Below are 69,274 nucleotides of genomic sequence, written 5' to 3'. Positions count from 1 at the left end.
TCAGACTTTCAATACTGATTGAACCACCGATCCTCTGATTGAAGAACTCTGCTCACCACTAAGCCACAGTATCACATATATATACATGGATGCATGTATCTATGTATGTATGCATGTATATATGTATGTATGCATGTATATATGTATGCATGCATGTATGTATATATGTATGCATGCATGTATGTATGTATGCATGTATATATGTATGCATGCATGTATGTATATATGTATGTATGCATGTATATATGTATCTATGTATGTATGCATGTATATATGTATGTATGCATGTATATATGTATATATGTATGCATGCATGTATATATGCATGTATATATGTATATATGTATGTATGCATGTATATATGTATATATGTATGCATGCATGTATATATGTATGGATGGATGTATGGATGTATATATGTATGCATGCATGTATGTATGTATGCATGCATGTATATATGTATATATCTATGTATGGATGTATATATGTATGCATGCATGTATGTATATATGTTTGCATTCATGTATGTATGTATGCATGCATGTATGTATGTATCCGTCTGAGGGAACTGACCTCTAAAATGACCGCCACAAACAAGTTGACCCACATGACAGAAGAGGTGAGCCACCAACACACAAAGTAGATCTTTGACCATCTGGAATGAAACAAGTTAAAACACGCTCCTCATCATCATCTTCATTATCATCATCATCATCGCCAGCTGCAAACGTTTTTTTGCTTTCTTACTCTGTGGTGTGTCTGCTGTATACTTCTATGAAGGCCTGCCAGTTGTTGACTATCATGACATCATACAGCAAGATGATGGCTGCCTGAGAGAGAGAGAGAGAGAGACAGAGAGAGAGAGAGAGAGAGAGAGAGAGAGAGAGAGAGAGAGAGAGAGAGAGAGAGAGAGAGACTTTTTTCCCAGCAGCCTTCAGCGTTGCAAAAACATGAACTCACGGTCCCTAACCCATCGCTACACGATCAGTGGGCTGTCATTGCTAACGGTAGCTAGCTCGTCATCATCAAATGTCAAACAGGTATCTAATTACGTTATGAAGAGCACGAGTGTAAAGAAATCAAAAACACAGATTTGTAGACCCGGATGAGTCGACTGCAGTCGTTCTACTCACAGCGAAGTCGTTGAAGTTGTTCGGCCAGTATTCCAGCTGCTCATAGGTGCCACACTGCACGCTGTAGTTAGAGGTGATGTTCTCCATGGAGGTATTGGAGATCAAACTGGGACACACACACACACACACACACACACACACACACACACAGAAAGCGTCTCAGATTCCTACCATCACTCTCTGTAACAGATGTAGCCTTGAGATTGCGATCTGTAACTAATAGCACTGTTCCTCTTCGGTGGAGCGTCCGACCCAGCAGCAGAGCAGAGGTCGTTCAGCCTGCAGCTTCCTTCCAGATGCAGTGTGTACGATCTGGCCTGAATTTAGCTTAAAACATATATATATATATATATATATATATATATATATATATTTTGAAAGTGAACTGACGTTATCAACAGAAAGTGTTGTGTTGCAGAGATCTGTCTCCTGAAATAAACACGCTAACCTGCTAGCACCCGGCCAGTGCAATCTTGTACCTCGAGAGGCGAGTCCCTTCAAGATTCAAGATGTTTTTACTGTCTTATGCACAGATAACAGACAGTTATTCTATACAATGAACGTCATAATGAACATATTCTGCACCTTAAAATACACATTGTGTTGCTTTTTAACTGAGGGTAAACGACTGTACATCGTATTAAAGGATCTCCACAATTTGGGTCAAGTAGCTTGTAGAAAGAGGGCTTGTGAAGTCAGTAGTGTGCCTCTGTTTGTTACTCTAATGCGTGGGAGATGCAGCTGCTCATCTCACTTTCAGGATTGAAGGTAAACGGGTTCTGAACATGATTTAGTGTTTCTGCTTTCTTTGCCAAGCGACACAAAATGTTTCCGCCGTGTGTTCTTACTGCAGATGACCTCATACCTCATCTCTGGAGGCGGTTTGATGGCTCCCTCAAACAGCCAGATCCCAAACACGGCAAACACGTAGTACACCACCTGCAGAGAGAGCGCGAAGAAGACACCAACCCCGTTCCTGCTGTTAGGCTTCCTCCAGTCAACGTAAACATCTTTAAAAGTGTGTCTGTGATGGGATTCCATCGACACAAAAGTGACCAATTTATAACATATTTATAGCGCAAACAGTGAGCGTACATCACATGGTGGGCTTAAAGGAGCAGTGTGTGATTTAGTGACATCTAGTGGTGAAGTTTGCAGATTACAACCAACTAAATAACCCTGCGCTTCCCCCTCCAAGCGTCTTAAGACTCTTCTCTATCTCTTTCTGTATGAATTCATGCATTAATGCACATCATTATCTCTGCTCCTTCCACGTAGTCTTTGTGCTTTCTCTCCTCACAGGTTCACATGGATCCTAACAGCTCCTGCTATCATTATTTTAATTATTAGCTGCATTGCCACTACCATTGCTGCTTTTATTGTCATTATTATTCTACTACGCATAACTTTTTCCTCAGGGCTAGTACTCATTATATTAACAATTAATGTCTTATGCATTGAATTTCTTCTAACTCTGTCATGTTGTTCATTCTGTACACATGACATCTACTGCTTTGTCCATCCAGGAAGAGGGATCCTCCATCCTACCCTTTTCCCCCTTGTTCAAGTATTTTTTTCTTTAGTTTTTCCTGATCCGATGTGAGTGTCCCGGGACAGAGGGATGTCGTATGTGTTCAGATTGTGAAGCAAATTTGTAAACTGAATTGAATTTAATTACATGGGAAGTGGTAATCAGAAACCGTTTATTTGCCAGGAATGTTTTCACAAACAAGTAATTTTCCTTTGCGGAAGATGTAATATTAGACATTAGACACGAGACGTTAGACGGGGCAAACAACGACAACGCGTAGTCACCGTGTTGGTTCATGGAGAAGGGGTTTGGCTTTTCGGCCTTTGCCATCTTGTGTTTTGTTGCCAAAAGAGGGACAAAAAAATGGTTTTAAGCAACCAAAAAGGTTAGAATTAACCTTAATGAACTAAAAGGGTTTGACTCTCAGTGGTCCATAATTTACTAAATAAAGACCTGAATGATCTCTGATGCATTGAAGAAGACTTGAAACTGGAGATTGAGAAATAAACTCATGTTTACAATGTTTACTGATGGAATAAATCAAGGGAGAAGAAGAGTCACTTTCTCACAGATTTCTATTTAATGTGACTTCTTAATGCAACCAGATGAGTCGCCCCCTGTTGGTCAGTAGAGGTAATGCAGGTGTACGGCCACATTGGCTTCACTTTTGACTCACCAACAGTATCCCTGCAAAGGCTCTGAGGTTTTTCACCAGGTCCAACAGTGTACTTGCGACCAAAGCCATGAGCTGGACGACCAGAGAAAAGCAACGAGGGAAAGAAAGACACAGTGATGAGACTGCAGTGTCTGTACATGAAGATGTGTGTCTGAAATGTTGTGTTATGGGTCATTATGATGGCTGCGCATGACAATGTTTCACACCTTGATATCTGGGATGATGCGCAGGAAGCGGAAAACAATCAGCATGTTGATCAAACGAACCATCTCCCACAGAGACATTGAGGCTTCAAAGGAAGGGTCCCTGTTGTGAGACACACAGAGACACACACACACACACACACACACACACACACAGAAAACATTTGTTAGGTCATTTACTGATTAAAAAGAGACATTTCTACAATTCTTCTCCTGCCGCTACAACTAATATTCTTGTGTCAAGCTAATACGCATTCTCAGCTTTTCATACGCAGAAACTTCACATCTGAACAACTAATACAGACAAAAAATGGCAGCTGCACACGTAATAAAGTGCAGTCGGAAAAATGTATTTGACATAAACGTCCACCTTCAAATTTGATGGTTAAAGGTCACAAAATATGTTTTGTTTTGTGACATAACTCGAGAATCCTTTATGACAGTTTCACACAAACGTCTAACAGGATAAAACGATGAAGCGATGACACTTTGGACATTGGTCTCCATTGCTATTTGTTTATGTTCTTAGCTGATCTTTTTGTTTTAGATTCGGTCTTTCATGTGGATTTCTCTTTTATTTTCAAATGTTAAATTTCTTTGTTTGCCTGTCCTGGATCTTGTTAAATAAAGTTACGTTTGAAACCCAAAACTGTGAACCTTCATGGACAAACAATCACTTGAAATTGATTAGAAGAAAACACAAACCTACCCGTGAGAATTCAGAAGCCTGTGGGTGAAAAATATAGTGATCTGTAGGACCTGAAGGAGGGAAAACCACATGAGTAAGAGAGTAAGAAGAGAAGAACAACCGTCTGCCAAGAAACAATCTGGCACATAACGCCACAAAAACATGTTGTTTTCTTGTAGAGATGAAACATTTGAGATCTAACATGTTACTCAGTGAGCAGTGAGGGTTGGGAGGAGGATTTAATTATCTTTTGAAAGCCAGCTGGTCAATCCTTTAAATGATGAATGACTCCTTTAATAATCAGGATGGATACTAAGCATGTAGTCTCCAGCCACCAAAGACCAACAGGCTAAATGCTACGGGACACTGGACACACATTAGTGTCGTGTTAGCGATGCTACTGCGTGGGCGGTGTGACAGAAAAAGTAAATCTGCCCCTTGCTGTCATCTTTCTCCATTTGACTAAAGTTCAGATGTGTTCTCCTACATGTGATATTAGTAAAGAGTGGTGAGGGAAGGCGGTTACCAGGAGCAGGAAGGTGAGGAAGCAGTCGAAGATGTTGTTCCTGTAGGACAGGTACCCCTTCCAGCCGAAGGCAAAGATCTTCACGCACACTTCAAACAGGTAGTAAAGGATGAAGCATATGTTGATGGTCTGACGGTTGGACAATGAAGACTGAGGTCAGCTCATTTATGAAGTAGCTTATAATTTGAACAAAGCTGCAACGTTCATTTGAGACGGTGGGATAAAACGAGTGACCCGCTGATGTGTTTTCTATTGTCTTAATGGGGATCTGGAGCTATTATGATATTATAAGTGGTGTGAATCTTTAGTGTGATTCATGTGTGATGATTAAAAGACCTGATCATCAAAAACACCAGGGTTCAATATTCACAGTCAATTGCAGGCCTCTACACGGCTCTCAACATGGTGACGGCTGAGCCGGAGCTAACAGCGCTAATGGTGCAAACAGCGCTAAAGGTGCAAACAGGGCTAATGGTGCAAAAAGGGCTATTGGTGCAAACAAGGCTAATGGTGCAAACAGGGCTAATGGTGCAAACAGCGCTATTGGTGCAAACAGAGCTATTGGTGAAAACAGGACTAATGGTGCATACAGCGCTAATGGTGCAAACAGCGCTAACGGTGCAAACAGGGCTAATGGTGCAAAAAGGGCTATTGGTGCAAACAAGGCTAATGGTGCAAACAGGGCTATTGGTGCAAACAGGGCGAATGGTGCAAACAGCGCTAATAGTGCAAACAGAGCTAATAGTGCAAACAGAGCTAATAGTGCAAACAGAGCTAATTGTACAAACGACTGCAAAAATGTCGACAAACCTAACAGGTTTTTCCTGAAGGGGGCAAACAGAAGGCGGAGCACTACGCTTCCGCGAAAATGCCACACCCCGACCGGCGATAACCGCCGTATGAGCGAAGTGGAGAGCGGCGGCTGCCGTTAGCTAGCCAGCTAGCAAATAGTTGTTTGCCTCTATAGTAATGCTCTGAATGTCATATTGAGAACCATTAAACGCAAATCTTCAAGATTATTACGCCGAGGTGTCATGTTTGACTTAAAGGCGGTGCGAGGGGAAAGTTTAGGGGGTCGATTAGGACCGTGAACACCCGTAAGACATGATATGACTGTTCACCTCGATGATGTTGCTGTCTCTCTCTGCCGTGGACTTTTCAGCATTCAGCACCAAGATGGTCTGAAACACACACACACACACACACACACACACACAGGTAACATTTCCATATGGCAGACAGCGTTTGAGGTTGTATCAATATATACATGTATGCCTATGTGTGTATTTGTGTGTGTGTAGCTTACACAGATGCAGATGACATTGGCTAGTGCCACCACGTTGCCAAGTATCGTGATAAAGTAGTGACTGAAAACCATCTGGAGTCTCTGCAGGACCAGAGAGTTGTACACAGGCAATGGAGGGTGCTTGAGACACACACACACACGCACACACGCACACACACAGTCAGAAGCATGAAACAGATGTCAAAGTGAAAGGAAATGTTTGAGGAATCTTTAAGGCAGCAATGCCTCTCGGGTACTTCTCTACCTCCTTAATGCGATCTTTGTCCAGTTCATCGAATATCTTCCTGAACGCCTCTCGGTCCATGAAGGCCACATCGGCATGCTTTTGCACTTCCTGGAGTCCAGATGGCGTAAAGGAAAACAGTCAAGAGGAAGAACCAGAGGACGCATCCTCTCATCTGAATGTGTTCTGACGCCAGGATTATGTTTGATTCAGATAAATATGTTATATTCATTTTGAAGATTTTAGTTTAATTAAGCGTATGTATGTATGTATGTATGTATGTATGTATGTATGTATGTATGTATGTACGTATTTATTATTCCTTAGTATTTTATTATGTCAGATTTTGTTTCACAAAGTTACAAAAGCAATGTTTAAAACGACAATTGCAAAATAAAGTCCCAGTGTTATCAGACTAAAGCAATGACTCGTGAGCGCCGGCTCTGACCTCAGTGATGGCTTTTCTGTAGTAGCTCTTCATCTGGACCCTGAACATCACCCTCAGCACCAGATCCACAGCCACCCGGTCCCTGAGCAGAGGAAGCAATACGCCCGTCTCTATGTTTTCCTGCTCATTGAATACTCGTGGGGAGGATATTCCTGAGCGGTGCCGTTTACTGTGAACCGCTCTGTCATCGCTAACAAGCAAACAATGCAACTTGTTCAACTACAATAAGATGTACGGGTCTCTCTTACTCGGCAGCCTGCTGGGCTCCTTGGCAGCTCAGGACTTGGAAAGCAGCTCGGATCCCCAGTCGTCTCCTGATGATGGAGGTTTGGACCGACATCTGGGGAAAAAGAAATACGATCAGAAAGATTCACTGACTGCACATCTAAACAGTTTCCTTCAAGCATTTCCCCTTTTTATTGTGAACAATGCACACTGTGTTTGTCTCTTGTCTTTGTATTGCGCCAATCCAGAAGATGATGCCTTTGTATTTGTAATATCTGAGGATGTATATTGTCAGATATTATACTGTATAAGTGTTTTTGAAGGTATTGTCGAGGTAATGCCGTTGCTACTACTTCTCATCTGTTATGGCCATTTCAAAAAGTACGCAGCTCAGTTTTCAGGTTTTGGGAGAGTTTTTTTATACATTTCAGCTCAGCCAATAGTTTCCTTGTCAAACTTGCTGAAGTTGAGTAAATCCAAAGTGAACATCAAGTCATGATACATGTTTACATCAGAAACTTTTTATTTCTTTGAGAACTGGATGCCCACTGTGGTGAAATACACAACTCATGCAAGACTCTGCTGAAGAAGATTAGTAGACACTAATGGATGCCAAAAGGTTATTAAAAAAATACACCTCAGCAACATCGACAAGAGGCAAGAGACCTGTGACGTGTAGTGAAAAGCTCTAAAACATGCGGATATAATAAAAATTTGAAAATAGAAATATTCGAGCTCCGTGTGGCTATGTGGGTGTAAAAGCAGAACAATTCAATTGTTGTCTTCACCAATAAATACATTTCTGCTCTTCTAATTGTGTGGAGCTGTAACCAGATAACCATCAGGGCGATGAAACGCTCCTCCTCCTCCGCATTGCCCCACATGTGCAGCGTGACTCACCAGTAAATAGCCCCTGAACTGGTTATAGATGATGGCTGTCAGTAGGTTCATCAGGCAGTAGGTTCCTACAAGGAAGCAAAACAAAGAAAAAACGTTATTATATAATACTATTCTTACTTTAAGGGACAGTTTGGGTGTTTTTAAAAGTGTGAGGCCCTCATCCATGGTCAGTGTATTGCAAGCGGTAGATGGCGGTTTGGAGAGACAGCGAGGAGTGTCTTCATCGCTTCACCTCGCAGACTGAAGCCGCCATTTCGGCTCCCATCAAAGCCTCCGACTGGTCTACTAACTGCCTCCATCAGTCTGTTTGTGGTGTTGGGTGACTTTGGTGAATCTGAACCACACAACAGTACAAACAGACTAACTGATGGAGGCAGCGGTACACCTCCCTGTGTTGAAATGACGGCTTTTTGTTGTTGTGGTGACATCCTAGAGAGCCTGGTTAACGGCATCAGCTCCATGTTGGGAAACGGGCTGTTTGTAAAGCAATGTGTGTATTCTAAACACAGCGTACACCTGATCTGATATTGACTGGTCCAGCACAACATTGCTTCTATCCTGTGCTGCTCATAAACTGACTCTGGATGAAGTACCTCGTACCTCAACCCATCCTAACTCTCCTTTTAGCGCCGCAGCACCGACACCGACTACGAGGGACAATCACTGCTTACCAATCATACTGAAGGTGATGAAGAAAATGGAGTAGGCTCTGTTCAGGGAGTAGGCCGGGTTCATCACTGTGACAGGACACAAGACAAGTTGAGGAGAGTGCCGTCACATAAAGGAGGCCGGTGTATCACGGGGTTACTGACGCTGTACCGTCGGGGTTGTTGGCCGTGGTGAGCAGCACCAGCAGGGAGGTGAGAGAAGAGGGCAGGTCCCTGAAATGTAACTTCCACTCCCCGTTCTTCTTTGGATCCTGAGCAGAAAAGTTCAGGGAGCTGGTTAGTTAGTTTTCATACTTCGTGGTAAGAAATTGTAGTCATTTGTTCTTTAACCACTAATGATTTTGCCAAAGTTAAACAAATATATCAGATATCCACCAACACTGTCTTATAATTTGAAGTTGCTACAGGCAGAAATATTGAATAATCAATATGGAGCATCATCCCCGTCGAGACGGATGAAGTGAAACCTCAGGAAGTCCGGGGGTTTTGACAGAGGGCGTCTCCCTTACTACATTTGGAAATAGTTTGGGCCTCAACCCTAATTATGTGACTTCATACAGCGCCTTCCTTTCAAGGTCTTCAAGGTTTTGCACTTGTTTAAACTTATTTGTTATCCTCTCCATCCAACCCCTTGAGACATTACTCTTGGTTTTTTTTTGGACAGTGACTCTCCCGGCTGTTAAGTTGACATCACAGTGCGGTACATGTCCAGACACAACAACATGGACACGCACACGCACGCCAGAGCATCGGCAGTACAGTAGTGTGTATTTAGCAGGGCGTGGCCTCACCTCGCTTTTAGCAAACAGCAGCATGGCGATCATCGTGAAGAGGCACAGGTGGAGCGCCAGCAGCAGGATGACACTGCATGGACAGGAACACACACACACACACACACACACACACACACACACACACACACACACAGGGTGAGGGTGAAGAATCAAAACATCTCAAAGTCCTCGTCGGTGGTGCAGAGGAATGCTTCACGACTTCAGGCAAGGACTCTAACAACCGAGTCAAAAGAGTAATTTAGACCTTTTTAAACATTTCTACATTCAAGTATTTCAAGGTTATAGTGTATAAATCCCACATGGTGCTTTAGTGGTTGACCGGCATCTACTAGTAATACGCTGACTACACATAAGCTTCTCATACAAACTTCAAACAATCCAAAGTACCCCTTTAAACCAATATTTGTTTGATATTCTTCATACCTGGCAATCTCTGGCAGAGTCCTCTTGATGCACTTCAGTGTCTTCTTCATCATGGAGGAGTTCTGCAGGAGGAAGAACGGCCGGAGGAGTCGCCGTACTCTGAATTTCTGATGAGCAGAGAAAAGACAGGATTACTGTTTTGGACACAAGGTGAAATGACTCGTATCCTACTGGCCCTTCCTAACGCAGATTATGGCACGTTTGAGGTCCGTGGGAGTTTTGACCCGGAAAGTTATAGACTCACTATATTCTCCTGAGCTTTTTAACAACTACAGTCCTTTTACCCCTTAACTGAGGGAATAAATCAAGAGAGAAGTCATTTTATCATAGACTTCTATATAATCAGACTTATTGTTGTAAACTGGAGGAGCCGCCTCCTGATGGCCATGAGAAAGAAAGTTTAAGATATTTCCGCAGCTTCACAAAGCGTGACCGAGGAGGAGAGGCCTCACCTCATCGCACGCCATGCTGACAGACAACACCCAGTCGATGACGGAGAATGAAATGACCACCGTGTAGGCGATCAGCCATTTGTTCTTTCTGAATTCCTCCCAGCCGATCAAGTAGCCCTGCGAACAAAACACGGAGCGAAAGCAGTGATTCAAAAACGCCTCAAGAAGAAGAAAACGACCATTGAAAGCAGAGAGATGATTGGAAACATCACAGTCGTTGTTTAACCAGACAGCTGCCAAGTGTCCTAGTGAAAAACCTCTTCCACCCTGGATGCACCTACCTTAACGGCGAGGTCGAGAGCGAAGACGATGAGGCAGAGCATCTCGATGCTCTCGGTGAAGCCGCAGGGAGGCTCCCAGGCCGGAACGCGATGCCGGGGGTCCGAGGAGATGGACAGGGAGGACGGGCGCTCCACGAACGCCAGCAGCAACACCACCGCGATGGCGAGGCCCAAACCCCTGGTGCCGGGAAAGACGTGCGAGCGGAGGGACAATCAGATGCAGGGATATCCGAGAAAAAATGGCCTCAAACGAGGCCCACCGCTAACTTTTAGCTGGCAAAAGTCATCAGCGATTGTCGGTTGCAGACCCGCCATTTTTTTGTGTGTCATGAATGTGACATGTATGCACGTCATGTGTATGTACTTCATGGATAATTTCTTCCGTCCAGCTTAAAAATGCAAGCACATTTTTCAAGAATTTCCCTTTCGTTCATTCGGTTCTTTGTCAGTGACTTTTACACCAAAGTGAAGTACGTCCCGGGGAAGGAATGTGTTGAAAACAAATCTCAGCAGTTGTTACCAAAAACTCTAACGACGCCTCTTTTTCACGCTGAAGCAGCCAAACGGATCTCAAATTGTCCGTCACAAAAAGCCCCCACAACATGAGCATCTGTGCCGCCTCGGACCCGGCAGGCGTGTGACGCTACAGCGTTAGCTCGTTGCGAACATCAACTAGAGATTGTGTGTAGATTGTGTGTCGAGAGATTCATCCGGAGGTGTGAAAGGTGTGAACTCACCACTGGCAGATCCTGGAGTAATACCATCGATACAGGCGGAGCGAGCGGGCGTCCACCCGGTGGTTGATGGAGCGGTACTAGAAGCGAGCAAACAGTGAGAAGAAGGCATCGCGCAATGCGGTAAAATATTGAAATAATGATTACAACGACATTATATGGGAATATTTACACATGCTATCATCTATGGCGGACATTCATATCCAGGACGGCAGTGGTCCTCAAACTTTATCTGTCATGTCCCACTTTGGAGGACACAAACAAATTTTAAATAAAGCTTATTGTAGCTGAAATGAACCGTAATAGCTTTTCAAGATAGTAAAACTATTTATTGGCAAATATTTGAAACTAAGTGTTGCAGAGCATGTCTTTTTAAAACAACGTGCGACCTGTGCAGACACGTGTGAGCAAACATTTGCAGACTTGATACGGCTCAATTCAAGCTCAACGTTGAGTTTATATCTGTATTTTACTTTGAGAGAAGCAACATCAGGAAAGCCGATTACTTAAGGCTGATTTATACTCGGGTTTTACGCAGAGACGCAAGCACGCAAGACACGCATGGACCCCCTTGCATAGTCCCAGCAGCCATCTTGCGTGCGTCACCCAAAATTTCGGACTATCCGACAAAGCTACGCGAGCCGTTCGCAGCCCGCAAGGCTGTAATTGGTCTGCTAACCACGTCCATTCTGAGTATCACACAATATGGTACCGTTTATGTGACCTCATCTTTCACAAAAAGAGGAATAAGTCATTGCACTTACCTGGACGGCGTCCTCGATCAACACAACAGCTTGCTGGATGTAGAGTTCCTCAGCATCTATGGGCAGCACAGGGGGTTTGAGTTGCAGGACCATCTGAACAACACGCAACATCTTCACATATCTCAGAAGCGCTCAGAGAACTACGATCCCCTCGGCCCCGGATCTCCTTCTCACGTTGGATAGCTTAAGACGGTTTCCCGGGTATGGGGCGAAAAAAACAAAACTACATAATACTGTCTCTGAGAAAGGCTGTCGACTGTGGAACTGGTTGGACTGAGAGCTGAGGGGAAAGTGTGCTCTTTCTTGAGGCTAAAGTGGGAAGGGCTCTGATAAAGGTGTGGCTTGTTGATCGTGCAGGTTCATCGAAGCCCCCGAGGTACAGCACAAACTTACAGAAATGCATGAACCTAAAACTAACACTTCCTGCACACAAAGTGCTAGACAAACAGAGGCCTCTAGAGATTATTTTCTACAAGAGAGTAGAATTTATGCCGCCTGTATCCAGCACTTGCTATACATCCGTGGGTTCATCTCTAATCAAACAACAAAACTCCCCACAAGATACTGGATACCTGATTATTAAAAAAACATGGAATGTTAAAGTCAATAAAGAGATGAGGTAAGGAGTTTGGACATCAGGAGGGAGTTTAGCCGCTGCTCCTTCGTATCAAAAGGAGTCAGATGAGGTGGTTCGGGCATCTCATCCGGATGCCTCCTGGACCCATTAGAGGCTTTCCAGGCACGTCCAACTGGGAAGAGACCCCGCTGCACCCGCTGGAGGGATTATATCTCCCAGCTGGCCTGGGAAAACCTCGGGGTCCCCCCGAATGAGCTGGAAAGTGAGAGGCAAGCCTGGGTCGATCTGCTAGGCCTGCTGCCACCGAGACCCGACCCCGGATAAGCGGCGGGCGATGGATGGATGGAATCTTAAAGCTATAAATAAGGTATTACAATTTGTCACACATGAAGATTTAATGTCTTTCTTTGTTCATAAAAGTAATGTATAATATATTTACTTCACACACTGGGTATTGAGATACTACGATAGCACCGTTTTCCAGTGATAGATGGTGAAGACGTCATGTCTTGGGTTCAACGTCCATACAAAACGTCCTGCGTGAAGCTGAGGTTTGGTTTGAGCTGGGCCTTCAACATTGGTTCTGAGTTGGATTATGTGATGCAAAGAGTGGAAGTGGTGTACAGAAAGAGCAAGTAGAATTCAGATTTGGCTATATGAAGACATGTTGGCGACTGGTTGAAGAACACGGTTGTATGAAGCAGAGCCGTGGCTCAACATAAACGTCTAAAAGCAGCAGCTTTAGGTTGCCAAAACTGAAGATGCAATTACTGTGTTTAGTCATTTAAGTGAGATAATATGCAGGCATACAACAGCTTAATAATGAAAGTTTGACACACTTTCCTACACAAACAAAGGCACAACTTCTTCAAAATGGCAACCTTGTCCACAAACTTGTTCCACAGCTGTCAGGTGATTATGTTCAATGACTATAACTTCTCCGTCCAGCGGTTACATCGACACAGACATGATGACTCATTTCTGGCCACACAAACACACACACACACACACACACGCCCGCACACACGCACACACACACAAACGGTGCTGCTGACTCATTGCTTCACAGCAGGATGTGTCATTGTTGGCCGGCGGGTGTCACTGACAGGACAACACTTTAAACGGCTGCAACACACAACCGACAAACACATGGGTGGACAAACAAGTGTGAGCTGCACTTTTCATGCTCACGGCAGCAACAACAGTTGAGATGAAAAAGAAACTGGCTCAGAAAACCTGTTCAGCAGTGACAGATGTACAGAGTTACAATACATCTTCAACTTTTAAGTTTTAAGCTTTTAACATACATACATACATGTAGCCATTACAAAATGCTGTGCCACAAAACAGAGCATGAATACCGCTTTTATTAATATTATAACCTCATTATACCAGCACTTTTAATATAACCCAATACCTAAAAAGTAAATGATCAGCTATTGGAATAAAGTATAAAGTGAATAAAGCATACACTCTGAGATGTGTGGAGATCACAAGGGTGCAACATTTGAATATGTTGACTTCTTCCCATTTGATGGAGCTTTGCTAGCACTGTCCCTGCATCCTGTCTACAAGCTAAGCTAGGCTAAAGACGGCACAGATCGATCTCTATACTGGACGCTTAGACAGGACACTGATAATTTCCTCGGCCCGTTAAGGAAAGAAAACGATTTCCCTCAAACATTGCACTGTTGCACGCTCTTCAACAGCGAAATGACTGCCGTTTTGGTCTTTATTATGATTGTAATATGAGCACATACAGACCCATCCCTATGAAAGTAACCCATGGACACGTTGTAAGACCTTGCATGGCAGTCGAATACCTAAACCTTAGTGGGTCCAAACATAAAAGGCATGACAGTGAAACCCTTCATGATTACCAGGGCTACTGGTCGAGGAACACAGAGAAGAAACGAGGAGCGCGATGGCAGGACAGGTGAGAGAAGATCGGTCAACGTGGCTCTTCTGTGCGTGAGGTAAGGAGAGATCTCTTTGTATTTTCATGACAGCAATACAAAGAGCCGCAGTGTTTCTAACGGCATCATTTTATGACCGGATGAGACATATTTTGCCCGGCACGCTTAAGCTTTTTTAATTGGTTTACCAGCCTTTGGCAGACAGACCGAAAAGTTAAATTTGGACCCGGCGTGTGTGACACAAGACGCATCACTGCTGCTTTAAATTTAGTAGATGTAAAGAGCAGAACAAAGAGACAGTCTTCATCTGCAGTTTACTCTTGTGAGTGAAAGGAAGCAGGTCAAAGCTGGAGGAAAACAAAGAATATATATGCTTTTCTCATCATCTCAGCTGAGCTGAAGAAAGATTTTATGTCACTTACACTCAATTGATTCCACCATCACATTTGAACCGGATGTACTGATTGGACACCATGACATTGTGATAACTTTATAACATTTTGCATTCACTCCTATCGGTTAGGAACAGCACACTGAAGCTACAGCGGACACAAGCTCACAGGATGACGGGGAAATTATGCTTCAGGACAATAACATCGACTTGTATCGGCATGGCGCACAAAGTGAACTGAAGCCTGCATTAACCCATGCGAGTATTAGGACGGATGCTAGGAGAATGGGGGATACGGTGCCTTGCTCAAGGACAGCACAAACCCCAAAAAGCCCCCAGACTCTCCAGACTCACGGTGTTGGTGGTAATTAGAAAGGGATCCGTACCAAGGAAGAGTTGCTCAGAGGACTCTTCAAAGATGAGATAAACACAGAGGTCATGTGACGAATAAAGTATGTGTATAAATATGTAGGCTTATAATAGACTTAGAGGATGCATACATCTGTTTAATATGAGCAGTTGACGGTAATATGATGCACACACAATGCCTGGAGGTGGTGTCATTCTGGGTTCACAGCTCATTTATGCTGCATAGGTTGGTTCAACCTGTCATACTGACAGGGACTATTTTCTCTTAGGGAGTTTATTTTCTTAAACCTCCAGCTGATACTACTCCCTCATGTGCATTTGAAATAGACCTTTAGAATACTCTTTCACCGCTGACTTTTGTACCGAACAAAAAGAGGAAGCGCCACCGACCCGAGAAAGCCACAACTTCACCTCCAACTCACCTGAGCCCCTCTCGGCGCCGCACGGCGGCCCGGACACGGAGAGCGACCCCCGCCCGCTGCTCTTCCTCCGCGGGGCCCCTGCGCGCTCTCTGCCCGGCAGGGAGCCATACTCCGCGGGGTCTCCGTTCACGCTCCCGGTCAGCAGACCGTGCGTTTCCATCCGGGGAGAAATCTACGGGTCTCTTTCGGTGGGCCCCGCTCCGGCACCGTGAAAGTGAAAGTGGAGGCTCGGCGGGACACGAGAGTGGATTCAGCCCACGAGAAGAAAGAGAGAGAGAGTTCAGTCCGACAAGCGACAAAGTTTCAAACGGCGCAACAGCCTCAAGCTGAGGGCAAAGGGAATGTCCTTTTTTTTTTTTTAGGAAGTCGGCCCTCTGCGCCGCTCCACCCTCCCTCTCTCTCTCTTGTCCAAGTATCACTTTACACTGGCTTTAAAAAACACTCACACTCCACCTACAGTACGCCGCACGTGCTGCAGCCTGCTGCGGGACTGTGGCACGTAAAGTCACGTGAGAGGACAGACGCGGTAAGGGGACGAAACGCATGTCCCCGCAGATCAAAAAGATCGGATGCACTTCAACGCTCGCGCGCGTGGCACCGTGGCGCGCGCGGGCCGATGTATAAACACAACTTTACACGGTGTGTTTAAGGTCCACACTTTGCGGGAACTGCTGCTCAGTTGTCAGTGACACGGAGGTCCATTAAATACAGGTGAAGAAGAGAAAAAAGAATGAAAGATTTAGTCAAAGATAACGACATATTGACTTACAAATGTATAAATGTGTGGATACTACGTATTATTGGGTCAAAAGTATGAGATCAAGTCAAGTGTTAAGCAGAGTGTCAAACCTTTCTCTTTTTTTTATTCAGAAATCTCATTGTTGCAACTGCGTTAGCCAACATGTTTGACCTGTCATTTATATTTTAACTTCAACTAATGACTTTGGGTAATTTATTAAATGTGCTGATGATTGTTGTTAACCCTCTGAAATCATTTTCTCGGTTTGCCATAATCTCTTAAATTGACCTTTTTAAACTCATGTGTTGTATAACATTTGCAGAACAATCTCAGCTCTCTATATAATGAGGCATTGTTGTCCTAAGGCACAAGTGTAAGAGATAATACAGCACTAAAGCTGAAAAATTAAAGCTTGATTTATGAAATTCTTCTAATCTTTTGTGAGAACATAACTTTACTCATGTGGGTGAACTGTTTTGGTGTCGGAAAAAACTGCACCACTGACTTCAGACTGTTTCTGTTGGCTGGTTTCAGTTTCACGCCTCAAGATAACAATGAGCCTAACCACACCTGCTTTTAACAGCTTAATGTGTAGCATTTTTAAACCAACATGTTTATTTTTGCTACACTGATCACATTGCTTTCCCCAATACATCGTCCACTTATAACAATGCATCTTGTCAATCAACTTTAAACATGTGCAAACAACACCGTACAACACAGTGAATGTCTTTTGGAGTCACTTTATTTCCAGCAAACCCTCAACCTCACCCAGTTCCTCACTAACTAATGTCATTAAACTCCAAGTACAAGGCTGTGATCCGATAACCTCAGTGTCCCCGACATCTGAGGAAAAGCTCTTTCAAGGTCTTAATCTAATCTGTCATAATTCAGTAGTAATAGAGCACCGTTGACCTTTAGAGATGAAGGTCCCAGGAATAAAACCTCCGCCTTTATTTGGAACCAGAGGTTGAGTGCGAGGACATGTGAACCAGCATCTTAGAGTTTCCTTGGTTATTCGCCAACTTCATAAATTGGATAGATTTGCTTCACCATTTTATTGCTGTATTCACATGCTTATATGTACATTTTAATGGATGTAGATACTCTTTGGGCTTGTTTTTATCTACCTCTTCTGAAAGAGGTGAGATCATTACGTTCGATGATGCATCCCATGAAGCCTCCTGCCAGCAGGCACATTTAAAGAAAAATAAATCTCATTGATTAGAGCGATGACGCACTTAAAATTACACAATACATTTTTCCAACTCTTACGCATTGAACTTGTCTGATATTGGCCACGCTCGTGTCTCGCCCTCGCAGCGGGGGCGGGCTTAAGCTGCGTTCACAGATTAGACACCATACTCCGCAAGTTCGTCGACACTCAAGTGGCCACTTCCTGCATTCAAAGGTTGTGCTTTAGGGGGCGCATCCTTTACTCCACCCTGCCAAGACATCCCTCCAGCAGCAGCAACCAGCAACGGAGCCCTCAGCAGTGGGATCTAAAATATATATAATTATATATACATATGTATTTGAAAAGGCAAACAGATGTCAAGACAAGTTAATGCGTGACCGTACAGAAATAATCTCAATGTGTGCACTAGAAATAGAAACAGATATTCTGCCAATCCTAAAAACAAAATAATGAAATGAAAGCTGTAAGCAACTGAATTTAGAAACTGTTCGTCAATCAATTTAGTTGTTTTTGTTGCATGATTTGTGTCTGCCTTAAGCAAAATTAATCTGGCTTCCTGTTTTGAGATGAGGTGCTCTTATTTTGAAGGCGGCCAGAAGAGTTAAATCGGAAGTCGCAGTTTAACGTCTAAAGCTAAAGTATACACGATCAATAATCAATACAGATTGGAGAAAGAAACGGTGTTAGCACTCCCCGAAGAAGCACAAGCTCTTACGTTGGTTTTGGAATTAATAATAAATAAATAAATAGTTATTGATAAATACATTTAAATCATCAGTCAAGTGCAGGACCATCTTTTGGGGGGCGGGGCTGTAAGGTGTAGCTATAATTTAACCGTGTTATTAGTGGAATGGATCCTAGCTACAAAATCACAGACATTACTGCATCGTGAACTACAAATATGCGTTGAAAATCTACAGTCTGAGTGCTAGTAACGTTGGACATATAAGAGTTAAAAAGTAACGTACAGAGGTTTCACTGACTTACATTATGATGCATTCAGGCTCTGTAAAAATTGGTATTGGGGCGAAGGTATATTTGGACGCCATTATGATGTGTTCTTACAAATCGTAGTTTCTTTTGAGAAGCTTCAAGAGGCGAATGCGGTGCAGTTCAGCCCCCGCCTCACGGCTACCTGGTCGTCGATGCTCCTGAACTGCCAGGTCCAGCGTGTGTTGTAGAGGAAAGGTCGGAGGTCAAAGCGGTTGTCGTCGGGGCTGTAGCTCTCGGCGTGGTAGGACGGCGTCACCGTGGTCATCTTGTGGCGGTTCATCGAGTACATCCGGAAGAAGTGCTTCACCTTCTGGGCCACCTGGGGAGGAACGACGACGACGAGGTTGTTTCAAGGTCAAAGTCTTAAAACAGCCGCTGAATGCACAATATTCACCACCGAGGTTCAAAAGACACATTCTGAAATGTTTCAATCTAGTTTTGTTGAAATCTCATTCAACTTTTGGGCACATCACAGTTTTAAGCTGCAGAATATTTGAATACAATTGAGTAATGTTAGTAAAACAGTATTATCTAAATATATCTTAAAATGTGCCCGCTTTACTTTTGTTTACTTTTGTTTGTTATACAATCAGCTGTTTTGTTTTATCTGGTTCTATTCCAGCAGAAATTATTGAATGCATGATGATTATTATTGATACAAGTGTGTGTTATAACACAAGCTAGAAGTTAAATTTATAGAAAAGAATTGCAAATACAATATTTATTTATCACAATCTTAGTCAGAATATACAAGAGTTTGTACAAATTTTTCAGCCCTAAACAAATAAACTAACAATAAATACCAATAATGCAATGGTAAACTGGTTAAAAGTGTCTGTTCTGCATTTATTAAACTGTTTAAAGGACATTTAATCCTCTAGTGGAGGGTTACACGCTCTGATGGAGCAGAATAATGCAACTGACCTCTGCGGGTGAGAGCGCGTCCTTCCACATGTGGATGAGTTTACAGAACATACTGAAGGGGCCGCACTTGGAGATCTTCCTCAGACGCCCAATCACGGATAACTCGGAGTAGGTCAGCCCCATGTCTGCCTGAGGAGGGAGGAAGGAGGAAGGAGGCGGTTAGTGAAAGTCTGCTGAAAGCAGGAAAAGGATGACGAGAAATAAAGCAACAATAAAATGCATTATCATTGTTAACTTTTTTCGTCCCTTATGGATTGGCGTAAAAAAAAGATAAATTGTGATATCGACTATGACCGCCTCCTCCACTTCCTGCCCCCCTACTTCCAGCGTGTACGATCGGACTGCACTCATCTTCAAACAGCCGTATTTTATTACCTCGTCCGTCTGCGACACCTGTCCGTCAGTCAGCGGCTCCAGCTCAGCGGTGGGCGGAGCCGACAGGATGCTGCGGAGGAAACCAAAACCAGAAGAGTTTGCGGCTTGCAGTATAAGACTGGTGCATGAAACCTGAGCACACACATATATATATAAATCCACATAAGAGGGTGATATACTGGAGCCGAGTCCTGCTTCAGCCTTTGACTCCTTCCACCAATGTTCTGTATACTAACGGGTACATCACCCGGTATTTCAATCTCCCCAAACATCCGTCGGCGGCCCTCACCCTCTCAGAGCGGTGAGCTGGAACTGCTCGACACAGTAGAGCAGGAAGCTCTTCAGGTCCGTCTTGCTGATGCCACCTATGGGGTTGATGTCGGCACTGGAGCAGTCGTACTTGGTGAAATATCCTGTCAGACTGAGCAGGAAAGGTTGTTGTTAGGCTGCATTTATTCTCCACTGAGAAAGCGTTCATCTTTCGGTAGTTGCAGAGCTCCAGCGACGTGCACGCGCTCCGTTCAGAGAGGTAATCTTCACAAATGAACAGCACTTATGATTTTTGAAGTAAAAAGCTGGCATTACGGCAATGAATGTTACGGTCGCATGAGCGCAACAACGCCTTTGTGGCGACTTGTCAATCACAGTAAGCCCGCCCCTAAAGCATGCTCTGGCACCAGTAATACCTCTCATCTACGTTGGCTGAGCCCAGAACCAGCAATCCACCTGGTTTCCCCCGGGACCAGAGACCCAGCTGAGCAAACAGGTAGGCCAGGACCATCCTGACCCGAGCCTGGGAGCGCACACACACACACACACACACACACACAGGAAGTGAATTCAAACTTCCTGCAGCACTGATGAAACCACCATGAGTGTGTCTGAGTCGTACCTGAACATTCTGCAGGGCCAGGTTTTCTCTGTGGCTTCCTCCGTTGACACGAAACTGAGGCAACCTTCCAGTAACCAGTGAGAAGATACCCATAATGCCTTTCACTGCCAAGTCTATGTTAATATTCATGTGCGTGCTGCATAAAAAAAGAAAATATTAATGCAGCTCAAAGGACAATAACTTTACAGATAATAACAGACAAGATATGAAGTATCGCTGAAGAGTACTTTTCTTGATTTTAAATAAATAAGGATAACAATTTGATGGCTTATATTCATATCAACACACTGTTGCTTTAACACACATACCAACACAATACATCCACTATGACCTCAAGTTGCATGCGTTGTCCTTCATGTCCTCGATTCTCACACTCCTCAAACAAAAAGCCCTTCAGGTTGAGCCCCGCCTACCTGCCGATCTGATTGGCCAGCTCTTTGGCCCTGCTGCACGTGTCCGCAGAGGAGTTTTCGCTGGCCATGTAGCAGGTGGTGAAGAGGCGACCACACAGGTCCCTCGGGTTCAGAGGACGGTAGGCGTCCTCCCCGACCGCTCTGCGGACGTCCTCCAGTACCTGGCTGTCTGACGAACGGGGAGAAAGAAGAAGAGGGGGGGGAAGTATGTGTTTAAACATCGGAGAGACAGTAAAGAAGGAAAAGGTGAGGCAGTTGGCACACAGACAAGATACAATGCTGGTTTGTCAGGCTCATAAAAACAGTGCTGATTTCCAACGTATCCTACTCTATTACTTTTTTTCACTGTCACTTGTGTCATGAAAAGATCAAACCGGCCATGTTTTTCTGAGTCGCTCAATACTTTACTGACCCTGTCTGTGGCTCTCGCCACAAAGCACAAACATCACAAATATATAGTTTCCTTTTGATAAAACAGTATTCCTGAAACAGTGAGTCACTTTAACTTTTTACAGACTTTACTCAAGCGGGACATTTGTTGGGGATTATTTTCAGCAGCGGATTAATCCACATTTGATCCTGCGGTGGGTGTTTGTGGGATTAAGTTGAAATAAACTACAGTGTGTGTGTTCGTGGTAATAAAGTAACCGTTTGGCTCATCGATGTGTTTTTAATAGTGGAGCTCTACAGCTCAGAGGAAGAAGACATGTCGGGCTTCGATGCACACACACACACAAAATACTTGTTGGTAGATACATTCATTGCTGGATTTTGTCCCACATGTCACATTGAGAGAGTTAGTGTGTTTAAACTGAACTGAAAGCCAAGGGGAGCGCACTCACTGCCGTCCTCTACCGCCTGGCAGAGCAGCACACACATGGAGTGGACGATGCAGGCGGTGGAGGAGCTGTCGACGCCTCCACTCAGAGGCAACAGGAAACCAGCCTGGGAAACCAAACAGACGCATCACAAACACGCCAAGTCAAAGAGGTATACCTTTTCCTATAACTTCCTGTTTCTACGTGAAAGCCTGTGTAGCCATCATTAGCCGAGTGCATTAGAACGTGAGCAAAACTCTGTTGCTTTTTAATGACAGGGAATAAAGGTTGTTCCTTCATGTTATCGTCTTCTGTCGTTTTTACACTGTTGCTTCAATCTTTGTCTTTTAAACCGGTTTCCTCTGCTGAATCAGTTTGGCATCCTGGATATATCCTTTAAACACATATTGTAAACCCTTCTGTCTGCTTCACTCTGAAATAGTTTTTATGGTTTTCCAAAAAATTTGTTCACATTTATCCAGGGAGTGAGGTTAGTGACAGTGTGGGCCCCAATGGAAGGGGGCGGGGCTTAGCGATGTGTTCCTCCTCACCTGTCCACTTCTCCTCAGGTAGTCCCACAGCCAGCAGGCCGGCCCTAGACTGAACAACACAGCTGTTGTGATTTCTGCACTGGGTTTTCTTCAACTGGCCCTTTTTCAGAAGCCACTTAACAGCTTTGTGCTCCGAAAAAATACATATTTTGTACATAATGAAATGCATGCATTTGTACCTGATCTCTTCCTCTGGTGAATGGAAGTCCCATGTTAGTGGTTGGTGGGTAGGGAGGTAGATGTCGTCACCACTGGATAAAGAAAAGTCAACTTTGACCCTGTGGCAAGGGCTGGGTTCAACTTCCTACAACGGAGAAGTATGAAACAGGGGAAAAGGCAAAAAAACGACAAAGTGAAATATTCTCAACCACCAGACAGCGAACAGGAGATGGAGAAAGCTGTTTTCAAGCCGTAGTTCACCTTGTAACCCAGAAATGTGTGACTGTTTAACTAAAAGATGCTAATAATGATTGTTGCAGCTTCAATACGTTTGTTTAATTTTGTATTTTATTTGTTCAAGTGTGTTTCAGTGACATACTTTTTATTTTACGCTAATAAAATAGTTTGAGTAGTATTGTGCACATTCAAGCAGTTTTGAAATGTTTGTCGTGACTATTTCTACTTAATAGCACGACTTGGGACTCGAAGGGCTAGAGATGTGACATGCAGCTAACATGGCTGAGAGATATTTGCCTCAGGAGGAGCAGCCGTGGTCACAAGTCTGTAAAGAGAGGAGCCCCTTCATCATGAGAGCGGCCCCAGATCAGCCTCTGTTCCAGTCTCATTAGCTGTAGTATGTGACATACAAGAGGCGGCCTGCTAATAACTCAACTGTTGAAACAGCCACACCTTACATCCTATACAACCAAGGCATTTGCACACATTCAAATTAACTTCCACTATGTTAAATAGGTCATTATGGGGCCACAGGCCGCCGAATAAATACAGCACAACAATGATATATTTAAACCAAAATATGTCTCTTCAATAAAAGGTTATTGTTTAGATTGAGTTACTTAAAGGGTTGGTAATCTTTTGCCTGGACCCTATTTTAATTATTTTTTAACCCTATTTTGTGACTAATGGGAACAAAAACTTGTTTTATTCATCTAGTATTGAGGGACGTGTACGTTTAACACAGTAAAAGCAATACAAAAAGCAATAAAAGCCCACTTAGGCAAACTTATAATTTGTGATTCTGGGCTAAACAAAATAAACTGAACTGAATAAGTCAGGATAAAGCAACTGTGTCCATCAGAAAGGTTGGAGGGTGCCGTCTCACCATGTTGGGCTGGCACAGTTCCCCTCTGTAGTTACGCACATCCTCAAGATCAAGAGTGGCTGTAATCACCTCCTACAACACACACACACACAACATTACATTAATTTCCTGGAGATTACATGGAGACACTTGCCTAATAATCATAATCTGAACCACCGATCCAAAAACCACATTGGGGACAAACAAACACAACCTCTTTTCTGTGCTTTTTGGGGATATTACATTGACTCTCAGTACATTCATTTCCCGGAAACTTACACCAACTACTACTGATCCCAATGCAGAGCGGTATTGAGCCCAGTCTGGTGCTCTTCATGTCCATACCTACCACGTCATTAAGAGAGAACTGAGCTCCTCGTGCCACAATGTCTCCGTTGATGGCCAGCATGGCACAACCATCATAGTAGACGCGCTCTCCATCACACCCCCTCAGGTTGGCGTAGAGGTAGATACCACCACCCTGGAACAACACCGACGATACACTGAAGTACTGGTTTCAGTCAAACCATTGCATTGTACTGAGAACACAGGACGTTACAGACGCACTGTCCGGTGTTGGACGTGCAGCAACGCCCTCTGCTGATCTCTGATCGTCTGTGCAAGCACAGGTGGGATTTTCAGATTGCCTACAGTCCTTGACCAAATCATGCGTGAAGAAAGCCATTTTATTTCTTCTTTTCTATGATTTATGGCCTTATACCTGTGATATACTGCACATATTTTCGTTCCACTTACTCCTCGCAGTGAGTTTGCAGTTTCCATTGAGGAGCAGGAGTGAAAAAACCACGAGACCTCAGTGAGTGAAATGTGACAGGAGGGATGAAGTGTACCTTGATGGTGGCCGACTTGACCAGGTTGACTCTTTGGTTAGCTTTGCGGAGCTCGTGGTTGCTGGCAGACGAATTAGTGAAGATTTCCACCCCATCCAGACCCATCTGAATATGAGGGCTGATGACAAGAGACAACAACTAAAAGGTTCAGTCATCCGCAGGTGGTTTGGATTGTTTCAGTCATGCAATGAGCCCTTATCCAATCCTCTTGCCGTGCTGCACCTTTTGGGGTTCCAGAGCTCCGCGCACATCTCAGTGCCAATGCAGGTGTCCTTCGTGGACAGCACACAGTCACCGAATGGGACCGTGTCCTGATGGACGCAAAGAAACATGAAAATAAAAAAATACACCGACCATCTCTTTGCTAATGTTTCCGGTCTTAGGTCTTTAAAGACAGATAATTATAGTTTGTTTTGTTGTTATTTTACCTGCCCTGTTACCTCCTGGATCATTCGGGGGAGGAAATACTCTTCCACCTGCCTTAAAGAAACAAGCAAAGAGACGAGTACTTTCACTCCCATCCCTGTTATTTTCAAAATGGTGAAGTTAAACTCCTTTTAGGCCTTAGCTCAAAGACCACACTCACAGGGGAACTGTTAGCCTAGCTTCTACTAAAGTGAACAAATACACCTTTCAACAGCTCCTTTCAAAATGCATTTTGTTTATTCAACTGCCAACACAGAAAATTAAGCATTGGGGTTTCAGTTGAAGTTTGCATTAGACTCTCATGACCTAACCGTGGGTTTGAAAAGGTTTGATTACCGTCCCAACTCTGCTCGGTCTGGTGACGAGCACGCTAGCACGCTAGCACGCTAGCAAACGAGCTCCACCACGTAAACAAGACAGCTTCAGATTTGTACGAAAACGTTTAGATGCGAGCATAGTTCGCGTTAGCGTATGGTCTTTGTGCTAAGCTAATCGTAAAGCTGTTGTTTTTTCTATTCTGGACAACATTATATGTAAGTTTATGTATATGTAAGTAACCACTTCAGTCATTTTTTTTTTTTTTACACATCGCAAATAGTTAACTTCTCATGTGCAGCACTACTCAGGTTTTAATATACTGTATTTTAGTTGTGCTACAGAGAAAGGATTTTTACTGGAATTAGCTGTCCACAACATGTCACGTGTCAACGAGTGATGACTGACCTCAGCTGCTTCCAAGGTGAGAACCAGCGCATCTCTCTGAAGACCCCGTAGTTGGCCATCTGCATTTTAGGTCTGATCAGTAGAATCTTTCTACAGGACGAAGAACAAATGCTCAGTGATAAAAAAATTAAAAAAAATATGTGTGTCCGCTCAAGAGATATATGATGTGGGGGAAAAAAACGTCATTTGTTAGACTAGACTGGAGCGCCGACGTACCTGTTGAGGAAAAGGACCCGGCAGTTGTAGCGCACATTATGATGCATAATGGGCCTGGTGGAGGTGGGACAGGAAGTTCCAAGGTTAGATTTTTAATACAAACTGTAGTTTCAGTGGGCTGCAAATGTGAAAAATATCCAATGTTGACTTTTTTTTGTAATTAAAACGTGAAACATTTAAAGGTCACAGCCAGACTGAATGCTGCTTTCGGGCTGGTCTGACGGTTTGATGGTGGTACCCACATCCCCACGTCACAGATGATGTCCTTGGTGACAGGAGACTCTAGAAGCTTCTTCAGCACCTGGAAGCTGTGGAGCAAGGTGTCCGATTCATAGAAGTGGTCTGCGCAGCCATAACCGCTGTAAAGTGAGCAAGAAAAGTCAAAGTCAAACTCTGGCAGCATATAGCATCTAGCAAAGGTTCTGAGCTACAAAGAGATGACAGTATTGTACTACTGCTACTCCACTTAGACAATACGATTACATTTTAGTGTGTGGATGCACTCATGTCAGTGTGAAACCGTGTGAAGCTTTTTCTCATCATACCATATCTCCAGCTCTGGGCCGAGTCTGAATTTGGCTCCATGAGCTTTAGCAATCTCAATACCTGCAGAGAAAAACACAAGCAGGGTTACATTTAGAGAAGGCGGCAACAAGGAGGAGGGGGGGGCGTGACTCTGTGCTGTTGACAGGCGGGGTAGAAAATCCACGGCCCGCCACCTGACTATTGTTATGTGTGGTCATGTGTCTTTTGACCATTTTTATGAGTGTGGTGCAAACAGTCGCTCTCCTGCAAGGAGCACCTGGAGGAGCTCTCCTGCTCCAGCTCAAAGTGAAATGAGCCAAAGTGCTTGTGTCTTGAGCAATGAGCCTTGTGGCTTCACATATTACAAAAGTACACGGACATATAACTAATTCCTTATTAAATACATGGATACAGGTAAATGGTTATGGTATGCCGTTAACAGGTTACGCTTGCCGAAAGCCAATCTCTATGAAGTCTCTGTGAGTGTCTCTTTATTCTTAAATCTGTAGCGTTAGAAAAAAATATAAAAAATATATATGTTTGACCCAGACTGAACTGCGCTATCTGAGTGGAACAATAACAGGTTGAAGAATAATTGTTGATGTAGAAAACAGAACAAAAACAGGTTGAAGAACAATTGCTGATGTATAAAACTCATGTTTAACTATTTTTCCGGGTCAGATCTTTTGAACCATCTGTGGTGAAGAGTTTTGCCAATTCAATTGAACTATTCCAAGTTTCTGTTTAATAAATAGATAAAGACATTTGAATGTTTCACATCCCATTTGTTTCCCCTGAAGGAGATTGACAAGTTTAATTTCCATTACGGATATAACTTTATTTTCATCGTTCTAATTGTTTGCCATTTTTAATTGTTTTTGGTCTGATGGAGCAATCTGATTTACTTGACAGTGATTGTACTTTTCTTTATTCTGTTATTTACGACATCACAGACGGAGTCACACAATCATGTTATTTACAAAACAGTGTATGCGTTTCCTGTGATCAACACGTTTGAGTTTCCCTGTGGGACTTGGTGACTACTGCGTGTATGGATGACTTTGGGTGGAAACTGGATGTATTCACATGCTCTTGAGTGGCTGACCAATCACACTCAATGAGAAATACAACGGACAGTTGCATTTAACCTCACATATGGAGACTCTAGTGTGTTTTTAGAAGAATAAAAACCAGAAAGCTACCCCTTTGCAGACGTTACGGTCTATGACACTACTGTCCGGCAGTAATAGTCCGACTTACTCTTCAGTATTCTCTCCAGGTTGCCGTCAAAGTCCAGAGCCCACTGGTTCAACGAGCAAGTAGCGAGGGTCACTTTCCGTCCCATGTTCTTGGTCGTTAGTTCACGACTAACAGCAGCTGAACGTCACGTGAACAAACCAGGCGGACGGCAAAGTAAAAGTAATAATAATAATAATGTTGCGGTTGCACTTTGTAGCTAAAATACTGCAGCAGTGTCTACCTGGCTGGCGTAAGTGGAGTTGACTCGAGACGTCTTCTTCGTAAGAGCACTTTTTCTTCTTCTGGTATTTTGGCAGCTAAGTCGCGTCTGAGCACATTACTGCCCTCCACAGGATAAAGGAGGTATTACTTCCGTCACCGTCCAAACGAGTATATGACCTGTCCTTGTTGCGTCTGTTTAAATGTCATTATAACAATGCATTATTGCTATAATATGTATAATACTGTAACACTATGTATACATGTTTTGTTAATGCATTTTTACTTTAGACAGAAAGTATTTATGTACATCAGTAATGTGTTGAATGCAGGGCTTTTACCACAGAGCATTCTTCCTTTGCAGTATTATATTTTTTAGTAGAAGTAGCTGAATACTTTTCCACCACGGCTCTTATGCGTGTATAAACAGGAGCAGACGGTGTAAAAAGCCCCGACTTGCTTCGTTAAACCCACTAAGATTTCAGATAAATAGGAAGGACACAGGTTCACATAGGTTTTTAACACACATCACATTCAAAACACTTTTGTTGATTTTTCTCAGAGTAAACAGGTTCTTCTTTATACCAGCCGCTTTTCAAAGGAAACAAAGTTTGACATCAACCTTAGTCATCTAGGTTGTATTTTCAAAATTATGTCAAGATTCATCAGCGCTGCAAATACAGCAGTATATATACACATCTATATAAATATAAATACACACACACACACACACACACACACACCCTTATTACCCATATGCTGATCCAGAATTTACCATCAGTCAACACTTCCTACCAGGAAAGACAAAGAGATAAAATCAAACATATATATTTAATGTAATATCAGATACAGTTCAAAAATACTACCACGTTGTGGTTCTGACACAGAGTTGGACCTCACTCGGGCTGCTTCTAATGACCTCACACAGGCATCTACCGTCCAGGGTAGACTACCACGCGCTGTGGTCTAACGCGCGAGCTACACTGGTAGACCCGCGCGTGCTTAGTGCCTCAAGTGTGTCCGGGCCCGGTTTCGAACCCGGGCCCCCCATGTGCCAGCCCACTGTAGCCTCTACGAGGCCACCGTGGTAGACAAAAGTAGAGAAGTAACAGTTTATATTGAACTTTTGTTTCGTTTGTTAAACATAAACAATATGAATACAGCAACGAGCCCGTCAGAGCAACGCGACGTCACGTGACCAAGCCGTAAATATTACACACATACGTTAAATACATTACAAAACACCATGGAAATGAAGACGTATAATAAAAGTGTCCTTAAACATAATATTGGAAACACACACACACACACACACACACACAGAAATGGGAACAAGCGCGCGCCATTTGCAGGCGCTCAATCCAGTTTATGAGTAATTGCGCAATCTGAAGGGAGACACAGCTCGCCTGTGCCTCATATATATATATATATATATATATATATATATATATATATATATATATATATATATATATATATATATATATATATATAAATAAATAATGGACCTGCATTGAAAGCCGCCAGCTCTTTGGGATAGACAAGGTCAGGATTGGGATATGAACATTTATTTATTAAACCATATGGGAAATACGACTTGCAATAAAACATGCAGACATTATGCACTTCTCAACAGTTGTGCACACACACACACACACACATCTACATGTCAGGGTCAATGGTCAATTGGTTGATTAAGTCTTTGTAATAGACAAAGTTGTCCTCGTGGTCAGCGAGTGCTGTCAGCATCTCCTCCATCTCCTCCTGCGTGAAGAGCTCACCTGAAACACAACATGAACAAACAACACAGCCGTTGAGGGAGGGGGAGGGGGGAGGAGGGGATTGTTAGGATTAGACACACAAAAAAAACATATCTACAAAAAGATCTGCTTTTCACCAGGAGAGGCCGAAAGCTTCTGTTTTACCTTCCTGTGTCATGTGCTGTGTCAGCTCCTCGGGCTCCAGGTACCCTTTCTTTTCTTTGTCCAGAACCTGGGAACACAAATATCAGGAACTTTATATCGTGATCTTACTCTGGTGTCAGTTTGATAGTCATAGAGGCTCAAATGCCTCCTTCATTTGATAGAAGCTGTGCGTCTGGGATTTGAACACAGTGGAACATGAGGAAGTTTATCTCACCTCAAAGGCCTGAAGCAGCAGGTCCTCCGGGATGGGAGGGAACCTAACACACACACACACGCACACAGACACACACACGCTATTTGTGTGTGTTCCTGCAGTGTGGCAGCAACACAGTAGACTGTTTTAACATGACGACACACCAAAAACCCTGGGATGAAACACAGCATCTATTTGTACGTTTACACTACAGATTGAACTTTATTGGGATCCCAAAGTATTCGTTGCTTTAAGTGACGTTGAAATGTCACCAGAGGTGGAAACACAAAGACAAACCGGTCTATTACAAAGGATACACGTTTATAAGAAAGTGTGACGTTGTATTTTCTACTAAAAACCTTCACGTGAAGAGATTAAAAAAACAGTGTAGAGGAGTCAACCTTTGGAGACTTTGATCATACATCTACTGCGGTCACGACCTCATTATATTTACCAAATATTAATGTGATGTGAATAAACTAATTTGCTCCCACATTAACAATCGAACAGAAAGTCCCGCTGCAGTATTTACGTAATGATTAGCGTGAACACAAGCAGCTGTTTGCATCAGGACACGGGTCTTCTTCTTGACCTGGAAATTGCGCACCTCAGTTCAGTTAAATGTACAAAACATCAGGATACTAGAACGGTCTTACTTGTGCTCCAGCAGCACTTTGGTCATGACTGGGAGGAACTTCTCCAAAGGGATGTATCCTGTGTGGTCCTCCTCAACCTGAAAAGGACAAGTATGCTATGTTTTTGGACCTTTTTTTTTATACAACTAAATTGGTAATATAAATTTACATCAAGCTGCGTTAATACAAAAAAACCAATACAATACATTTTCAAAGATATGGTGGAATAGACGCTGTTATTTTAACACGCTACACTTACATATTTTTTGTCGCTCAAATGTAAACTTACGCACAAACAATACAGACAAGGCCTTTTAATAAAGCCTAACATCCTTTCTTAACTGTGTCACTTCAATACATGACAAAAACTAAAACATTAACAGAATACAAATATGTAATTATGTATTTCACTTCAAACTATATTTAAATTGAAGGCCACCTACAGGGGAAATGAAGTGCCCACTTATTTTAACGTCAAACCCTGTTAGTAAATAAACACTGTTCTCACCTCAGATATGATGTCATGTAGGTCTGCCTGAGTGGGGAAGCAGCCCAGGGAATAGATGACGGAGCCAATCTCCCTGAGGAAACACGCCATAGACACCACTAATAATAATACTAATAATACTAAATACTAATAATAACTTTTTTATATAGCACTTTTTAAAAACAGGGTTTACAAAGTGCTTTCACAGATATGCAAAGCATAAACACGACCCAAATGGCGGTAAACAAAAAAGACCATACCATTAAAGCATTAAACACAACCAAACCGAACAAATAGCCAAAAAGAGCAGTAGAAAACAAACAACTATATAAAATATACAAACAAATGCACATCGAGACGTGAGCCAGGATCTGATCAATAGAGATATGGACTCAATTAAGGTAGGCATACCACAAAAGGTTTTGTTGAATAGACAAAGTGTAACATTGATGACTCCATCTTCACATTTACCTTGTGGGTTATCACGTGACCTTAAGAGTTCAGAGGAGTGAGTTTATCAGCCAGAAACACCACCACCTCACTCTGTAAACAAACAAACACGTAAGAGCTCACCTGACATCCACTCTTTCGTTAGACTCATAGTCGAACACTTTAAAAGCTGCTTTGATCTTCTTGTGGGCGTCTGGCACCATGGCCTCTGGAGGGACGGGAGAGACAAAGGTAACTTCCGCCAGTGTCCGCGACACGCCTACTCAACCTAAAGACCTTCACCTGACGCTAAACAATCAACATGGCGCCTTTATTGTTGCCTCAACATGAAGACTGAAGCTAGCTGGTGGAGGCCATACACCTGTAACGTGAGCTAGCTAAGTCGCACGGACCTGCATTTTCTTTCTTCTCTGTCATGCTTGCTCGGCGAAATGTGTCCCCGTTACCATGGTAAAAAGTTACGACCCGACTTACGATCTAACCAATCACACTCCTAGTGCCTTATACTCAACCAATCACAACCAACCAAAGGCCACGAGCACGAACCAATCAGAGGGAAAGTAGGCGGGGTCAATTATACAAACGTGTCAGATGTATGTGTGATGTATGAAATGGGTCTTCTGCATATGGGTAATAATTAATAGTGATGTGCAGATAAAGTCAAATGAAGCTTTGGGGTTTTCTATTTGTGCAGAACACATTGGGCGAGTTTCTTTACTTTTAATTTGTTACAAAAATCCAAACCAAAGTTATAATTTGCTGTGTAGAGGTTCTCTCTGCCTGCTGAAAGTACTGAGTCACAAGTCATGCATCCCGGTTCCACTGGGATGCATGGAGATGTTTCTTGATTGGAGTCCACTCGGTCATTATTGTTTGTGTGTGTGTGTGTGTGTGTGTGTGTGTGTGTGTGTGTGTGTGTGTGTGTGTGTGTGTGTGTGTGTGTGCGCGCGCGCGTGCGTGCGTGCGTGTGTGTCAGAACGACGTCGCGTTGCTCTGACGGGCTCGTTGCTGTATTCATATTGTTTATGTTTAACCAACGAAACAAAAGTTCAATATAAACTGTTACTTCTCTACTTTTGTCTACCACGGTGGCCTCGTAGAGGCTACAGTGGGCTGGCACATGGGGGGCCCGGGTTCGAAACCGGGCCCGGACACACTTGAGGCACGAAGCACGCGCGGGTCTACCAGTGTAGCTCGCGCGTTAGACCACAGCGCGTGGTAGTCTACCCTGGACGGTAGATGCCTGTGTGAGGTCATTAGAAGCAGCCCGAGTGAGGTCCAACTCTGTGTCAGAACCACAACGTGGTAGTATTTTTGAACTGTATCTGATATTACATTCCATATATATTTTTGGATTTCATCTCTTTGACTTTCCTTGTTGACTGATGGTAAATTCTGGATCAGCATATGGGTAATAATTAATAGTGATGTGCAGATAAAGTCGTATGAAGCTTTGGGGCTTTTTTTTCTCTCTCTCTCACCAACATAACTAATGCTATTGGGTCAACAAGTATTTTAAAGTATATTTCTCCCTTGATTAATGTAATCCTCAAACATTTCTGTCTGTTTTTAGGAATATCTGTATCTCGCTAAAATCATTTCGTCTGTTTCCGAATGTGCTGCAGTTGTTGTTATGTATGTTTAGGCACACAGGGATATTAGCTCAGACGTAAAAGTAGCTTTAATCTTATGCTAATGGAACAAAATGTCCCTGTTTACCTATTCTTTGGACTGCCGTGTTTATTATGAAATAAAGTGTCCTCACTCGTCTGAGCATGTTGACACAATTATGTTGTGTAAAAGGGAAATTGATCTTAACATTTTAAATTCAGTAGGTTCAATGTTCAAGTTAATTTATGCCAGATTGTTGTTCTGTGCATTTACAGTCTGCAAATGTAATATAAAGAGAAATGGAGTAAGGGTCTTTTGTTGTAGTTGCAGCTTTTTAAAAAATAAGTGTTTTAAACGTCCTTAAACGTGTCTCCAGGGCCAGCCGGGAGGATGAGTTATGGTGTCATCTTGGTTAGAAACATACTTCAAAACGTTTCGTGTACTTCATGACACATAAGCATGTAGAAGGTGATGTGAGGGGCTGATCCAGACTCCTGCGTTCATACTCACGCAGTGGAAGCCTCATCATGCCTGCGGACTGCGGGGCGAAGCGGCTGATTTAATCCTCACCGGCGCGCGGAGCCTCCGGAGTCGCGTTTCTAATTTCTTATCGCAGACTTTGCCAAACAGCGACGCTGCTACTAAAGATCCAACAGTAATCTCTGAACTTTTTCTTCTTGTTTTTGGTTCAACTTTGAAGTCACAATGACTGCATTCCTGCTTTTGGTTGTATTTGCTGTTGGAGCGAGTCGCTCGGTGGTGAGGGGTCACGGTCACTTCTTTACGAACCACTGGGCAGTGCGCGTCACAGGTGGGCACCAACGAGCTGACAGGATCGCAGCAAAATATGGATATATGAACTTTGGACAGGTAAGTTGATCAATGTTTATGTATGTCTCATGTCGGAGCATGAAGTCGTGTAAGGTTCCTCTGAGGGAAATGAATGTTCTTTCATAACTGTACATGTTATTGTATGACGTAACTGATTGACTGCTAAGATACTGAAGCGCACACTGAATATGACCACATTCATAACGCTTTTTCTAAATTGATTTTCATAGTTAACAAAACATTTCATTTTTTAAAAATAGATCAGAAATAAGCCATTTAACAAAATTAACTTTGTGAATCCTTTAATCACGTGTGCCTCATCCATTTCTATTAACTTGGCTAATAAAAGTGGCGCGAGGAAGCTCTTTCACAGAACCCAGACAAATTATCAGATTCTTGGCAAGTTCTCTCGTGAAATAGAATTCATTTTTAAGAACAAGAACAAACTGGAGAGTTTCACATGAAAGTTCTCTTTTTCTGGCCATTTTGAGAGTTTAATGAACCCACAAATGTGATGCTCCAGATCCTCATAGCTCAAAGAAATGCCATTTTATAGCTTCTCTCACCAGCACAACAAGATGTGTAACATCACTGCACAAGTTTTTTTTCTTCACATTTAGTCTTCTAAGGCGATGATCAAACACACTGTACCATCAGAAAACTGATCGCTGCTGGAAATGGGCCTCTATACACCTCTGTAGATATTTTATTAAGAACCAGACGTTTCCACCTAGAATAGTCTTTTACCACATTAACAATGTAGAGAATGTATTTCTGATTCATTTAATGTTATCTTCATTTAAAATCAGCGCTTTTCTTTGAAATTTAAGGGCATTTCTAAGTGACCCCAAACGTTTGAACGGTAGTGTATAGAGCGGGACGTCTTCATGGTGTCGGCCATGATGCACTTCATGTTCTACAGTAGCCTAGACCGGACAAACCAAGTGAGAGGGCCATTCACATGTTCACGTTTTGGTATCGGCCACATCACTTCTTCCGCTTTGGCAATTAGGAGAAGTTTCAGTTTGTTGCAATTCCACCACCGGATTTTACCAAATCTGATCCACTGACTGGCCCTTTAAATGAGGAATTCAACCCACACACATGATTAGCTGATAATGGCCAGTTTCTTCTTCACTTTAGATTTTTGTCCCGCACTTGTAGAAATAGATGTGCACAGTTTACCTACAAGTGATCCTTCAGTAAATGAGTTATGAATAAAACTGCACCGTGGGACTGGATGAGGCTACAATCTGTAAGACAGAATAACTCAAGATGTGTGGTTCAAGCAGTTGGAGAGAGGGTGAAGACAGCAGTCACTGCAGTGAGCCAGCTGAGCACATTTTTCACTTTTCTTTTTTTGGTGTTAAGTCAAGAGAGAACATGCATATTTATCGAATGATAAACAGATGGTCCGAATGTGTTCTGAATGTAGAATAAGCCCGCCCACGTCAGCGTAAAAGCCATTTGGATAACATCTGCTCCGATGGATCGAGTATCTAGCCATCTCTTTTACAGCTTACAGTGTGGTTGTTGTCATAGTCTTGAGGTTGCCGTTGTGTGTGTGTTTGGTCAGATAGGAAGTCTGGAGGACCATTACCATTTCCACCACAGCAGAGTGGTCCGCAGAGCTGCGTTCTCTCTGAAGGGCCCGCACAGCTTCATCCATATGGATCCTGAGGTGAGACTCATATCAGATGAGATATGGTCACATGAACACGTTTTCTTCTTGTCTGAAGTCTTCCAGGCAGACCTGCCAAACCTGGACATAGTGAAGAGTTTAACTGGCAGCGGTTGACATATTTTTCTGTGTTCTTGCTATTTCAAAAATGCTTTTCACCTCTCATGATTTCAGAAGATTGACCCGCCTTTTCGTTTTCCACTTAAATGATAAGAAAATGAAGAACAAAGTGCAATGTGCTCGTTTCCCCAAAACAAATTCACTCTCCTGCAAAAGTGCTAGTTGTGAAAAGTGAAAGACGCACATCACGTGATGATGGTTTGGGGAATTTTATTTACAACTGAAGCCGTCATTAGAGCACGAAGACGGCAGTGAGCGCTCAGCGGACCCTTCATCCAATCAAAAATCAGCAGGAGAATAATTGGGGGAAAAAAAGTTTTAAAAAAGTAAAATTAATTTGATGGAAATAAATAAATGACAAAAACAAAATGCTCTTTAAAAAATGTCTAAAAAAAAGTGAATGGAGACGTATATTTAAAAAAAAATTAAAACTAGGGCTGGGCAAGTTAACACGAAAACGCAGCGTTAACATGAACATCACTTCAAAATAAAAGCTACTTTTTATTTCATTGTTAAATTTGGCGCCTAATGCGATTGATCAGTTCATTTTTTAAACTTTGCCCATTAAAACAGAAATGAATTTGAACTAAAATATATTTTAGGTTGATATCAATAATCCACAGAAAGTAAGAGGATGCTCAACTCAGACAGTTTAAACTGCAAAAACACAACATAATGAAACCGTGTGAGACAACAAACCAAAACACACCTTATGTTAAATGGACTTTCTACACTTGCACACTCACAGCGATGCACACTGCATGTCGACATTCACCTGGTGTAAGATGGTATGACCTCTTTAATGTGAATGTGTGACGTCAACTTTGAGAAATGTACTGGGAAGCGAACCATCTGATACTTATGGTTGCGTTTACTTTCATGTCACAGAGCCAGCAATAGCAACCAGAGTCTCCATAAGGTTACACCCTTTGGATATTTATTATGACTTGTGCTTTTCTAACTTGACTTTAGAACATTTTTTATAGTGTTGGCAAGCAAATTCAATAGGTTTGGATAACATTTTGATCTGCTCAATAACAGGGCATCGTTACATTACCGTTACCACATGTTGTGGTTTAAGGTTCCTCCACTTGATGTCAGTTACTTTCAGCTGCTATAGATTACGGCTGCATAGATCGCCTCATCATAATAAAGTGCTGCAGGGATGACTTATTTTTAAAGGTTACATCTTGAAGTTGGTATCGCAAATCCCATTGTTAAAAACACAAACAATGGGGTTTTGTGTTTTGGAGTGTGAGTATACACGAGTGTCCCGGGGTGTGAGGTGGTTGAGGACGCAAACGCAGACACACACACAGACCAGGAAGTGATTGAGCGAGAAGGTTTATTTACAGGGAAATGAGGAAAGGTATCAGCGGGGGGCTGAGAAGAGGCTGCAACGATGATCTGGCAAAGAGTGGACGTAAGATTGTGGTAAATGAACTGTTTAGTAGACGAGTGGAAGGCAGCTGGGTAGACTGGACACACACACACACACACACACACACACACACACACACACACACACACACACACACACACACATAGGGGGGAAACCGGAGTCACAGAGACTAGACTAGTCTAATTCAGCCACTTGTTGGCAGTCCCCTTTTTTGAAACATGTAAAAGCTTAAAAATGAGTGAGTGGGCATAAAAAGTAAAAGTCTCTTCATCTTGTATTAACCGCAGATCTAATTGAATCATCTAACCAAAAAATCATTCAAAACATCCATTGACTTGTGGGAGCCGGAAGTGTAAAACATTTATTTCCATGTTTTAGGACTTTGTCCAACTTTTAAGTTAACTTTAATGATACAGAAAGATATGTTTCAATATAATTGTGTTGGTGTGGACTTCTATAGAAAACTTCACTTCACTTCTCTCTCATGGTGTTCTTTCCATCTCCATCTCCATCTCTAGGTGGACTGGGCTCAGCAGCAGGTAGTAAAACAAAGAGTCAAGAGATTTGCCCAAAGCGACCCCGGCTTCATTTATTTCAACGACCCCAAATGGTCCAACATGTGGTACATTGTGAGTACAGAACAGTGAATATTCATGCTGCCATTTCCACTGAGACAAGACCAGATAAGAAGCTTAGCGCCTGTCTACCTTGTTTCTCTTCAGCATTGCAATGATAAGAACAGCCGTTGTCACTCAGAGATGAACGTTCTGGCCGCCTGGCAGAGAGGCTACACCGGCAAGAACGTGGTGGTCACCATATTGGATGACGGCATCGAGAGGAGCCACCCTGATCTGGCTCAGAATTATGTATGTGCCATCCATCCAACCATCTCCGACAGTGGATTCAGTTCAAACTGAAAAGATGTCTTCATGTATTTCATTTTCGCCTTCAACATCTGGGGTTGTTGCTCGTGTTCAGCTGTAAGATAGAAGCTTGCGTCACTGCCACACCAATGCGTTGCTATTTCTTCTGTCCTTCATCATTTCTCTAGGACCATCTCGCAAGTTACGACGTCAACGGGAACGACCATGACCCGACACCACGCTATGACTCCCGCAATGAAAACATGTAAGAATGAATACATGCGACGTCTTGCCCTTGTCACATTCAACTTATATTTATTCTGCACTTTTCTCATCCAAGCCAATATTAATGCATGTGACCAAGTGCCCTCTACACAGCGGGAGTAGTTCCAGATGGGTTTCTATTACAGAGGGCCTCAAAGTGCGCGTCGGATCATCCAATAGCATCTGAAACCCATTTTTTGTGTGTGTGTGTAACTTTAATGCCCACTGATTGGCCAGCAGATTCTCACCCCGCTGCGTCACATTTTAAACTATGACTTACTCAGTACCCCTCTAGCATTGGGAAGGATGCACAGTTACAAAGGGACGGATTTACAGTCAGTTAGAGTTAGTTTCATGGTCACAATGAGATGCTTAGCGCTGACCGCGGCGTCGTGTTGGACACGTTGAGAGCGAGAATGCATTGCCTGCGAGTCCAACACAATACAATGTAATTGTATAGTAGGTGTGGTTTATAAACCAAGCCTCATCATTAGTCGTCACTGTATGTCACTGTATTTAGTTTCAGATATACCTCCTACCAATGCTTACAGCAATCTGCCTTTGAACGTGTCTTTGCATCAGATCGGGCTGTAACTTCCGTGTTTGTTCTCTGTTCACATGCAGACATGGGACTCGGTGTGCAGGTGAAGTTGCAGCAGTGGCCAATAACTCCCATTGTACCGTTGGGATTGCCTATAACGCTCATATTGGAGGTAGAGTTCCCTCTAAACCAGCCAGCAGTGTGGGCTGGTGAGACACCACTGTTTTAGACATAAATATCACAGCAACGACTCATTGAATATCCAAGAAACACAGGGCGGATATTCATGGTTTGTATGAGATGATGGATCCTGATGACGCTGTTGATCATCAGTCAAAGGTTCCCTTTGGCAGGGAAACGTCTTACATTTCTATTACATTGATTGTTTTTCATAAACATTCACAGTTAACAAACATGGAATCGTAATAATCTTAAATCAATCAGGTCAACATTTAAATTGTTGTGTTGCAGGCTGCAGTTGCACTGTCACTTTTTTTTTTTTAGAATTTAGTCTTTTATAAAGAAAATCATACAAAAATGGTCTAAAAATCAGACTATATGTCTCTAAATCCTGTAAACAGCATTTTAGTTGGACCAGTTGGTGGTAACTATAAGTTATGAATACCTGTCAATAATTATAATTAATGCAAAGTATAATATTTTATGGGCCTCTTTGGCCCGAAGCTGCATACTATTATTGTTATGAAAGTCAGTAAGTAATATTTATTTGTGTTGCACTTTTGACAGACAACGGTCACAAAGTGCTGAACAGGGGTCAGGAAAAATAAATAAGTAAATAAGAGTGTTAAAACCTGATTGGTTTAACACTACTACATGAAAAGGGCCAAACATTTCAACAGAAAAAAGATTTTAAAAAAGTAGATCTTAGAGCATGTATTTAACCAAACGCTAGCGTGAATAAATATGTTTTTAATAGGCTTCTAAAAAGTGAAAATGAAACAGCAAACCGTAGAGGAGATGCTGCTTTCAGCTCTTTGTTTTTACCCACATGATGTAAATCAAAGGACGACTGGATGCCTCACTTTCCTCCCCTTTGAGGTGATGTGGATGTTTTGGGTCTGATGCTACTCTGGACGCAGGGATCCGGATGCTGGATGGCGACGTGACCGATCTGGTGGAGGCCAAGTCCCTGGGGATCCGACCTGACTACATCGACATCTACAGCGCCAGCTGGGGGCCGAAAGACGACGGCAAGACAGTGGATGGCCCGGGGCCGCTCACGAAGCAGGCTCTGGAGCAAGGCATTAAGAAGGTTTGAGCAGAAAAAAAGAGAACTTCTATGAGTTTTATGCGTGTAGGAAATCACAGCAACACTTTGTGTCACACAGGGCCGCAAAGGCTTGGGCTCCATTTTCGTGTGGGCGTCAGGTAACGGAGGTCGACAGGAGGATCACTGCTCATGTGACGGTTACACCAGCAGCATCTACACCATCTCCATCTCCAGCACCACGGAGAACGGGAACAAGCCCTGGTACCTGGAGGTCTGCAGCTCCATCATTGCTACGACATACAGCAGTGGAGAGTTCAACGAGAGGAACATTGTGAGTACTGCTCATGTTTCATCAACTGCAGCTTAGACAAGTAGACATATTTTATGAAATATGTGAAATTTATATGCCAAACTACAGTAGTTATCTCAATGTCATGGGGTTGACAATCGAATACTGATACCCTCGCACAGAGAAACACTTTGTATTTGAGGTTCTCGATGCTTTGAGTGAGTGCCATCAGCCATAAGGTGCTTTTCGTTAATTCAATTAAATTCAGTTTATTTTGTTTAGCCCAAAATCACAAATACGAGATTTTCCTCGGAGGGCTTTACATTCTGCACATAACATCTGTCCCAGGACCTCTCATCGGATCAGGAAAAACTCCCCAAATAAAGATAGCTAAACCCCTTTACAGGAAAAAAGGAAAGAAACCTTTATGGAGCAACAGAGGAGGATCCTCTATCAGGATGGACAGAAGCAACAGATGTCATGTGACCAGAATGAGCAACGTAACAGAGTTACAGCTCATTACATGAATAGGACAGAAACCATTTAAATAATGAGTAGTATACGCATGGTACACGATCCAAATAGCCACAGTCCATGTCAGCGAAAGAGGTAGAGAGGAGGGGCATGAGCAGGGCCATGGCGTTAGCGTTTAAACACAGTTCTCTAAACCTTAAAGTAGGAAGTTTACCCTCCTTGTGGCCAACAGTGCTTAGTTTAATTAGCTACGGTATTAATATTAGTAGCTAATCGCTGGTCGGGATCAAGGTAAACACTCATTGGAGCTACTGGAGGTTGACTCTTCGTCGTCAGGAGTCCAGGTTGAAATCTTTTGAACGTTTGTACGTACAGACGGATACAAATTCATTGCATGATTTATTGGATGGAAGTTCCAGGCCTCCTGACACAGGAGGGCCCGGCATTGTTTTGGCAATCATGTCATTCATAAACCACGTGAAGTCTCTCTTTAAAGATGGTTTAAGAACCTGGAGATCTGGTTTTGCCTCCCGCGTTCAGCCTGATGGAAACTATCCTGTGTCCATGATCCCTTGAAGGTAACCACCGACCTCCGGCACCTCTGCACCGATGGTCACACCGGCACGTCCGTCTCGGCCCCCATCGTGGCTGGAGTCATAGCGCTCGCTCTGGAGGCCAAGTCAGTCAAGTTCAGCTGTTTACTGCCTCATTCGTCTGTTTCCCCTCTTTCGCCATCTGTCTTCTGTCTTCATGTCTGTTTAGATCCTTGGCCGTCAAGACGCTTTTATCAAGAAACTGCAAAGATACGCAGCCCAAAATAGAATTTCTCTGAATTTTGTTCCATTTTTTTTTTTGTTGGCAGGATGTTTACCAAATTTGTCTGTGAACTTTCAGAGCAGTTTCTTTTTATCTTGAGACAGCCCTTAATGAGCTGTAAGTGTGAAGTTGTGTTGTTACAATGTTCACAGTCCTCTTGAGGGAAAGTGATGCCGCCCTTTTATTTTTCATGACACACGAGTGTGATGAATTTCATCTACAGCCCGGAGTGTGTCTCCACGGTGTCAAGGGTCAAAGTTCAATTAAGCTGAGCCCCTCTCTGTCTTTCAAGCTTTGTTATGTGTGCGCATGGAGCCGTATCACGAGATGGCGTGCAAGCGGTGAGGCTGCAGGTGTTTTTTTAATGGCATAAACCAACCTGCACAATGCAGAGGAGCAATTATAATTAACTGTAAACTCAAATCTCATAATCATGGACTATTTTATGTTTGTGTTAAGAAAGAAGTCGAGAAATAAATACTTTATAATAACGAAAATAAGGTTGAATGAATATGAAATAAATGTAGATTTTTAAAACCTCTTGTGTCTAAATCATAAATAATTGACTGTATATTTTGTTAAACATGTAAATAGTGTTTTTGGAAGTCACATCTAAGCCACATCTAAAAAGCTCTGATCAAGCATGCAGCTAGTTATACAAATTCAGAGGCGTACGACAACATGCGGAGTCTTTTGCACAAAGTGCAGTCTGTGGTTATGCTCCGGCTTCACTATGGCGAGTATAAACTGAGCTGAAGTCCGTCTCATGGCTTCCAAATGCAGATGAAGTTGCATTAAGGAAGTCATTTAATGAAGTAGCTCTTCCTAAAGCACATTTCTGCAAAGCTGGTTGAACTAAAGACATCTTACTGACTCATAACAATCAAAGGCTCATCAAACAAACCAAAATGAAGTTCACGGGTCGCTCTGTTCGGCTAAACAGTGTCTCTGGTCCCTCCAGCCTTCTGCTGACATGGAGGGATGTGCAACATCTTCTGGTGAAGACGTCCAGACGAGTCCACCTGAAAGCTGACGACTGGAACACCAACGCTGCAGGACACAGAGGCACAAACTGAACACAACTGAAGCTTTAGATAATTTAAGAAAGTCTCAGTTTGCTCTCTCTTTCCGTTGTCTTTGTCTCATCAGTCCGTGTCTTTCCTCACAGTCAGCCACCTGTATGGTTTTGGCCTGGTGGATGCTGAGGCCTTGGTGCTGGAGGCTACGAAGTGGAGGACTGTTCCTCCTCAGCACACCTGTAGTCAGATGCCTGTGCGACGCACCAGGTGAGGTAAACTGTGGGCAGGTGCGGTATGTAGCTGACCGTTAACATTCTGCAGAAATGGCTTCAGCTACAGCTTGAGAGCAATCAAACAAACCCGACTACTACACCCCGTTTACGCTGAGTCACTTCATGCATCGTGGGCGGATCAAATAGCTTTCTGGTCTCCGAAACGCTTAAACGCATCCAAGAAAGATTAAAATCTCAAGATTCATTCTAGCCAGATGTTGAAAAACTGTAAATATAGTCGTCTTTCAACCACATATGTCCTTTTATCTCCTCCCATGGTGTAACTTCGTCAATCCCAAATCTTTCCCCGAAGAGAAAATCTGTCTGAGAAATTCCAGGAAGGATGACAGATGTTTTCGAATTGTTGTAAAAATTACCACATGTGTATTGTAATTATGGGGCCATTATTACAATCTACTCAGTCCTCATATAACTGTAGTGAGAGATGTGTCTGCATTCATGGCAGAAAGTCAAAGGTTCAGATTTCTGATTTATTGGCCTCTGGATTGCATCTCTGCTCTTACAGGCGGATAACTTACTGTTATTACTTTCCTCTTGAAGCTTTTCACTATTGTTGCTGTACTTTATAGAGTCTGTTGCACAATGTTCTGGATCAGTAGAGAAAAATATATTCAAACATTAACGTAATTAATGCGCGATGCTCATGGTTGTCCCAGGTACATCCATGCCGGCCAAAGTATGAACAGCAGCGTTACCTCCTCCGGCTGTTCAGACGAACCGGACCAGCACGTGGATTACCTCGAGCATGTGGTGGTCAAGGTCCTGGTCGCCCACCCACGGCGAGGAGACATCGAGATCAACCTCATCTCTCCGTCTGGGACGAGATCACAGCTGCTGGCCAAGAGGTGAGAGCAACGCCGTCCACAGCAGCGCATGCTGCAGGTCCAATACTAATACCACATTGGCTGCTTATTAAATTGTCAGTTGTACTAAATTCAGTGATGCAACTCCTCACAGTGAGGTCCGTGGATGACCCCGAGTCAATGCGACGTTGTTGTTGGTAAATCACGCCGCTGCTCCATTGTGGCAGTTGTGATCCTACCAAAACAAAACATGCAGATTAAAATGTATAGTTAATACTGATCAGAGCTGGGAGCTTCTTCACCTTCCTCACGTTTGATTTCACCTCACCGTTTTGCATCAAGGTTGTTTGACAGTTCCAATGAGGGCTTCAGGAACTGGGAGTTCATGACTGTTCACTTCTGGGGTGAGAGGGCAGAAGGCATCTGGACTCTGGAGATTGTTGACTCGCCATCAAAGATACGCAACCCTGAGGTTCTGGGTAAGGTCCGACAGCACATGTACACACTAAGGCATCCATTTAGAATAACCACCACAGGTTAAGATGATGTCCTAATCCAGAGCAACCTTGAAAACAGCATTATTATTATTATTAACTGTATTGTTACTTGGCACAGGCAACCTAAAAGAATGGACGCTGATCCTTCACGGCACATCTCAGAACCCGGACCAGCCCCACAGCGCTCAGCACTCTCGTTCAAGGATGTTGGAGATCCCAACGCCGGAGGAGATCCCTGAGGAGTTGGAGGAGGAAGATGAGTACATCGGTGAGAGAATCAACGCAGTGAATTATCTCTCCCACCTTTCACATTTGAACTAAAATACCAGAACATTGTGTTCCGTTTCAAACATAATGGACTGAAACTAAACCCAACATGTATTCCTAGATAGTGCTGGTGTAATGAATGGAGCATGTTCCAGAAGAGAGCTGTTAGCTGTTTGCTCTGGTGGCGACGATGATGATGTTGTTGATCATAATCAATGTGATGCTCCTCAAGGTCCATGCCACAGCAAGTGTGGAGACCAGGGCTGTGACGGACCAGACAGCGAACACTGCCTCAACTGCGTCAACTTCAGCTCGGGCAGCTTGAAAAGTGGCAGGTACGAGCGGACAGAAGGAAGTGGAACCAGACAAAGCTGAACTATATAGTTTCATCAACAATGGGTCACATGACATGTTGACAAACTCTTGGCAATTGTCACAACTCTGCAGTTCCCCTCAGCTCAAAATTTTAGATAGATAGATAGATATTTTGATTTTTAAAAATCAATACAGATCCACCAATACAAGCTAGTCCACATTTTTGCCGTAAACTAACTCTCTTTGTCTTCCCTTCGTGTGTAGAAGCTGTGTGAACCACTGTCCTCTTGGACACTATGGAGACGCCGCGTCTCGGCGCTGCAGACGCTGCTCTAAAGGCTGTGAGGGATGTGTCGGCCAATCAGCCAGCGACTGTCACTCCTGTAGAAAAGGCCTTTACCTCAACACACTCAACTCCAGCTGCGTCAACACCTGTCCCCCAGGTCGCTTTGCTGATGAGAGTAAGTCACCTCATCCACAGTGTGGACCTAGATCAGGGGCTATCAACATTTTTGATGAATGGACCTTCATTATATGTCAGTTTTCTTGTGGATTAAGGGGGGTGGGGTGGATTATTGGGTTATAAAGGTATGTAGTTCAAATGTTTGAATATTATAACACACAGAGAAGGGCATTTATCTCCATCGAATGTCAAACTGATATGTTTTTATTCATTATCTATATTAGCAAGCTAGCTGCAACCGCAAGCTAGCTACAACAGCTGTAATTTTGTGATAACGCACTGATGACTTACTTTAAAATATGTGGACATGATTGGGAGAACTAAAGGGGAAGATAACCAACAAACAGGCCTAGGTATCGGCTGGCTACACCAGAAACCCTGAAATATGAACATCTACCCACCCAGAGGCTTGTCCATCATCAGATCAATAGCCGATGGTTTTCCAGATTGCGACATCAAAAATGTTAAGAAAAGAAAATTCTCGAGCGCTATTTTTTGTTGCAGTATATTGACGCATGTGCACGCTGTCTCTACCAGATCAGAGACGGTGTCTGAAGTGTCATGACACCTGCATGAGATGCCTGAGGGACGCGGACAGATGCACCGCCTGCAGCGAAGGCTACCGGTACGCCAGGAAAGTGAGATCTACAGCTTGACTTTGGTTGAAAAACTATTTCTTTGTAATGGAGTTGATTTTTTTGTTTATAGTCTGGCAGGGATGACTTGTGTTCCTGAATGCACCAACGGGACCTTTTTCCACGTGGAGGAGATGACCTGCAGCCCATGCCACTCCTCTTGTAGGACTTGTACAGGTCAGACACACAGCGTCTTCAGTGTACTCACAAAAGCAGTAGGAATACAAACCTGGTGATATTCAGATATAGATCACGTCTCGAGCTGCAGACACGGTGAGTTCTCCTGCATGACATTTATTTTCCTCTCTTTTTCCCGGTTTATATTTTGAGCAGCAAAAAAACGCTAACAAAGTACACAAAAGAATAAACGCAGAAAAAAAACATATGCTGTCATGTCTAATGCGGCTCTTTCCTCACACCTGCTCATGACATCATTAAATCAGCTGGCTCGAGCGTCTGTCATTAACATAAACATCATTCAATATATTTCAAATACACCGTGAGCATGACCCTGAATGTTAAATTATAAACAATTCTGAAATTTCAATTCACCAAAAACACACTCGTGGCTCTTACACGCCGTTTGCTCCTGATCATATTTTCATCGTGCGTGACGTGAAGTTTGATATCTGATATCTTCCCCAGGGCCCGGGAAGCAGGAGTGTATCCAGTGTGCTGAGGGCTTCATGCAGCAGGAGTGGAGGTGTGTGCAGACTTGTAGTGCTGGATATTACTCTGCAGAGGCAGCAGGAGTCCCTCACAAGATGTGCCACAGGTGGGTGATGGTGTTTCTCATCACTTGTTCATCCCTGGGTCATTGTGTTTGACTGAGGTAGCGTCAACATCTGTTTTTGTCCAGCGATAATCTTGCATTCTCAAAAAGAGGCTGGTGGAAACCACACGTCAACATCCAGAGTCTAGTGAAGCGGAGAGAGCGACAGCTGACGTCTTCTTGCTTTAAAGAATAAAGAAGGAACCACTCCCAACTTGATTATTTCATTTTACTTTACATAATTAATACTGGTTACTTAGAGCTTTGTTTGAATTCTTCCTTATTTGTGCTATTTCAGCTGAAAAAATATCCCAAATTGTTGGATATGAATCATTGAAAACTAAATAAATTGTACATTTAGTGCTCGGAAAAGAGTTTATTAGTTCAGATTGAGTCATAGACAAAGTCATAACTTGTATAAACTCTCGGTGGACATCTGCTACGATAGGAAATGAAGTGTTTGTGGAGGTTTTAATCATTTCAGCACCTGGTTTTCATCTCTTTGTCCCTCAAGTTGTGAGGACAACTGTCTGAGCTGCAGTGGCCCCGGGACGGCGTGCACCAGGTGCAAAGAGGGTTACGGTCTGGTGGGCCGGACCTGCAGTGTGAACGCGTCCTGTAATAACGGTGAGTTTGAAATTCTAACACACGCCAGCGTCCTTGTGCATCTTCACGGCAACGCTGGAGAACCTCAAGGATGAAAGCTGCTGTGAACAACGTCCATGCAGCTACATGTAGAGCTCATGTCTGTTTTTACTTTTACTGGAGAAATTTGGTGTTGATGAAGACGTGATCGGAACGTATTCAACATTTCATATGAAAGGTCATAAATATGGAACTAAATAGACCGCGTGCTGCCAACAAGATGCCATAATAGAAGGTTATAGTGTTAGCAGTGTTGGAATTGGATGAATTGATATCATATGGACACAATATGGACAAAGAAATCACAGCGTGTTAAAAGAAGGAGCTCAGGTCATTTTTGCAAATTCAAAAACTAAATAGAGGATATTTGGGGAAAATAGAGTTGCAACAGTTTTCTCTCTTGACTTGTAACAGTTTGGGGACTTTGACTAAACACGTTTTATTCAAGTAATTATTGTTCTTCTTTTGGGGCCGAAACTATTACCAATGTAAATATTGAATTTAATGTCTGAATTATACTATTTCTGTCTCTAAAATACTTATCATTGAAGGAAAGAAAACACATCAACATGCCAGGTGTGTCCAAACGTTTGATTGATGCTGTGAGACATTTATTTATTTATTCTCCTCTTAACCCAATGTTTCTCACACTGTGACGCCCTCTAGTGGGAAGCATCGGTACAACAGGCAGGGGGAAACCAGTCATGTTACACAGACACCAAATGGAATAAACTAAACACACACAATTAAATAAAATATAAGAACAGGGATGACAGATGTATACAAAATAAAAATTATACATATATACACACTCAATAGAATACAAATGTACAGTGTGAATTAAGGATAGCAGGAGTTAATCTTTCTTATTTTAAAGTATTCAGGAAAATGTGAAAATGTAGGAAATGGAAATGGAAAAGGAAATGTGAAAACAGTTCACGTTATTTCCTGTTATTATTTATGTGTTTTTCTCTCTCCGTCAGCTGACGAGGTGTTCTGTGAGATGGTGAAGTCCAACCGTCTCTGTGAGAAGAAGCTTTACCGTCAGTTCTGCTGCCGTACCTGCCTCATGAACGGATGAGGAGCCCAGCGCGCCCGGATGTCTCCTTCTCTTGTTTTAAAATCCGTCACAAAAAGAGACTGAAGTGTCATCGTTTTGTGGAATGTGTACAAATAGTGTTTACTGAACGGCGTCACAGTGAATGTCTACAATAGGATGCACTGTTTGTATTCATAGTTAAAGAAAACGAGCTGGCCCTTGCTTCATTTCTGATTTTTTTTTGTATTTTCAGCTTAATATTTTCTTATTACACATTCAGCTCAGTTGAAATGTAAATAATAAAGCACACAGAGCTTTTTAAAGCCAGACATGCTGCCTCTGTCTCCTTTTCCAGTGACGGCTCTGACCACAGCTTTATTAAAACATGATGCTTCGCTTCATTATGACTTCTCCCCATGCGAGCTCTGCTTTTATAAGTACGGTGGACGTTTGAACATCTTTCAGCGCATCGTGTCTTTTACTAGCCCGCATGCTTTGGTGTTCTGTTTAATCTCACTGCTCTTTCCAGCGTCATGTCAAGCAGCGGCAGGCAGCTGTGTTTCAGGGAGAAAAAGCCCTCAGTGTAGCCGGCGATGTCGTGATTCATTGGGCCTTGCACATATTTGGGTGGCACAGGCATGGAAGAGGCAAGCCTGCAGTCATGCAATGTGTTGGAATGATGTGCCAGTGCCATGGGAACAATGCCAATGGAAAGTAGGAGTCTTTTTCAGCCACGACAAATGTATTCCCAGGATCAACAAAAATATGTTTTGATTAAATGTGCAAAGGGAGGAGACACACACTGGACTTGTGTTTGTGTTCTGTGTGAAACCAAAAGTCCACAATGAGGTAGTTTCTCTGTCAGTCTGTAGGTTTACGAAACTGAATCATCTCAACAACTGATGGGAGTGTAATAACAGGCAGACTCCGCCCCCTCGGCCCTGGACGAGCCCCCAATTTGTCACAATAACATAAAGTTTATTTAACTCACATGAATAAACAGGTGATGGTATGGAGTGTGGGAGTCAGTAGCATCAGTGATGTCAATGTGCATGCGTGTGATGTGGTGCAACCTTTATGTCATCCATGTCATAGAAACACCTGAATCCAATTATATCTTCAAATGGACTTATTAGATAATATACTATATTTCTTGATTAGTCCCTCAAAGGGGAAATTACAGGATTACAGCAGAATTGCTCACAAGTAGAAAAAGATTTTTTTAAAAATCAAGTAAACAGTAGAATGGTAATAAAACAAAATAAAAATGAACAGTGAGATGAATGTTAACTATACAGATGGAATAAAAAAATGTGTATAAAAGTACTTAAATGTACTTAAACGCAGGATTACAGCAGCAGACGGGTAAAGTGCACACAAGAGACACAACACAGGTAATATAAATAAACATAATAAAACAGTAAAGAATCCCTGGTAAATGTTTGTGTGAGAGGCTGTGAGCAATATTCTACGAATATTCATGTGATATGAGCCACAACAATTTATCAAGCCTTTATTCAATAATTGGTGAAATGTTAATGACAAACACAACCTGACAAACCAGTATTTTTATAAATAGTAATCACTTATAAAAGCCACCACTTAATAAACTTATCAAATGTGACTTTTTGTGAAAGTGATTTCATCACTTTTTTATGTTGCTTTATTTATTTATTTCTCCTCAAAAGCTTTTTGGTTTGTTTCTGTGACGACATGGACAGTTTTGAACCCACCGGCTCACGAGCAGCCACGCCCACCAGGAAGTGTCGCGTGCAGTAACGTGAGAGGCCACTATAAAGCTCATCATCCAGTTTGTCCCCAAAATAAAGAGGCGGAAAAAAAGTGCAAAAGCATCCAGTCAAATAAAAGATCATGTATATATAAAAATCTCCCTTTTCTGAAGTTTGGTGAACAATGGGAACGTTTTTATTCTTCTCCAGAGTAACTTGTTGATGAGAGAAGGACCGCTTTCCCTGACTCTCAGAGGATGCTGCGGTGGTTTGCAGCCCGTTTGTTTCTGCTCCACCATCACAAGAAATGCAAACGGCTTCATGCAATGCGCGTCGGCCGACCTGGACTCTCGGCAACTGTCTCTGCTGCTGCTGCATGTAGTTTGAGTTAGGACGATGCACAGACGGCGCTGATCGCGTTGCTCCTCCTCGACAGACTTTTGCGAATCGAGGAGTGTAAAAAAAAAAGAAAAAAAGGGTACTTCAACCGGAAACCAAACTTTTTTTTAAACTTTTTTTTTCTTCCTCTAAAGCAAAAGAGGAAAAAAAGAAGAGAGCGAGAGAGAGAGAGAGAGCGAGCGAGAGAGAGAGCGACCCTTGGTGTGATATACCGCACGGTTCCTCGTTTTCTTGTCTTTTTACGCCCGCTGTTGGAAATGTGTCAGCTGCCCACCAACGGGGGAGAAGTGAACAGTTTCTGGCGAGGATAAGGGCGACCGTCGAGGGATTTTTTTAGGGCTAGTCAACACTCACATAACGGAATTTGGTCCTTTTTTTTTATCATGGAAGATGTGAGTAGTCACTTCAGTCCGCCCGTGTGTGCTGCTTTCGCCTTTTGGATGCACTTCATACCGTCTTTGCAATGTCGGGCTGCAGTTTCTGAGACTTTTTGTAGTGAAAGTGATCGCTTAAGTATGCATTCACTGCGGGACGTTGTGCACTAGGTTACTTCGCAAGGGCGCGACCAAGTTATTAGAGTACAGTTGGGGCCCATAGAGGAGACTATGTGGCTATTTCCGTGTTATATACATGTAATAACATTTAGAAAAAGAAGTTGGTTTGAGATATTCTCAGCAGGTACCACACTATCAGCTGCCTGCCAACATTATTTGGCACGAGAGCACCTGCCCACCTGTCAATCTGTTTCATCAACTCGTCGGTCAGAGCCCATTAGAAACTCAAGGGACGCCGCCTGTACAAAATGTATAATTTTAAAGAAGCGCAACGTGTGGGTGTCAAAATATGGCCTTAAACGCAGAAACACGGACCTCGTTTGATTCATGTGTGTCCGTCGGTACATTCGGCTTTGTTAAAATCTCCATTAGGTGTGTACGCGAGTTGCATCAGAGCAGTTAGTGTTAGGTTTCACTGGCTCCATAACGGTGTACGTTAACAAGGCGGGTCATATCTAAAGGCTTTTATTTCACAAATGGATTATACACGGCAGATTGCACCTTAGCCGAATCTGCTATGATAGTTGTATATGTCAGTCAAAGTGTTTACATAGGCTTAAGAACCTCTCCTGCTTTCATAATAGTTGCGATTTGCCATATTTATGAAGGAGGCTTGGCTTGTTGTCAAGCACTCGTCACAAGACAGATTGTTGCTGTTTTGATTTGTGTCATCCGAGTAGAATAAATAATGCATTTGATCCTGAAACATAGCCTCTGACTTCAGACACAAGCTACTTTAATGCAGCTATTGATGCCCTGCATACCTCGGTGCACTTTGAGGAAGCCAAAAAAGGAAGTCAAGTGTAGAGACATACTCTGTGTGTACCTACAGCGTGCAGGGAACCTGTTACTAACATTGTCCTGCACGCTGTACTCCGCCCTTTGATTGTAACATTGATCAACAACTCTCACACAAAGCTGCCTTCCCTTCACAGTCCACGATCTCATAATTCAATGCAGAGCTATGAACTACGAATGCTAAAACAACACTAAACAGCTAAAATCCACATTTAAACTACATTCCCCCTCATGCTGTGTGTGGGCAACGAGTAATGAACACAGTGAGACAATTACGACTTAATCCAAAATGAAATGTTGAAGGCTACGAGGCAATAGAGCGCATGCGTAGATACTTTCTGCATCAGTTCATTTGATTTAAAGGTGATTTGCAAGAATTGAATCCTCCATCAGGAACAACAGAACTGTGAGGTCGCTGTCATGGTGGTGAGGTGTGGTTGAAGGTTGCATCTTTCATGAAGTTTGACTTTGCATTCATCAGTTCAGTTTGTGTTCTGTGGATGGCATCAGGTCAGAATGAAGTAGATTATTGTGCAGCAGGCGAGCAACACCACCTGCCAGCCGTCAGATCACATAAACACATTTTTTGTATAAATTGTGAACTATAACATTGTTATGTAACACATCAGCAAGCTGAGATGTGGAACCTCCTTTTGATTTACATTCAATAAAAAGTTACATACAGTTACTTTGCACACAAAGGAATGAATCTTGAGATTGTAATCTTATATGTCAATATTTGTGATATTAGAATACCATATTTATCCATGTACTTAAAACCTTGGCCAAACAAATACATGGACATTTTGTGATGTGAGAATATGACGTCCAGTGTGGCCGGGGATTCCCAAAGTGTCAGATGGGCGAGTCGTAGGCCTTTCATACTGACACTAAAAGGCTAAAAGAAGAAGAGGAAAGTGAAGAAATGTGGGTTTCAGCTGAGGACATTAGATCCATGCAATGACTGTGAGAGTGCAAACAGGTAGTTTGTATAGTCAGAGTTCAGGAATGACATGTCTGAAATCGATATCGGCCAGCAGCTTGTTGAAAGAAGCCTGTTTCCGTGTCTGCAGGTCAGACAGACGTGTGGCCTTCTCCAGTCTGAAGTCACCACGCCGTCATAAACGAGTCCTTTAAAACCTCTTGTGAATGAAAAACCAATGTAGTTTATATTTTTCCACATTGTTGTTCGGATCTTGTGCTTTAATATCTGAAGCTGGACTAAAAGTTCTTGGAGTTTATGACTGGAAAGATTGTCAATGCGAACAACACCCACAACTTGGCCGGCTTCCCAACTGACAGCTGTTGAGCTCTTTCTCTTTTTCTTTAGATTTTGCAGTTGTCATTTCCCGTTTTCCTCCTCTCTCCTACACGTTCTTCTTTATCTTCTTTATCTTTCACCCCCTCAAAAAACCGCTGAGGCCCTTCCGTGATGATCATCGGCCCCATGAGTCATCCATTTATCCCCATCCCTCTGACCCAGAGTGCATGGTGTGACGCGTCTGCCCGACCCGTTCAGCAAAGAGGAAACAGACTGCCACATTATGTGTCAGGCAGAAAACAATTAACCCTCTCTCATCACCGTCCTGCTATCCAGGCGTCTGCTGCACAATGGATGTGTGTGTGTGTGCGTGTGTGTGTGTACGTGCATTGTTTCACTGCTGACAATTTCTGGGAAAGCGCCTTTCATGAAAAGAGAAAGTCCTCAATAGTGAATGCATATGTGTGTTGTCAAATTGATAAAAAAAAGTCCTCAAAAGACAGAAAGATGAGGGGAATGTTTTTATGGAAGACATTTCTCTCCCTCCTCACACAAGGAGTGACGGCTCTATAGCGGCAGCAACCCGTCAATCACCTTTTAGCCCCGCCCTAAAGCATACTTTTTATGCTTTGTGGTCTATCTCAGTGATTTTTTTAACCACTGTGCCGCGGCACACCAGTGTGACGTGAGAGCTAGTCAGGTGTGCCATGGGACAATGTCCAATTTCACTTAATCGGTCCCAAAAATATATTATTTAAGTTGCCGCAAATAATTTTCCATTGTTGAGCGTCTGAGCCAGCATATAGTGGCCTGCCTATAGTCATGAAATACTCTTCCATGCCAGTAGATAGCTCAATAATGACCTAGCATATATGCTGTATTATGTACATACATGCAACAATGTGACATTTTGTAACTTTTTTGGTTGTTGGTGTTCCGCAGGATTTTTTTTTTATTGTCGAAAATGTCCTGCAGCTCAAAAATGGTTGAAAAACACTAGTCTATCTGACTCTAAAAGGACCATAATTTATTAAATGAACATTATGATGTCTTGAAGAAGATTTGAAACTAGAGATTGAGACATAATCTCATGTCTCGGCAGAACTGGATGTTGCCGCCTGGTCTCTGTCCATCAACATGGATACAAAGACGCAAAAGGGGAAGACAGATTTCTGTGTACTGAAAGTAAAAGTCCTGCTCTTCTCTCCACATCGACAATGTCAGGTGACAGTTTTAGCTTTTTCACAGTTGGGATGGGCATGAAATTCAGATTGAAACATGGCCAAGGTGTTATTAGAAAGCTGTGAACGCAGTTACAACTCCCTCTGAGCGTTTTTCCGTGAGAAGCATCGACTATCAGATCGCTCAAAGAGAGCAGATGTTAAAGATTGTGCTGTTGAGAAACATCTTCAGGGCTGCAACTGACAAGTCTTTTCACTATCGAGCAATCCCTCGGTTTGTTTCTTAATTAATAGATTATTGAATCTTCTTTAAAATGTGAAGAAGTTGTGGAGAAACGCCCGTCACTCCTTCGTATGGAGCCCAAAGTGAAGGTGTCACAATTGCCTGGTTTTAAGATTCGGTTGAGCTGTGATTGAAAACATGACACCATCTTGGAGCTTCTGTGTTTATGACGTCAGTCAGAGGAAGTGGCCGTTTTTGGAAAATGGTTATGAATACAGTTACATTTGGCAGTATAGGCGCCGTTTGTTTGAGGGAACTGTCCAAGAATCCTGTTGGGAGAACTTAACAAACGCATGAAACCTGAGTTGAATGAACAACAGGATGAAACAGTTCCTTCAAAGTTTGACTACAACAATATGATTGTTTCCTTTAACTGAGCGTAAACTGCAGCTGTGCTCCATTTATCAGAGTGAAAAAAGGATGAGAGATTAACCAATAGTCAAAATAATCTTTAAATGTGTCCCTTCTGGATTTTTGAACGTCGTCAGTGTCACATTGTTGACATTGGTCCTTTCAGAATGAAGGTTCTTGTGAAGCCGTTAGTGTTGTCAGACCGCATTGTGATAAGGAGAACGTGGGTGCTACGTGTGCATGAATGTTCACACTTGGCCTTGACTGCATTATAAAAATAGATATCCTCCCTGCCTCTGTCATCAATCTGTGAAAACATTCTTGCAGATGATGTTACTGATTGGGCCTATAATGTGAAACACATTACACCAGATGAGCCCAAGGGTTGTCGTCAGGTTAGTAGAAGCGAGTAAATTCAGGACCATTTTGGGTTTTGTTAAAACAAATACCAGCAGAAAGTTCACCCAGTCGCCAAAGGAAGCATAAGTGGTGCATTTTTAATTGTTATTTATGAGGATTTCCATACTGACAGTGTGTGACAGTAAAGTAAAGAAGAGACCGTCTATTTCAGTCGGTGCGTTTATCGTAGTTTCAGCAAACACATCAGAGCTTTTTGGGACCGCCCGTGGTTTGTGGTGTGATATGCAGAACAAGAAGAGGCCGTATTATCGCAGCTTTACGCGTCCAAGTCAGCAGGAGAGGTCTGATAGGAAGCATGTTGGAATGCACACTTTGTGCACGCCGATTGGCTCCAATCCCAAGGAAACACTGAGCAAACCAGTACGTTCCCACTGAAGGGCGTGGACAGATAGATCAACCCAGCAAGTTGCACGTGGAAACACTCCCGTCATTTATTGCAATGCATTTGGCTGGAACAACACTGGCAGCAGGAAGTGTATCTTCACAGTGAATCTGACCAGAGTCACAAATTCTGAATCACAACTTTATTATTTTTACAGCCTGTCTCTCTTTGTGCGGCTGTTTGTCGCGGCAGAAGTGGTGACCTCACCGATTAGCCGGTTGTGTTTCATTCAAGCATAATAAGGGATTAATCACACCGGCACAACAATGTAATCATCTTCCCCACGAGCCCGACTTGTCGGGGGTTAGCGGGGGTAAAGCGTGAGCTGCAGTGCGGCTTCGTGGTGACTTCACGCTGGGCAGGTCAGCCTGAAAATCAACGAGAGCCAGATGCTCCCTGACCTAATACTTGATCTGAAACACATGTCTGCTGAGGTGTGTCTCTTCCACGAAACCCCCCCACGCTCTCGCTTCCTCTTTAGAGACCCGGCTTGTACCTTAGCTTCAGCGTCTTGTAACTTCTAACATAACATAACTTCTATTATTTTTGAAATGCACAATGCGAGATGACAGTCGGCTTGTCGGTGTTGACCACAGCGCAGCAGACACAGCCACTAATAGATCGCACAGACGTGTGTGTGGGCAGTTTCTTTTTTTTTAATTTTTAGGTCAAAGTCTTGGTTAGGTGCTGTGTTTCAGAGCAGACTTCCTGTGTTCGTCCAAAACTGGAGACCCTGAACCGACAGTGCCGGAGCTTTAATAGTCAGCTGAGGCCCGAGTAATGGAAACCCTCCCCGCTGCTGCTCCGATGATCTGATGTGAAGGGTTTCATCAGCGCCATGCTGAATTGTTCCATCATTTTTGTGTCACCATGTTCACCCGCATCAGAGGCATGCCAAGGCCACCCCCGAGCCTCTTTCTGGACTGCACGGCGAGGCCGCTTTGCCGTCTTTAAGCGACAAAGTGTTTCCTCATCGCACCCTTCGCTCTATTTTTGAATTATTTCTTTTTTTTTTCTTGTCTCTCAGTCTGTGCTTCGTGCCCGGCGTTCATTTTCTTTCCAGCAGCTTCACGGCCGTCCACCACGCTGAGACACACACTCGCTGTTACAGTGAAAGTGGAAAAACAGTTTGATGACCTTCCACCTAATAATTTCCCTTCCCCCCACCACCACTAAAAAAAGAATAGATATCCTGCTCAAGTTCCTCCAACAGAAACAAAGGACGTGAATTTTCGCAGACACCTGCATAAAAATAAAAAAAAGGGTTGACACGGCGCATCCTCCTCGAGTCTATACGCAGACACGAGTCCATATTTCATGGAGGTTGGCAGCTTGCTTGCATTCACCTGCAGCTCCAAGAGATTACAATGGTGGCTAAATTGAACTGGGAATAGTATCAACATTCTGTTCAGTCCAAAAAATTGTGAATAAACTTGTATTTTTTGCACATTACTTCATACCTAAAACACACAGCCATTGTTTTGTAGGTTTGCAGCATGCGCTGGTTGAATACATCAGCACTTTGTGCCACTTTCATTGTGAATGTGAAGTGTTTCAGGTCCCTTATCACCCGCTCACAGTTTCATTCTCAGTCGCGCTAGTGAGTGTTGTATCTGCTGCTCTTGGTTTCTTGAACCAGCCGAGCCTGACTGCTTTGGAAACAGACGTGACACCGCCATCGCTTGCTGCACACCCGAAGCGATGCGATGAAGCACGCGGGGAAGTTGAAGCACAAAGCGAACACCGTCCGAAGAGGCGCCGCGTGCTTTTTGTGAGAAGAGGGCAGAAATGAAAAAAGTCCGATAAGAAGTGAGAGCTGCTGCTCTTCAGAGGCCTCAACGCAAGTTCTGTAACGCCAAAGTAGTTTTGCAGTGACACCACATTGTAAGCAGAACTGGTGGGAACACAACTTGGATCTGAAGTTAAAGTGATCACATCGCCACATTAGAAAACCACCACTAGACCTGGGAGCATATTATTTGATATTCATCATATACATTTAAATATTTCGCTGATTCTTTTACGGATATCATATCACATGAGTGTCCAAACAGGAAGAAGTCATAATCTGGTGAGTAATTCAGAGTACACACTCTCTGCTGGGAACATGAAGTGAAAACACACCATGGTTTTCCGTGGAAGACCCACAGCGGGATGAACAAAATCAACAACTTTAGGAGGCGATTGGAGGTCATATTGTGCTCAGGTGATGCATGATCCTAAATACATTTTGAGGGGTCAATGTGGGGCCCAAAAGAAAACGTTTGCCAAACAGGTTTGGTCACATTGGTCCAAATCTGTGAGATAACCACGCTTCATATTCCCTTCAGGAAAATAGATGTGAATGAAAAAAGCTGGGACACAAATGTGACATTAGCGAAAAAAATGACCCGTAATAAATGTTAAATTCTGAAATAAAATGTAATGAGATAAGATAGTCCTTTATTAGTTACTCTGTGGGGAAATTACAGTATTACAGCAGCCCTTATTCACAGATCAAGTAGTATAAGTAAACAGTATAACAGTAATAAAAACACAATTTAAAAATTACACAGCAAAACACAAAAGTAGAAATGAATAGTAAAAAATGTGTAAGAAGTGTAAAAGTAGAAGTATTGCACCAAAAGTATAGAGTATAATAAAACAAAATGTTGATTTACTTAATCAAACTAACTCATTTACATATTCATATTACATTTATTTATATATGTATTGGCTTATCTATTTATTTGGGGATTTATGTGGTATTAACATCTTCATTAAATACAATTGCATGTTCTCCACAGTTCCTCTGTGTTTACCGTCAGTAGGAAGGACCAAGCGTGAATGTCAGAGCGTCTGCTCGCTGTGTGATTTCCTTCCTCTTATCATTGCAGGGTGCAAAAGAGGAGCCGGCCCGGAGTAAAGAGCCAAAGTTCCTGGGTAAAGCTGGCTGGGTGAAGAAGGCCCCCGGCCGGCTGCTGGCAAGCTACAAGGACCGCTTCGTCCACGTGGAGAAGACGGAGATCGCGGTGTATGAAAACGAGGTACGCACCAACATTTCCGAACTGAATCACGTGACGTCATGCTCGACCGCGCTGTCGTTCAATCGCAGCTCCCAGTCACGTGACCGCGGCCCTCTTCATCCCGTCTGAACGTGTTGCGTTGCAGAACCTGCAGAACTGCGTCGAGAGGCTGGACCTGGAGAACTACGACAAGTGTCACGAGCTAAAGAGCCCCTTCAAGAAGAAGCACAGGCTGATACTGATTCGATCGGCCAAGCCCGGGAACAAGGTGAGCTGAGCGGACAGAATTTGGTTTAAATGACAATAACAACAAAAAAGAGATCCAGCTATCTGGTTTTAAGGAATACTTAAAGAGACTTTGGGTCAAAACTCTGATGTTCTTGCATGCCTTCACAGTGAATCATACACATAGATATCCTTAATGATGTGAAGTAAATGTGGGCCGGGTTTATTATTAAGAATTTCAACAGCTAAAAAGGGGAAATAGTCGATATCAATATGTTGTAATCCGTCATGAATCATCTGATATTTATACCCACTGCAGGCTGAGTGAGTGGTTGTTTCGGCCTTTGGCTCATAACAAAGCTGTGCAAAGTGTTTTCTCAATTTCTTTTTGTAATCATCTAAATACCACTAAGCGATGTGTTTTTGTTACTCCAACACAACAAGCTGCCTGGCTTTTTTCCACCAGGGGTGTCGTGTTTTCCGTTGTTTTTTTTTCAGCAATGTGAACGAGACTCTTTCCATAATATTGTCACATATTCTGACAACCAGTCGGGCAAAAACAAGCGTGTGCAGTGGACGCACATTCATGATGCCAGCCGCTGTGCCTCATAGTCAGTTTGACACAAAAACATGGCAAATGCTTTATTTAACTATCCATGAAATCACAACACGAGTTGAGTTCAGCCCAGAAACTTTTCTTGTATCTCTCTCTTCATTATTTCCTGTAGTCTGAACTTAACATTACACAAAAAACAATCTTATAGTAATACATTTTACAGTCGAAGCACAAAGAGAAGCGAGTGAAGACTTTTCAAACTCAACATCTTGAACAGATGCCATCACTGCGAGGTGCTGTGTTGTGGGAAGCTCATTTGTGTGTGTGTGTGTGTGTGTGTTTGACATTTACTTCACGAACACACAGTATGGCTCTCTTGTGCGTGTGTGTCACTTTTTCCCCTCGGTCCGTACGCAGTGACCGAGCTGAGGAGCGAACACACACATCCTGATGGACTCACTCTTACTCTCTTTGACACACAATGTCTGTGTGTTGCTCGACAACCTGTCATGGTTTTATTTTGCTTATCGTACTGCTTTAAGTCTTACGTGACGATAATATGATATTAATAACTCTGATATGGACAAGAAATAAAAGACAACTCGTGCAATGGAGATACTATTTCTTTCCTTTCCACTCGTATTACAACTGAAACCAAACCAACGTGCAACTTTCTGAATATAGGGAAGTTTAAAAAACGGGAAACGTTGTTACAAAAGGTTGTTTTGCGAGTTGAAATACCATCATTCCACATTTTACAACAACACCCTGTTGTTAAACTGAGAGTTCCTGAATTGGTCGGCCAGTTTGTAGTCTGTTGGGGTCGTTCAGCGTGAATGGAGTGAGAGGGATGTGAACAGCTACTTGGCTGCCACTTGCTTTCTCCGGGGTAACCCTCCTCGACCGGCTGAACGCTGCCAAACACATGTTCCTTAAAGCGGCGCAGCAGCGGCGTGTCTCACAACCAGCGTTAGTTTTACCTTTTACCTCTTCTGAGCGACGATGACCTGAAATGACGACGCCTCCGCTTTGTGGCTGACAGGTCCATGACGTGAAGTTCCAAGCTCAGACGGCGGAGGAGAAGGAGGCCTGGATCAAAGCGCTGGTCGACGGCATCAATCGAGCGAAGAACAAAGTCTTCGATCAGGTGAGCGTCTCTAGACGTCAGTCGGTGACGCGTCAGCTCGGATGGATTCAGAGGAGAAGCAGCAGCGCGATGTAACGCGTCGTGTTTTCACAGGTGACGGTTGATGAAAGCGTTAACTTGGAGCATGTCACTCGAACGAGGCCCAAAGGGAACCGGAACCGGCGGCCACCGACCAGGATACACATGAAAGAGGTTTGTGTGTGTGTGTGTGTGTGTGTGTGTGTGTGTGTGTGTGTGTGTGTGTAACAGGGCACTGTGTGGTTAGCTCTGGCTCTACAGTGAATAAGTCTAGGTTTGAGTTTCAACTCTGCGTTGAGCTTCCTGTTCTTCACGTAGTTGGGTTTCTTGTTGGTTCACACTCTCAGTGTGTTTGTGTGTTTGTGTGTTTGTGTGTAGGTAGATCTGGAACTAAATTGTTCCCGCTGATATTTATATCTCATGTGAAGTATAATTTTTTTGGTTCCAAATTTTTAAAGCTCAAGACTCCTTTAATCCTAATATCCATTTCAGTGATTGTTGCATATTAAGTGGATTTCAAATACAATATTTATTATTACTAAATATACATTAAGTATACGTTCTGACATTTTAGGTAAAAGACCTTCTGTCCTTTCATTTTAATTTGCTTTTGATCCTGTCTGCTGTTGATTCAAACTCCACTCTTGTTTACCAGTCGTCTTACATACACATTATTTCCATTGCTTTTTAACAGAAAACATTGTTGTTAATCAGTACTTAAATCAGCGGTTATAATCACCTCCATCACCTCTGTGATCCCTGAGTTTCAATGACATGCTGCGTAACACAAAAACAAACAAAAAACAAAGACATGACAACCTCTGGCCATTTTTTCACCTTTGCTTTCATTAGCAAAAAGCATGTTTTTCATCCAGCTTTTATTTGAACATGTATGTTTTAATGGCTTAATGGATTAATTAATGTCTCTGATATCTGAGTGGTATCTTTTCTTTATCCTTCTAGGTAGCGGATGTGTCTTCTGATGGTATCCTGCGTTTGGATCTCGATCTTGAGAATGCCATCATGCCTAATGGGACATATCATGCCAGCGTTGATGGCACTGAAACCCCGAAAGAGGCAATCAAAGCCCCAACTCCTGCATGCAATGCCGGTGAATCTGCAGAGAAACCGGCTGCTGGGGAGGAGGCTCAGCCTGAGCCAGAGGTCAGTCCCCAGAGAAAGGTCCTCAAACCTCCCATGCCCCCGACCAAAGAGGCAAAATCATGTTCAACACCTGAGGATGCACCTGACAAGGAAGACGGCTCAGAGAAAAAGGTCTGTATAGTGCTATATAACCCATATCAAACAATGTAGAGATATCTGTCTTTTAGTTTGGTTTCTAAAATAATATTTCATGTTTTTAAGGTCTTTAAGCCGCCAATGCCGCCGTCTAAAGAAGCCAAGCCGTGTGCTTCACATGTCGAGGACGCCACAGAAGAGGTCAAAGCTGAGAAGGTGTCCGAAAAGAGTCCCGATGCCAGGAAAAAGACGGGTCCACCGCCGACCCCTCCCAACAAGCCCGGCTCCAGAGACTCCTGGAGCAACGTCGCAGAGGCCTCACAGTCCAGGCCAAACTCCCACCCGCCGACCCCTCCATCCAAAGAGAAGAAACCCTCCAATCCTGCCGTGGAGCCGGACCAAGAGGTCCGAGGCACAGCCGACGAGAATATGGAGAAGGAAGAAGACGATGAGGAGAAGGAGGAGGAGGCAGAAAAAGCTGCGGAAACAGATGAAGCAGACCAGCCGATATCTAAAGAAGCTCCACCTGGTGTCGAAGATGACGAACCTGAGAGTCCCGACGCAGAAAGACGGGTTTCTGGAGAGGAATCAGAGGAGACTACGAGTAGTGACGAAAGCAACGCATCCGACAATGAGCCACAAATACCCTCAGAGACCCTCGGGAAGAGTCCTCTCCTGCTCCACAAGAACAAGCCTGAGAAACCCGTTCAGCCCGACGCACAACACGCAGGCGATAACGCACCTGTAACGCTGATAAATGAGGGACAGGATCCTACTGCGTTACCTCCAACAGGCTCAGATACTTCAGCCGGTTCCCCACGAGCAGAAGAGGAACTCGCCAAGGCCGAAGTCCCCTCGATACTCGTCTCTTTGAACGACTCGGTGAGCGACGGCCTCGGCCTGAGTCCGCTGCTCTGTCACCTGCCCGGGGAGAAGAAAAAGAAGACGGAGGAGAAATCTGTGGACAGCGGTCAGCACTCGGACGACGACAGCGAGGGCTCGGGGAGCGAAGACACGCTGGCGGCGTCCACGGCCGCGTTGAGAGGAAGCCGCGCCAGCCTGGATGTGTTTGACGCCATCACGAACAACCTTCAGATCCCCATCGGTTCAAGGCCGACAAAGACCCCGCCCAAGCCTCAGGTCCGACCGAAGGCCTTCCCCTGTCGGCGCTCGGGCCCTACTCCGCCTCTCAAGCCCTCAGCCAAGGCCCGGTCCGCCTCCATTGGAGATCTGCTGTCTGAGCCTTCAGTCTGCGTGGACGCGGGACGGCACACCACAGCTGTCGCTGTCGCCGACGTTGGCGCTGACGCTGGCGCCGACGCTGGCGCCGACGCTGGCGACGAGGCGCCAGGTGCCAACGTCGTGAAACTCGAGACCGAAGTGGCGCTGGAGATGGAGAAGACGAGGGAGCTCCTGAGCAGAGTGTCCGAGTCGCAGGGCCGAGGTGACAAGGAGGGCAAGACGGAGGACCTGCTGGCCAAGGCCATGGAGAAGCTGAAGAAGGCCGACCACGTCCTGAAAGAAGTCAATAAACTGAAAATCGCAAACAACTCGAGCAACAGGATGAGCTGGTGAATGTCAGTCACAGTTCGCTTAACCCGTCTCCTGCACAGTGATGGTCCAGTCTTAGCTTAGCAACCTTCAAGCCTTCTCAAGCTTTTGGGTTTCTCCACATCCTCCTCTATGATTTGCATCAAAAAGTGAGATTTGTTTCGATTGAGGAAAAGCCGAGTGGATTTTCATATAAAAACGTAAGGAAATTGATTTTCTCGTAAATGTTTTAGGCGTTTTTCAGTTCATCTCGACCTTAAACAACAGCGCTCAACATCGAGGACAAACACTCCTCGGGGCGGCAGAGATGCGGAGATCTCACCAGCTGAAGTCAACGGGTTTTGTGTAATTTCTCTCGATACCAGAGGAGGGAGACAAAGGTTCATCATGTGGAGACCAGGACTCGTCCTTACAGCACAATACGGACTGAAACTTGGGAAGCGCGACTCATTTTTGATGGTTATGCTGCACGTGCAAATGTTGGCTCATAATTAACTAAGTGCAATTATTTCTAGTTTAACTTTCTCTGCTTGACGCTCTGCTGTGTACATATCTTTTTTTTTTTAAATGTGAAAGATCTGACATTTTCGAGGACAAGTACTTGAAAGTTAATTAGAGAATTAATAATATAATGACAAAGCAGCACTGTCAATACATTGTGAACACGCGAGAACAAAAAAGTACTAAAAAGTGTTAATACCAAATTACACAATTGTTTTAATAGTTTACTCTTCCTTGTGGATTAAATAGGCTTTTTCGCCTATTTTCCGATGCCGTGTTTATGCTGGCAGTTCATGAAGGATTCATATTGTACTTGTACATACATGCTGTTTATTGTTGACGAGGAAAGATGTACCAACCTAGCTCAGGAGTTCTCTGAAAATAATCATGTGATTAAAGCAAAATGGAGTACTGGTAATCCCAACTAATTCCAGTTTTGTTATTAATAATGTTTTCATACTGATATTGTACATAACACCGAACAAAGAGCTTGTAGCAGCCCTCTTGGCTCCCACTAACCTTGTTACACATTCATTTGAGTCATGAATGAGAATTCCCTCTATTTGTGTCCAATTATTCCTTATTAAAAAGATGTGATGGTAGTGTTTAAGACTGAAATATGTCATGCCTTTTTGAGTATGCAAGAATACGTTCTAACCTTAGATATTGTACTCTTTTGATACAATTGGCTATTGCCTAAATAAACAAAGGGAAACTATGTGTTCATGTTTTGTGTCTTCAATGCAGTCGTAGCGCTAAGAAATTGTGACATCTATTCTGATTTACTCTGTGGCCTTTTCATATAATGCTTTTCCTTCAGGAAGCCTCGCTGAAACCTGCCAGCGTAGAAACAACACTTTAGCAGTAAAATTGGCACAAAAAAAGTCATATTCAAATTTAAAATGAAATGAAAAGTACTTTATTAAACCCCAAGGAGAATCTTTTTTGCCGTAGTAGCAGCATCCCACACTTACAGACATCAATTAAATAAACTAAACAAAACACACAAAATAAAATAATTAAAAAATAAAATAAAATAAATAAGAACAGGGATAACAGATATATACAAAAATAAAAAATATATATGTAAACAAATGAATATATATATATATACATACATATATATATATACATACATATATATACATACATATATATATATATATATATATATATATATATATATATATATATATATATATATATATATATATATATATATATACATACACACACACACACACACACACACACACACATTTTTCAAGCAACATGTTTGCTGGTGTTTGCTGATTTTCTCTGCTTTACATCCTTTTAATTGTATTATTGAAACAGAATATTATTCTTTAGGACAGCACCAGATCAACTATAATAGAGGTTCACGAATGGGGGAACGTGAAGGCACCACGTGAGATGAAATAAAATATATTTCAAATTAGCAACCATTCAAAAAATTGAAAATAGTTATTTAATAAATATTCAATACAATATAAGTGTATTCATTAACTGAATTGTATATATTCCATATTAAATCACAGCACTGTGTATTACCTTTTTTTTAAACAAACGATGCTTTAAGCTGGTTTGGGGTACTATTTTTTGTATTTAATTAATTTTTTACAGGGGGAACATCAGTGAAAAAGGTTGAGAACCAATGGACTATAAAATAAACTCATCCTATTTTGAAAGTGTTCACCGGAAGTTGTACTTTCCCAGTCTTCCGGTGTGGCTTGACAGCAATGTAACTGAAGCATATCGTCCAACCTTTTTTTCATCTCCGGGATAAGAAGAAAAAAAAGACTAACGGCTCTACAATGAGAGAGAGCTGAGGGCAAAGAGTCACAACTCAAAGATGGAGGACGGCCTGGTGTCGGAGGATGATATCTGTGAGTAGGAACCGACTGTCACCTGTCAGCAGCGCGAGACCTGCACGTTAATGCGCGCTACTTTGTAACAACCGCACGAGACACGGGTTCCGTTTTCCCTTTGATGTTTTAAACGATGTGAAAATTGCGTTTTTTTGTCTTGAGCAGGACGGCGGACGGTAACGCTGCTTCACGTTTTAAACACCTCGCTCGTGCTGCCGTCACCTCGCGAAAGGGACACTTTCCTCCTGAATTATTGTCAGTGACCGCTTTTTCTTCTTCTTCTTAAAAGTGCCTTCTCTCGAAAGGACTGCACGTTCAGGAATCCCGTTAATTAGCAGGAAACCTCGTTGAACACATCACATACGGGGACGTTTCACAGTCTTGTTATCAAGAGGCTGTGCCAGATAATTCCCAGCATGCAGTGGTTTTCACATCTGTATAAATAATGCCTGTATGTATCTGCCAACTAAGTGCAATACACCCACATGTCCAGTGCTTCCTCACACTGTCACAACCCATACTGTGCAGGGTTAATAGCACGAGTCTTAGACATTGAACACAGTGGAAATCAACTTTTTATTCACTTTTTTTTAGACCACACTTGATAACCCTCCGTGTCTGTGATCCGTGACAGTGCTCTGCTCAGAAAAGGAGTTTCATGACGCCGCGAAGAGGAACGACCTGGACAGAATGCAGGAGCTGATCAAGAAGGGCGTGGACGTCAAGGCCAAAAATAAAGTAAGCCCGATTCAGTCTGCATCCTGTCACCGACTCGGACGCCTCCATACATTCAGGACAATCACTTACAGTTACTTGCCTTTGCACGATGTACTCTCATTTAGTTTGTTCGTTTATCATATTTCATTGTGCGTTTTTTATATTTGAATGATGTCTTTTACTGTTGCACGATTGCTTTATCACCCAACGCCAAAGCCAGATTCCTCGTGTGTGTTACGTACCTGGCAATGAAAGCCTTTTTTTTCTGATTCTGAAGAAAAGCAGAAGTGAAACCTGCGGTGATGAAGGCAGACACTTACAAAGAAAATGGAAGTGAGGCATGCCAATGAAGGTTTTTGGTACGAGGGTGTCTGACCACAGTGTGTGTTACCAACTCAGGATGGAGAGCACTTTAGTGAACTACAGTATATTTACACTAAATAGAGAAATCAGGTGATGCCTCTTTTCACAACAGATACTTTTGTCGTGGCAGAAAAAGCACATAACATAACCCGACGGCACATTTAGAGGAGCCATTTCCAGGTCCCTATATTCATATTTATTGCACGTTCACTGGGGCGCTTAATCGGACTGAGTGATGAGCCAAGATGTCAGCTGAGGCGTTATTGATCCGGGTGCTGTTAACAACCGATGGGCTCGGGTCGATCAGTGGAATTCCACTTCATTTCTTTGAACGGCCAGCGTTTGAGAGCCCGATTCAGCCGTGCATGCACCGTGAGTATCACCCAGCCACGTTTCTCTCTCTCTCTCTCTCCCTCTCTCTTTGCTCGCCCGTCTCTGTGCAGATCGACCGCAAAGCGATGCACTGGGCGGCGGGAGCCGGGAACGAACAGGCGCTCCGTCTCCTGCTGGACCACGACACCGACGTGGACGAGAGGGACATTGTACGTACACGCTTCTTGCAGGCAAACCCACTGACTAGTGATGTAACATAATCATTATTTTAACCTTAGCGCTTACATTTTCTGACACTGTAAAAAAAATATCTTTCACGTAAAAATACATCACGGTCAAAGTTGATTCGAGAAGCATGTCACAAATCTTTAAAGAGACCATGGAGGATATTTCTCATATATCTTTTCCAGATTTATGAGGATTTCTCTTGAAGGCTGCAACTCATTCCGATAAAGTCAAAGAGGTTTTGTTTTTTGTTTCCAATGATAATCTGCCCACAAGTTTTATTAATTGCTTGTGTGTAGATTTACTTTTTTTTTTTTAAAGGAGCAGTATTTCGGATTTAGGGGGATCTATTCTGAGAAGTGGAATGTAATATTCATAACTCTGTTTTCATTAGTGTATGATCACTTGAATCTAAGAATCATTGTGCGGTATTCAGACACACATTGACCCGTTTGGAGCCATGAACCCGGCGAGGTCCTGCAGAAGGAAATAAGCCAGCGTGCTCATGTCTGGCACATTGACATGACGGACTCAAGCGCTCACGTTGATCGATGCACAATGGCCCTTTAAATAAAATAAACATTGATGAATGTTTATTTTTTTGGTCATCGATCAATTGCAAAACGCGGTCACTGACCTTTGTGATCACGCTAATGCATTTTGCGCAAAGATACAATTAGTTGTGGGTGTGTCTTATTATCAATATTCGATTGAACAAACGAGGGAAAGAAAGTCATTCATTTGCGAACCGCCTCGTCGCTGAAGCAGAGAACTGTGAGACGGCAGCGTTATAAAGGGTGATCATGCGTTTTCTTTTCTTTGGGGGGGTAAACAACAACATCCTAAAGAGAACCCACAGCATGTGTTGAGTAACAAAGCGATGGTCTCGCTTTATTCTCAAAGGACAGCGCTGTGGGAGGAGGGGCATAAAATAGATGATGCTGACACATTTAGGTCAAAGTATCTCAGTTCGGATCCACACAGCAGGACAGACACGGCCAGCATGGAGAATGCTGCTTTACATACTATGAAAGCTTCACTGTTTCATGACGGCACTTTGTGTTGTTGTTGTTGTTATTGTTTTCCACAGTTTGGCATGAACGCTCTGCTTCTCGCGTCCTGGTTCGGTCACCTGAAGGTCCTGCAGATCCTGGTGTCCTGTGGGGCCAAGTTCAACTGTGAAAACAAAGTGAGGTTTCCTCGGCTCCATCATCACCACAGACTCAACACACGCCAGGATATTGTCCGGCAATACATACACAATATCTCATTGTGTGTGTGTGTGTGTGTGTGTTAGGATGGCCTGGGCATGCTGCACTGTGCTGCCCAGCGAGGCCACATCCGAGTACTGGAGTTCATCATGGAGGACCTGGAAGACGTCCGTCTCGACAGAATTGACAAGGTGACTCCTCGCTCGGCAGTATGTTTTTAAACTTACAGACGGATGTTGGGGAAATTGTGTCCGTCCCGAGTGTGCGACCTGCTGCGTGTTTTTCTGGTGTCCAGTCGGGGAAGACGGCCCTTCACCTGGCTGCTGAACACGGACAATTTGAAGTGGTGGAGTTTCTGATCGGAATGGGCTGCGCCCATGGT

At 43.2% G+C, this 69,274-nt stretch overlaps 6 protein-coding genes across 7 annotated transcripts in view; 3 read left to right on the top strand and 3 right to left on the bottom strand.

The window, feature by feature from the left end:
- Window positions 1-15,923, bottom strand: part of tpcn2 (two pore segment channel 2) — a 17,420-nt gene extending 1,497 nt beyond the window's left edge. Inside the window, exons 1-23 of the mRNA XM_068573888.1 lie at window positions 15,651-15,923; window positions 11,976-12,031; window positions 11,215-11,291; window positions 10,478-10,655; window positions 10,197-10,313; window positions 9,745-9,851; window positions 9,319-9,391; window positions 8,679-8,778; window positions 8,531-8,596; window positions 7,860-7,924; window positions 6,983-7,074; window positions 6,735-6,816; window positions 6,308-6,397; window positions 6,064-6,183; window positions 5,879-5,938; window positions 4,758-4,886; window positions 4,253-4,302; window positions 3,547-3,646; window positions 3,341-3,412; window positions 1,999-2,072; window positions 1,134-1,239; window positions 748-830; window positions 574-655 (exon numbers count right to left, since the gene is read on the bottom strand). Coding sequence (XP_068429989.1) covers window positions 574-655; window positions 748-830; window positions 1,134-1,239; window positions 1,999-2,072; window positions 3,341-3,412; window positions 3,547-3,646; window positions 4,253-4,302; window positions 4,758-4,886; window positions 5,879-5,938; window positions 6,064-6,183; window positions 6,308-6,397; window positions 6,735-6,816; window positions 6,983-7,074; window positions 7,860-7,924; window positions 8,531-8,596; window positions 8,679-8,778; window positions 9,319-9,391; window positions 9,745-9,851; window positions 10,197-10,313; window positions 10,478-10,655; window positions 11,215-11,291; window positions 11,976-12,031; window positions 15,651-15,810 — 2,139 coding nt within the window. The 5' untranslated portion in view covers window positions 15,811-15,923. The remainder of the gene's footprint in view (window positions 1-573; window positions 656-747; window positions 831-1,133; window positions 1,240-1,998; window positions 2,073-3,340; window positions 3,413-3,546; window positions 3,647-4,252; window positions 4,303-4,757; window positions 4,887-5,878; window positions 5,939-6,063; window positions 6,184-6,307; window positions 6,398-6,734; window positions 6,817-6,982; window positions 7,075-7,859; window positions 7,925-8,530; window positions 8,597-8,678; window positions 8,779-9,318; window positions 9,392-9,744; window positions 9,852-10,196; window positions 10,314-10,477; window positions 10,656-11,214; window positions 11,292-11,975; window positions 12,032-15,650) is intronic.
- A 1,208-nt stretch (window positions 15,924-17,131) lies between these two features.
- Window positions 17,132-28,053, bottom strand: LOC137783665 (glutamine-dependent NAD(+) synthetase-like). Of its 2 annotated transcripts, none has more exons than XM_068573869.1 (21): window positions 27,816-28,053; window positions 26,576-26,636; window positions 26,273-26,389; window positions 26,031-26,084; window positions 25,815-25,904; window positions 25,094-25,145; window positions 24,888-24,976; window positions 24,666-24,783; window positions 24,164-24,295; window positions 23,836-23,907; window positions 22,733-22,857; window positions 22,554-22,602; window positions 22,027-22,129; window positions 21,185-21,353; window positions 20,772-20,907; window positions 20,566-20,672; window positions 20,169-20,300; window positions 19,880-19,949; window positions 19,505-19,633; window positions 18,723-18,899; window positions 17,132-17,891 (listed from the first exon to the last, which is right to left on the bottom strand). In XM_068573869.1, exons 1-21 carry the CDS (start codon window positions 27,898-27,900, stop codon window positions 17,742-17,744), a joined length of 2,217 nt encoding a protein of 738 aa, XP_068429970.1. In that variant the 5' UTR covers window positions 27,901-28,053; the 3' UTR covers window positions 17,132-17,741. The 2 variants fall into 2 exon arrangements, with proteins under 2 accessions (XP_068429970.1, XP_068429977.1); XM_068573876.1 differs by having other exon boundaries at window positions 17,780-17,891; window positions 18,653-18,899.
- A 1,512-nt stretch (window positions 28,054-29,565) lies between these two features.
- Window positions 29,566-32,155, bottom strand: efcab2 (EF-hand calcium binding domain 2). Its single transcript, XM_068574922.1, has 7 exons — window positions 32,096-32,155; window positions 31,827-31,911; window positions 31,275-31,347; window positions 30,788-30,864; window positions 30,153-30,195; window positions 29,939-30,005; window positions 29,566-29,794 (listed from the first exon to the last, which is right to left on the bottom strand). The coding sequence occupies exons 1-7, from the start codon at window positions 32,118-32,120 to the stop codon at window positions 29,676-29,678; spliced, it is 489 nt and encodes a 162-aa protein (XP_068431023.1). The 5' UTR covers window positions 32,121-32,155; the 3' UTR covers window positions 29,566-29,675.
- Window positions 32,156-34,019: 1,864 nt separating this feature from the next.
- pcsk6 (proprotein convertase subtilisin/kexin type 6) lies at window positions 34,020-48,749 on the top strand. The gene is made up of 21 exons (XM_068572620.1): window positions 34,020-34,184; window positions 35,722-35,826; window positions 37,867-37,977; window positions 38,071-38,214; window positions 38,400-38,476; window positions 39,100-39,188; window positions 40,117-40,289; window positions 40,366-40,578; window positions 41,589-41,689; window positions 42,788-42,891; window positions 42,995-43,112; window positions 43,795-43,983; window positions 44,284-44,420; window positions 44,557-44,706; window positions 44,938-45,040; window positions 45,285-45,481; window positions 46,021-46,108; window positions 46,192-46,295; window positions 46,764-46,893; window positions 47,405-47,517; window positions 48,519-48,749. The coding sequence occupies exons 1-21, from the start codon at window positions 34,020-34,022 to the stop codon at window positions 48,614-48,616; spliced, it is 2,709 nt and encodes a 902-aa protein (XP_068428721.1). The 3' UTR covers window positions 48,617-48,749.
- A 2,024-nt stretch (window positions 48,750-50,773) lies between these two features.
- Window positions 50,774-64,893, top strand: plekho2 (pleckstrin homology domain containing, family O member 2). Its single transcript, XM_068592093.1, has 7 exons — window positions 50,774-51,095; window positions 58,810-58,959; window positions 59,084-59,206; window positions 60,762-60,866; window positions 60,960-61,058; window positions 61,848-62,159; window positions 62,250-64,893. Exons 1-7 carry the CDS (start codon window positions 51,087-51,089, stop codon window positions 63,696-63,698), a joined length of 2,247 nt encoding a protein of 748 aa, XP_068448194.1. The 5' UTR covers window positions 50,774-51,086; the 3' UTR covers window positions 63,699-64,893.
- Window positions 64,894-65,928: 1,035 nt separating this feature from the next.
- The window catches only part of ankdd1a (ankyrin repeat and death domain containing 1A), a 12,199-nt gene continuing 8,853 nt past the window's right edge, over window positions 65,929-69,274 (top strand). Inside the window, exons 1-6 of the mRNA XM_068577263.1 lie at window positions 65,929-66,061; window positions 66,678-66,781; window positions 67,567-67,665; window positions 68,772-68,870; window positions 68,979-69,083; window positions 69,188-69,274. The exon at window positions 69,188-69,274 is cut by the window's right edge and continues 12 nt beyond it. Of these exons, the coding sequence (XP_068433364.1) occupies window positions 66,028-66,061; window positions 66,678-66,781; window positions 67,567-67,665; window positions 68,772-68,870; window positions 68,979-69,083; window positions 69,188-69,274 (528 nt within the window). The 5' untranslated portion in view covers window positions 65,929-66,027. The remainder of the gene's footprint in view (window positions 66,062-66,677; window positions 66,782-67,566; window positions 67,666-68,771; window positions 68,871-68,978; window positions 69,084-69,187) is intronic.

This window comes from Clinocottus analis, unplaced genomic scaffold, assembly GCF_023055335.1.
Source record: "Clinocottus analis isolate CAN_PGR_092001 unplaced genomic scaffold, fCliAna1.0.p SCAF_1, whole genome shotgun sequence".
Taxonomy (NCBI): Eukaryota; Metazoa; Chordata; class Actinopteri; order Perciformes; family Cottidae; genus Clinocottus; species Clinocottus analis.
The sequence above is the reverse complement of the archived record's forward strand: the minus strand, read 5'-3'. Positions and strand labels throughout refer to the sequence as shown.

What these genes read in the sequence shown, in the direction of transcription:
- LOC137783665 (XM_068573869.1), bottom strand. Translation starts at nt 27,900, where the DNA reads ATGGGACGGAAAGTGACCCTCGCTACTTGCTCGTTGAACCAGTGGGCT. An exon ending in CCAGGCGGTAGAGGACGGCA is followed by an intron (nt 21,354 to 22,026) that starts GTGAGTGCGCTC and finishes CCCGTTCGTCAG; the next exon opens with ACAGCCAGGTACTGGAGGAC. An exon ending in CAGCTCACCGCTCTGAGAGG is followed by an intron (nt 19,950 to 20,168) that starts GTGAGGGCCGCC and finishes TTTCCTCCGCAG; the next exon opens with CATCCTGTCGGCTCCGCCCA.
- efcab2 (XM_068574922.1), bottom strand. Translation starts at nt 32,120, where the DNA reads ATGACAGAGAAGAAAGAAAATGCAG. An exon ending in AACGAAAGAGTGGATGTCAG is followed by an intron (nt 31,348 to 31,826) that starts GTGAGCTCTTAC and finishes GTGTTTCCTCAG; the next exon opens with GGAGATTGGCTCCGTCATCT. An exon ending in TGCTGCTTCAGGCCTTTGAG is followed by an intron (nt 30,006 to 30,152) that starts GTGAGATAAACT and finishes TTGTGTTCCCAG; the next exon opens with GTTCTGGACAAAGAAAAGAA.
- pcsk6 (XM_068572620.1), top strand. Translation starts at nt 34,020, where the DNA reads ATGACTGCATTCCTGCTTTTGGTTGTATTTGCTGTTGGAGCGAGTCGC. An exon ending in GATATATGAACTTTGGACAG is followed by an intron (nt 34,185 to 35,721) that starts GTAAGTTGATCA and finishes GTGTTTGGTCAG; the next exon opens with ATAGGAAGTCTGGAGGACCA. An exon ending in ATGCCTGTGCGACGCACCAG is followed by an intron (nt 43,113 to 43,794) that starts GTGAGGTAAACT and finishes TGGTTGTCCCAG; the next exon opens with GTACATCCATGCCGGCCAAA.
- plekho2 (XM_068592093.1), top strand. An exon ending in AGAACAAAGTCTTCGATCAG is followed by an intron (nt 60,867 to 60,959) that starts GTGAGCGTCTCT and finishes GTGTTTTCACAG; the next exon opens with GTGACGGTTGATGAAAGCGT. An exon ending in CCAGGATACACATGAAAGAG is followed by an intron (nt 61,059 to 61,847) that starts GTTTGTGTGTGT and finishes TTATCCTTCTAG; the next exon opens with GTAGCGGATGTGTCTTCTGA.